The sequence below is a fragment of the Nicotiana tomentosiformis genome, chromosome 3, assembly GCF_000390325.3.
Source record: "Nicotiana tomentosiformis chromosome 3, ASM39032v3, whole genome shotgun sequence".
Lineage (NCBI taxonomy): Eukaryota > Viridiplantae > Streptophyta > Magnoliopsida > Solanales > Solanaceae > Nicotiana > Nicotiana tomentosiformis.
The window spans coordinates 137,763,988-137,836,076 of NC_090814.1; the positions used below are offsets into that span (position 1 = coordinate 137,763,988).

The following is a 72,089-nucleotide window of genomic DNA, read 5'->3' on the forward strand; positions in this document are numbered from 1 at the left end:
TTTTAACTAAAAAAAAGTCAAATCGAAACCAAACCAACACGATAATACATTTATATAATTTTAAAAAATATTTTATACATATAAATATTTATTATAATGTAATTTATAAATATTTCTTAAACTTTTTCACAGTTTTATCTTTTAACATATTATTTCAAGTTTAGATTTAACACTCTTGAATGGTAAATAAATTTTATAGCCCATAAATGTAATAATTCAAACAAAGTTCAAATCAATACTAATGCTAACAAAAGAAATTCAATTTAATACTAGGAATGACGATAGTGTTGGATAATTATTTTAGTTTTACATTGGTTTACAATGAAAATGCATAACTTAGTTTATCTTTTTCTTTAGTGCTTAGTTATATAATTAATATTAGTACTTATTAGCTATACTTATTTTAGCATGACATATATAATATTTTTAAATTATGTTAACTTTCATTATGACTTATTAATTAGCAATATTTATTTTATGTAATTTTATTATCTTATCTTTATTATTGAATATTTTAGTATAATGCTATGACTCGCTTCCGGTGTTTTATGTGACAAGAAGGTGCCACCGAAACTTAACGGTAAGTTCTATAGAGTGGTGGTCAGACCAACGACGTTGTATGGGGCTGAGTGTTGGCCAGTCAAGATCGCTCATGTCCAGAAGATGAAGGTAGCAGAGGTGAGGATGTTGAGATGGATGTGCGGGCACACCAAGTTAGATAGGATCAGAAATGAGATTATTCACGACAAGGTGGGTGTGGCCCCTATTGAGGACAAGATGCGGGAAACGCGGCTTAGGTGGTTTGGTCATGTGAGGAGGAGGTGCACAGACGTCCCGGTGAGGAGGTGTGAGGTTGACATTGGAGGGCCTACGAAGAAGTAGAGGTAGACCAAAGAAGAAGTGGGGAGAGGTGATTAGGCTAGACATGGCGCAGCTTCAGCTGACCGAGGACATGATCCTTGATAGGAAGGTATGAAGGTCAAGGATTAGGGTAGTAGAGTAGGTAATCTAGAGTATTCATAACAGTAGTATTGGCACGCAGTCTCGCTTTTTGTGGGCAGTATGTTTTTATGACTAACCATTATTTTCTTTCATTGTTGATTACCTTAATATCTTGTTGTTTTTATTCTGCTTTTATATGGCTTTTTGGTACTGTCCCTTCTTGTCTATATTTTCATTAATGTGGTGCTTATGCTTTCCTGAGCCGAGGGTCTATTGAAAACAACATCTCTATCCTCACAAGGTAGGGATAAGGTCTGTGTACATACTACTCTCACCAGACCCCACGATATGGGATAAGACTGGGTATGTTGTTGTTATTGTTGTTGCTATGACTTATCTCATATTATTGTGTTAGTTTTTAAAAAACACATTATATAGTTGTATTTTACTAGGACTTAAGAAATATTTGAAGTATAAGTTATATATTTTATGCTATGAAGATTTTACCGAAAAAAATTCGAAAACCCGAAAGAAACTGAGATTGAAAAATCCGACTTAGTTGGTTTGGTTTGGTTTATAAATTTAAAAATCTGACACCATTAATTTGGTTTGATAATTAAAAAATTCGGACCAACCCAACTTATGCACACCCTGTTATTGAATTTGAACTAGTTGAAACGAACCTAATCAGTAAATAAATTTGACAGCATAGAGTTAAGAAGAGACAGTTGTCGCTGTTAGAGGCTATCCTCTACAGCTGTAAGCCTGTACCTACGTGGTTCCCTAATGAAAGGGAATTGTTATGTCAATTTTAACTAAACATTCCGAAAACTCGCGTACCACGAACTAATTCGTTCGGTGTGTGCTAGTAGTACTAGTACTTTACAACATGATAGTAGATATAGTTGTTTCAATCAAGCTACAATATCTATTTCCTTAACTTTGGTGCAAGAGCTTCTAGGATACAACGAAACTAAATCTATAATTGCGTTTTGTATAATAAACTATTCAGTAGTATATCTCATTCCGAAAAGCATTGTCAAATGTATTGCACGCGGTGCTTCAGTGGTGATCAAGAATATTATTTTAGGAATAAACGTAACAAGGCTGCCACCAACCTTTACTAAATAAGAAGACAAAAGCTCCGGTAAACATCATACAAGGTCACGAGTCACGTTTATCATGTTGGAACATGCACGGGAGTTTCCCCACTGAATATTCAAGGCTTATTATTTCCCTCTTGTACAAGTTTGAGGTACCAAAAAAAAACATTTTTTGTGAAGAATAATGAGTCGCAGATCTGAATGTCTAGGATGACTACGACTTTGGAATAACTACATAATTTATATAAATTAATGGCAAAATACATGAGTAATCATACCAAATCCATGTTACACATTTTTTTTGGAACAAAAGTCACCTTAGCCAAGACGCACCATTTTTTTCTTAACTAGTTTTTCAGAATATGTGTGATATCACGCGCCAATAAAATCATGACATGTGTTAATAATTTTAAGACCCGCGAGGGACGGCGGGGAGGGTTTCAAAGTTAAGGAACCAAATAATGTTAAAAAGAAAGAATTTTTTTGCCACGTGTCATCTAAATAAGGATTGGGATAAAAAAATTAATAGCTGAACGCGCTTATATTTTTTGTTAAGCACGCGCGTGCCACATAGCAAAAGTGGTGCGTCTTAGTCACACTTTGAAAAAGTTAAGTGTGTAAGGTGACTTTTGTTCCCAAAAAGTGTGTAACATAAATTTGATATATAGTTCAGGTGACTACTTATGTATTTTGCCTAAATTAATTGACCGATGACAAAATCTCTAATTCAAGGAGAAAATAAACGATGTGTTTTTAGACTTATATTTCTATCCTGATATCTTCCTTGTAGCACTTGTCAGAGAATGAAACATTCAAGCAAAGATGTGCCTTACTGTAGAAGCTTTTTAAAACAGACCAATTCTGCGAAGTTTCCAATAGACAATGGTGAAGTGAAAGTAATAGGATCATCAGGAAGACTATTATGCACCGCGGTTGACCGCACCCGATACCTATGTGTTGGTGGAAGCTAATGAATATTTCGTGAAATTAGTCGATATGCATATTACATGGTTATAAAAAAAAATCTACTAACAAGAGTGACCAACTCCTCAAGTCTATCCTTATTTACAAGAAGGTCAAGTGCCAGGATACAACAACAATATACTCAGTGTGATCTCATAACTAGGGTGTAGGGAGAGTGTGATGTACACAGACCTTAACCCTACCTAAGGTCTGCGCATCCCCCCTCTCCAGACGCTGTTTATAGGATCACACTAGGTATATTGTTGTTAATGTTCCGAGGTGCACATTCCACAGTTATAAAAAATAAAAAATCTACTAACAAGAGTTCCGAAGGAAAGATAGATCTGAACTAACACAATCACTATAATCCTGGCTCTGATACCACAGTATAAAGAACAGAGCAAGAGACTCCAAGAAAGCAAATTGTATCACAAATACGAAAGTTTCCCTACAATAAATTCTTCTTGTATGTATATAAGTTTTTCGATTTCTACTTAAGTTCCTAGCTAGGCTGATGCCTTTGCCGAGTCTTAAACTCCGACTCCTAAACTCGACTTGTCATCCTTGATTTGAAGACATCTATGGCCGAGGAAAAGGGTATTATCCTCGGGATCCTTCTAAAACAGCTTTAGCTTATTTTTTGGGCAAAAGTTGTTGAGATGAGGCAGTGATTCTGTGCCCTTCCGTGTTTCGCTCTATTTTATTATTTCTCCAGGCACTTACTTTAGCACATGCAATAACCAACAAAACTTTACTGCTTGAAGATGGTTTACTTATCCATATTTGTTCAGTTAACGGGGAAACGGTTCTTGCACTCCACGATAGTAGTGGTCAGACACAGACAACTTAAACTATGAGCTAAATATATTGCACCTCCATGTAATATTGTTTACAAATATATTATAAAGTGAGTTCGGTCCAGTAATCTTTTGGTTCTTCATATGACAAGAAAAACTCAACCTATTGTTCAACCCTCCCTCCCTACCACAAATCACAAGAGGATAGCTACGCATCGGCTATAAACTGTCACGCCCCGACCTCGGGGAGTGCGACCAGCGCCCAATCGAGATACCCTGGTTAAGCAAGCTTGCTAGATGCCTTCTACCCAATCTTGCCCATTAACAATATAAGAATCAATACAAGTGATAGACATGAGAAGAGTCTAATTGTTTCACATTTGTTTTCCATTGCTCAAAGGATATTCATTTATGATTCTCCAAAATATTACAAGTTTATAGATATGATGAAAAAACATGTTTGCCAAATACTAACACTTCTAGTTTAATTCCCAACATCAAACACCACCCGCAACCTGTCTACGGAACCTCTAAGTACAACAAAAGTGAAGAATGGATGTGTCAGCGACAAGGCCCTAACTATACCTCAAAGCACAAAATACAACGTCAAATGACATAAAGCCCGGAACAGAGTAGGGCTCACCAAAACCTGCTGAGTAGAGAGTAACTGCTAATGAGGATCACGACCGCCCGCTGATGAACCACCTGCATCCTTTGAAGATGCAGCGCTCCCGGCAAAAGGGACGTTAGTACATATGGATAATACTAGTATGCAAAGCTAAATGTCCTCTTTCGAAATAGAATGTCAATATAAGAAGCGGAAAAACTATGGAAACAACAAGTAACAATCAACAATATCCGAATGCCAAGTTTAAAACATAACATTTTTCAAAATACAGATATAATATATATATTTTTGGTTAGGAGATCATTAATACCGATATACCATCGTATTTTAGCACGGAATCCGATCACGGCCCGATCGGCTAGGCCGTTTCACCCAAAGACATTCGATGTACACAAAGCGGTCTGCCGCCTCACCCCAATGTGTGCAGGTGGAGGTGTAATCACAATCACAATCTCTACACAAAGCGACACGGTCGCCTCACCCCAATGGGTGCAGGTGGAGGTATATCACAATCACGATCTCTATACAAAGCGACCCCGCCTCCTCACCCCAATGCGTGCGGGTGGAGGTGTATCACAATCACGATCTCTACACAAAGTGGCCTCGCTGCCTCACCCCAATGTGTGCGGGTGGAGGTGTAATCACAATCTCTACACAGGAGATGTATCACAACCACGATCTCTACACAAAGCGGACCCGCCGCCTCACTCTAATGTGTGCGGGTGGAGGTGTATCACAATCACTGTAATGACCCAACCGGTCATTCTAACTTTTAGAACCCCGTTCTCTAAAATAAAACTTCCCGTATGTGCTTTTAATGATTATTGACTTGTGGGGATGGTTGATTCGGGATTTGAAAGCGTTTGGGTTGAAATCGGAACACATGGTTCCTTAAGTTAGCCTTAAAAGGCCAAGTTTGACTTCGGTCAATATTTTGAGAAAACGACCCCGGAATCGGGATTTGATGGTTCAAATAGGTTCGTATGAGGATTTTGGACTTGGGAGTATGTCCGAATCGGATTTTTGACAAACCAGGAGCGTTTTGACGCTTAATAGTAAAAATCAACTATTTGAAGGTTTAAAATTCTTTAAATTTGGTTTGGAGTAGGATTTTGAGTAATTGAATTCCGTTTGGAATTTCGATTTAAAGAATTTGATGTTGTTTTACATGTTCCATGAGTTCGAGCGAGTCCGTTTTATGATTTAAAACCTGTTGGTATGTTCGGGCGGGGTCCTGGGGACCCCGAGTGTCAATCGAACGAGGCTCGGACCAAGTTGGAAGTTGGGAGCCAAAACTGAAGCTCCCTGCTACTGTCAGAATCGCACCTGCGCTTGGTCAGTCGCAGGTGCGACATTCGCAGATGCGACAGAAGCTCGCATGCGCGGCACTCGCATATGCGAGATTTTGAGCGCAGAAGCGGAAAAAGGGAAGGGGCAATCCACCGCAGATGCAGACGATTTGCGTACCTGCGAACGCGCAGGTGCGAAGCTTTGGGCGCAAATGCGAGAATTGGCCAGGCAAGTGAAACTCTCGCAGGTGCGTTCCAACTTTCGCAGGTGCGAAAGACGTGTTTGGCAGAAAGCTTAAAAGAACGAAAATTCACTAAATTTGCCCATTTTCTTACATACTTGGGCGATTTTGGAGCTCTTTGTGAGGAGTTTTCAACTAACAACTTGGAGGTAAGTTAATTCTACACCCTTTGAGTTAAATACATAGATTATGGGTAGATTATAACTAGTAAATATTAGAAATCAAGGGTTTAGGTGAAAAACCTAGATTTTTATAAAAATGAGATTTTAACAACGAAAATAGTTATAAAATTGGATAGAAATTATATATTTGAGTTCTTGAGATTATAGGTAACGTTTTCATCCGAAAATTTTTAGAATCCGGGCACGTGGGCCCGGGGTGAATTTTAGAAATTTTACCATTTTGGATAGGGTAATTTATTTAATAGATGAATTTCGAATTATTGAACATATATTAATTATTTTATATAACTTTTGGATAGTTTCGAATTTTTCGGCATCGAATCGAGAATTTTACGCGACGCGATAATCGGAAAGTGAACTTTGAGATGAGGTAAGTCTCTTGTCTAATCTTATGAGGAAAAAATTACCCCATAGGGATTAAATTGAATAATTGTTGCTAATTGCAGGGCTATGTACGCACGGGGTGATGAGAGTCCGTGCGTAGCTACTATTAATGCTAAAGTCCGGGTAGTTTAGGACTCAAAGCATGAATTACTTATGTACATTATATTCTTTATTTAATTAATATTTATTGATATATATGAATATATTTTGAATTGTTAGATAAAGATATTAAAGGATGTGAATCTCATATGCTTGATTTTCTGTTTAAATCAATTAATTGCTAAAACAAAATTGCTCTCCTCCCGAATTTATCTTATAATAAAAATACTCTCCTTCCGGAGGTACATAATTGTGGAGCGGGCCGAACGCCTCGGCAGGATAGATGCATCTATGGATCGCGCCGCACGTCCCTCGGCAGTGTACACGCCACTCTGGATCGGGTCGTACGTCCTCGGCAGAAATCGTGCTTAATAATAATAATAATTACACGATATTTTAATAGCTTATTTCAGCTTGCGAAACTAATTGATAAATTGGAAAATCCTTGGAATATAATGAATTATTATTCTTGCTTATTAAAGAAGTTATTCCTGTAAATGATATTTAATTGATAAATTAGAAATTATTTGAATTGAAGAAATTTAATTAATATATTGAGAATTGTTGCATTTGAAGAAATTTGATTATTTTCGCTGATTAAATAAATTATTTTAAATTCTGTAAATCATGCTGATTTAAATATCCTAGTTGTATTTCAATTATTATTATTGACCCATAGTGAGTGCCAAAGTCGGCCATCTCGTCTCTACCACTTCGAGATTAGGCTTGATACTTACTGGGTACACGTTGTTTTCGTACTCATACTGCACTTGCCGCACAAATTTTTTTTGTGCAAGACCTGAGGCAAGTACTAGTGGAGTACCTATCGTCTTACTCCCACGTTATCCAGGGGCATAGTGGTGAGCTGCACTTTCTGAGCGGTTCTGCAGCTACTAGTGTCTCTCCTTGTATTTTCATTCTGTCTATTTTTATTTCAGACAGTATTTGAAGTTTTGTATAATCTACTAGATGCTCACACACTTGTGACACCAGGTCTTGGCACACACATTGGTAGAATTTGGGTTTTATTATTTTTTTGATTTTAAATTTTGTCAGTATATGCTTAATTTATTAAGTTGGCTTGCCTAGCTGTAGTGTTGGACGCCATCACGACCTATAGGTGAAATTGGGTCGTGACAATATGGTATCAGAGCACTAGGTTCACGTAGGTCTCACAAGTTATGAGCAGGCCTAATAGAGTCTTGCGGGTCGGTCAGAGGCATCTGTACTTATCTTTGAGAGGCTATAGGGTGTTAGGAATTACCTTTCTTCATATTCTATCATGCAGTTAATGTAGTACTAAATATCCTTCTCTTATTCTCTCAGAGATGGTGAGAACAGGCTCGAATGAAGTTCTAGACCAGAGAAGAGCTACTCCCCTAGTTGCTAGAGGTCGAGGCAGAGGGAGGGAGGGCTCCGGCCCATGGTAGAGGGCGAGGACGTCCCAGGACTATTTCAGTTATGCCGCCAGTGGGTCCAGCAGAGAATCCCATTATTGAGGAGCAGGGTGAGGTGCCTGTGGCAGAGCCAGCTCCGGTGGATTTCACATCTGCACCGGGATTTCAGGATGTCATGGGTCGTATGCTGCGGTTCATGGACAATATGACTCATGCCGGTTTATTTCCGGCAGACCCAGCTACATCTCAGGCGGGCGGGGGAGCACAGACCCCTACCGCGCAGGCTCATGGACAGGCAGCTGTTGTATATCAAACCTAGGGTGCACTACCCGTGGGTGGAGCCCAGCCAGTGGCAGCAGCTACACCTACCCAAGCCAGCTGTAGCCACCGATCCTCAGAAACTATTGGACAGATGGACTAGACTACATCCTCCTGTATTTGGGGGTGAGCGACATGAGGATCCCCAGGATTTTATTGATCGGTGCAAGGATAGACTGTACAACATGAGGACATTGGAGTCTCATGGGGTAGACTTTGCTACTTTTCAACTAGAGGGCAGAGCCCGTAGATAGTGGCAGTCTTATGTTCTTGGCAGACCAACAGATTCTCCTCCCATGACTTGGGACAGGTTCACCCGTATCTTCCTGGACAAGTATATTCAACCCTCCCAGAGGGAAGAGCTGCGGTTTCAGTTTGAGCAGCTCCAACAGGGTCAGATGTCAGTGACTGATTATGAGGCGAGATTTTCTGAATTATCTCGCCATGCACTTATGATACTCCCTACTGAGGTGGAGAGAGTGCGGAGGTTTGTAGCCGGTTTACATACTGGTATTCAGGCCACTATGGCTCGAGAGGTTGAGATGGGTACTTCTTATGAGCGAGATGTGGAGATAGCCCGGAGGATTGAGGGTGTGCGTCAGCGGAGTTGAGAGCAGATTATGAGAGATAAGCGGTTCAGGTACTCTGGAGAGTTCAGAGGTGCTCCGTCTGGGGGCAAAGGTCAGTTTGTGAGGGGGCAGTCCAGCAGACCCTCATTTCCAGCACCACCACCTCCCCGAGGTGCTCCAGCGCGACCTTATCTCAGTGCTATACCGGAGAGTTCCTACCGCCCACCAGCTATTCAAGGTCCTCCCAGTGGGTATTCAGTTCCCCAGGGCCAGACACTTAGTTAGTAGCCCATCGCACCGAAGAGTTGTTACGAGTGCGGGGATCCCAGTCACATGCGGAGGTTTTGCCCCTGGCTTCGGGGTAGACCAGTACAGCAGGGTCAGCAGCCTATGCTTACCGGACCAGTTGCTCCACCAGTAGTCCGACCACCAAGAGGTGGAGGACAGGTGGGTAGGGGCCATCCTAGAGGTGGAGGTCAGCCAGGCGGAGGCCAGTCAGTTGGCGTTCCAACTCGGTTCTATGCTTTTCTGGCTAGACCGAATGCAGAGGACTCAGATACTGTGATTACAGGTATTATTTCTGTTTGCGGCAAAGATGCCTCAGTATTATTTGATCCAGGATCCACGTATTCATATGTGCCATCTCTATTTGCTCCATTCCTGGGTGTTTCTCGTGAGTCCTTGAGTACTCCTGTTTATGTGATCACTCCTGTAGGCGATTCTGTTATTGTGAACCGGATCTACCGGTCTTGTATTATTACATTCTGTGGTTATGAAACTAGAGCAGATCTCTTATTGCTCGAGATGATCGATTTTGAAATTATTTTGGGTATGGAATGGTTTTCTCCATATCATGCTATTCTAGATTGTCATGCCAAAACTGTTACCTTGGCTATTCCATCTTTGCCTAGGATGGAGTGAAAGGGTTCGTCGGTTAGTTCATTTAATCGGGTTATTTCTTTTATAAAGGCTCAACACATGGTTGAGAAGGGTGGTTTGGCTTATCTAGCCTATGTTCGGGATACTACTGCAGAGACTTCGGCTATTGATTCAGTACCAGTAGTTCGAGAGTTCTCCGATGTATTTCCTTTAGATCTTCCAGGTATGCCACCTGATCGTGATATTGATTTGTGTATTGACTTGGCTCCAGTTACTCAGCCTATATCTATCCCACCGTATTGCATGGCTCCGAAAGAATTGAAAGAACAGCTTGAAGAGTTATTAGCCAAAGGGTACGTTAGACCGAGTGTATCGCCTTGGAATGCACCAGTATTATTTGTGAAGAAGAAAGATGGCCCAATGCGAATGTGTATTGACTACCGCCAATTGAACAAAGTTACTATTAAGAACAAGTACCCGTTGCCGCGTATTGATGACCTATTTGACCAGTTGCAGGGTGCTAGGGTGTTCTCTAAGATCGACTTGAGGTCGGGGTATCATCAGTTGAAGATTCGAGATTCGGATGTTCCGAAAACTGCTTTCCGTATTAGATATGGTCATTATGAGTTTCTGGTAATGTCTTTCGGTTTAACTAATGCCCCGGCAGCGTTTATGGATCTAATGAATAGTGTATTCAAGCCATATATTGATTCGTTTGTCATTGTCTTCATTGATGACATTTTTATCTACTCACGTAGTAAGGAGGAGCACGAGCAACATATGAGAGTAGTGCTTCATACATTGCGGGAACAAAAGTTATATGCTAAGTTCTCCAAATGTGAGTTTTGGCTAGAGTCTGTAGCATTTTTTGGACATATTGTATCAGGTGATGGTATTAAGGTTAATCCCAAAAAGATTGAGGCAGTTCAAAATTGGCATCGTCCCACTTCGGCGACTGAGATCAGGAGTTTTCTGGGTTTAGCAGGTTATTATCGTCGATTCGTGGAAGGTTTTTCATCTATTGCAGCACATATGACCAAATTAACCCAGAAGGGTGTTCAGTTCCGATGGTCCGATGATTGTGAGTCAAGCTTTCAGAAGCTCAAGACAGCATTGACTACAGCACCAGTGTTAGTGTTACCTTCCGGTTCGGGAATGTATACAGTGTATTGCGACGCTACACACGTTGGTTTGGGTTGTGTATTAATGCAGGAAGGGCGAGTTATTGCATATGCTTCACGTCAGTTGAAGCCCCACGAGCAGAATTATCCGGTACATGATTTGGAGTTAGCTGCGATTGTTCACGCCCTTAAGATTTGGAGGCATTATCTTTATGGGGTGTCCTGTGAAGTTTATACTGATCATCACAGTTTGCAGCATTTGTTCAAGCAGAGGAACCTAAATTTGAGGCAGCGCAGATGGTTGAAATTACTAAAAGATTATGATATTACTATCCTATATCATCCAGGTAAAGCAAATGTAGTTGCAGATGCCTTGAGTAGAAAGGCGGAGAGTATGAGTAGTTTGACTTTCATTTCAGCAGAAGAGAGGCCATTAGCTTTGGATATCCAGTCCTTGGCCAACAGACTTGTGCGACTAGATATTTTAGAGCCCAGTCGAGTTCTTGCATGTGTCGTAGCCCGGTCTTCACTATTTGAGCAGATCAAGGCCCGCCAGTATGACGACTCACACTTGATGGTTCTTCGAGAAACGGTACTACGAGGTGGTGCCAAGGAAGTTATTATTGGAGCGGATGGTGTTCTGCGACTCCAGGATCGTCTATGTGTTCCTAATGTGGATGGACTGAGGAAGAAGATCCTGGAGGAGGCACACAGTTCTCAATATTCTATTCATCCAGGTGCTACTAAGATGTATCGTGACTTGAGGCAGCATTATTGGTGGCGACGAATGAAAAAGGACATAGTTGAGTATGTAGCTAGGTGTCTAAATTGCCAGCAAGTTAAATATGAGCACCAGAGTCAAGATGACTATACCAGAATGGAAATCGGAACGGTTTACTGTGGACTCTGTAGTTGGGTTGCCACGGACCTTGAGGAAGTTTGATGTAGTTTGGGTGATTATGGACAGGTTGACCAAGTCGGCACATTTTATTCCTGTTATGACTACGTATACTTCATAGAGGTTGGCCCAGATTTATATTCAGGAGATAGTTCGGTTGCACGGTGTGCCAATTTCTATTATATCAGATAGAGGCCCTCAGTTTACTTCACATTTCTGGAGAGCAGTACAGAGTGAGTTAGGGACCCGTGTAGTGCTCAACACAACCTTTCATCCGCAGACCGACGGGCAGTCAGAGCGGACAATTCAAATTTTGGAGGATATGCTCAGGGCATGTGTGATTGACTTTGGAGGTCAGTGGGATCGTTTCCTGCTTTTGGCCAAGTTTGCTTATAATAACAGTTACCAATTCAGCATCGAGATGGCTTCATTTGAGGCTTTATATGGACGTCGATGTCGTTCACCTATCGGATGGTTTGAGCCCGGTGAGGCTAAGTTATATGGTACTGATTTGGTAAATGATGTCTTGGAAAAGCTAAAGTTGATTCAGGAGCGACTTCGTACAGCACAGTCAAGACAGAAGAGTTACGCGGATCAGAAAGCGCGTGATTTATCATTTATGGTAGGTGAAAAAGTTCTCTTGAAGGTTTTGTCGATGAAGGGAATCATGAGATTCGGGAAGAAGGGCAAGTTGAGCCCAAGGTTTATAGGCCCATTTGAGGTATTGAGACGAGTTGGGGAGGTTGCTTATGATCTTGCATTGCCTCCCAGTCTATCGATATCTATACTCCAGAAGTATCATGCTGACCTATCACATGTGTTGGACTTCAGCACAGTTCAGCTAGATCAGAGTTTGGGTTATGAAGAAGAGCCATTTGCCATTGTTGATAAACAAGTTCGCCAGTTGAGGTCCAAGAGTATTTCTGCAGTAAAGGTCCAGTGGAGGGGCCAACCAGTCGAGGAAGCGACTTGGGAGGCCGAGGAGGACATGCGGAGCAAATATCCACACTTATTTAGCACTCCAGGTATTATTCTAAACACATTCGAGGACGAATGTTTGTTTAAGAAGTGGAGAATGTAATGACCCAATCGGTTATTTAACTTTTAGAACCCCGTTCCCTAAAATAAAACTTCTCGTATGCGCTTTTAATGATTATTGACTTGCGGGGATGGTTGGTTCGGGATTTGGAAGCGTTTGGGTTGAAATCGGAACACATGGTTCCTTAAGTTAGCCTTAAAAGACCAAGTTTGACTTCGGTCAACATTTTGAGAAAACGACCCCGGAATCGGGATTTGATGGTTCCAATAGGTTCGTATGATGATTTTGGACTGGGGCGTATGTCCGAATCGGGTTTTTGATAACCCGGGAGCGTTTTGACGCTTAATAGTAAAAATTAACTATTTGAAGGTTTAAAATTCTTTAAATTTGGTTTGGAATAGGATTTTGAGTAATTGAAGTCCATTTGGAATTCCGAGTTTGGGAATAGTTGTGTATAATGATTTAAGACTTGCACGCAAAATTTCGTGTCATTCCGAGTAGTTTAAGTATATTTCGGCATATTGGAAGTAAATTGAAGAACTTGAAATTCTTAAATTTGAATCAATTTGGTTTGGGGTATGATTCTTAGATTTGATGTTGTTTTACACGTTCCGTGAGTTCGAGCGAGTCCGTTTTATGATTTCAAACTTGTTGGTATGTTCGGGCGGGGTCCCGGGGACCCCGAGTGTCAATCGGACTCGGACGAGGCTCGGACCAAGTTGAAAGGTGGGAGCCAAAACTGAAGCTCCCAGCTACTGTCAGAATCGCACCTGCGCTTGGCCAGTCGCAGGTGCGACATTTGCAGATGCGACAGAAGCTCGCAGGCGCGGCATTCGCATATGCGAGATTTTGAGTGCAGAAGCGGAAAAAGGGAAAGGGCAATCCACCGCAGATGCAGACGATTTGCGCACCTGCAAGGTGCGAAGCTTTGTGCGCAAATGCGAGAATTGGCCAGGCAAGTGAAACTCACACCTGCGAGGATTTTTCCGCAGGTGCAGAGCCGCAGGTGCGTTCCAACTTCCGCAAGTGCGAAAAACCTGTTTGACAGAAAGCTTAAAAGAACGGGAAATCACCATTTTTGCCCATTTTCTTCCATATTTGGGCAATTTTGGAACTCTTTGTGAGGAGTTTTCAACTAACAACTTGGAGGTAAGTTATTTCTACACCCTTTGAGTTAAATACATAGATTAAACTAGTAAATCTTAGAAATCAAGGGTTTAGGTGAAAAACCTAGATTTTTATAAAAATGAGATTTTAACCACGAAAATAGTTATAGAATTGGGTAGAAATTATATATTTGAGTTCTTGAGATTATGGGTAATGTTTTCATCCGAAAATTTTCAGAATCCGGACACGTGGACCTGGGGTAAATTTTAGGAATTTTACCATTTTGGATAGGGTAATTTATTTAATAGATGAATTTCGAATTATTGAACATATATTAATTATTTTATATAACTTTTGGATAGTTTCGAATTTTTCGGCATCGAATCGAGATTTGACGCGACGCGATAATCGGAAAGTGGACTTTGAGACGAGATAAGTCTCTTGTCTAATCTTGTGAGGGGGAAATTACCACATAGGGATTAAATTGAATAATTGTTGTTAATTGCGGGAGCTACGTACGCACGAGGTGACGAGAGTCCGTGCGTAGCTACTATTAATGCTAAAGTCCGGATAGTTTAGGACTCAAAGCATGAATTACTTGTGTACATTGTATTTCTTTGTTTAATTAATATTAAATTGATATATATGAATATATTATGAATTGTTAGATAAAGATATTAAAGGATGTGAATCTCATATGCTTGATTTTCTGTTTAAATAAATTAATTGCTAAAAAGAATTTGCTTTCCTCCCGAATTTATCTTATAATAAAAATACTCTCCTTTCGCAGGTACATAAAAATGTCATCATTTCTTGTGGAGCGGGACGAACGCCTTGGCAGGATAGATGCATCTATGAATCGCATCGCACGTCCCTTGGCAGTGTACACGACACTCTGGATCGGGCCGTACGTCCTCGGCAGAAATCGTGCTTAATAATAATAATAATTACACGATATTTTAATAGCTTATTTCAGCTTGCGAAGCTAATTGATAAATTAGAAAATTCTTAGAATTTAATGAATTATTATTTTTGCTTATTAAAGAATTAATTATTATTCCTGTAGATGATATTTAATTGATAAATTGGAAATTATTTGAATTGAAGGAATTTAATTAATATATTGAGAATTGTTGCATTTGAAAAATTTTAATTATTTTCGCTGATTAAATAAATTATTTTAAATTCTGTAAATCATGCTGATTTAAATATCCTAGTTGTATTTCAATTATTATTATTGACCCAGAGTGAGTATCAAAGTCGGTCATCTCGTCTCTACCACTTCGAGATTAGGCTTGATACTTACTGGGTACACGTTGTTTTCGTACTCATACTGCACTTTCTGCACATTGTTTTTGTGCAGGACCTGAGGCAAATACTAGTGGGGGATCTATTGTCTTACACCCACGTTATCCAGGGGCATAGTGGTGAGCTGCACTTTTTGAGCTGTTCTGCAGCTACTAGTGTCTCTCCTTGTATTTTCATTTTGTCTATTTTTATTTCAGATAATATTTGAAGTTTTGTATAATCTACTAGATGCTCATACACTTGTGACACCAGGCCTTGGCACACACATTGGTAGAATTTGTGTTTTATTATTTTTTTGGTTTTAAATTTTGTCAGTATATGCTTAATTTATTAAGTTGGCTTGCCTAGCTGTAGTGTTGGGCGCCATCACGACCTATAGGTGAAATTGGGTCGTGACAATCACGATCTCTACACAAAGCAGCCCCGCCGCCTCACTCCAATGTGTGTGGGTGGAGGTATAATCACAATCTCTACACAAAGCGGCCCCGCCGCCTCACCCCATGTGTGCGGGTAGAGGTGTATCACAATCTTGATCTCTATACAAAGAGGCCCCGCCGCCTCACCCAATGTGTGCGGGTGGAGGTGTATCACAATCACAATCTCAATTACAATTTCCAGCACAATCACCACCATGTGTGCAACATGGCGTCCGATCACGACCCGACCGGCTAGGCCGTCTCACCACAATACCGTGCGGATCGACATCACCATTTTCTAGTAATCATCTCATCCCAATAAAGAGGAATATTCTCATCACAACAATCTCATCCCAAATAAGGGGAATAATCACAATGCACCCTACACCGGCACGTATAGTTTCGGGGTTAGGTTATTCCAACCTACCCTTCCTCGGTGACTAACAATACTCCCAAAAATATTTTTGTTTTGCACATAAGAGAAACAAAAGTACAAATATATTTTATATTCACCGCATTATCTTTCACACTATATATATCTTCATTAGAACTTTCAACCATTCACAACATCGTTATTTCCTTGGCTCTCTTGCCCCCACTTATGATTCTTCATTCATGGCATGGTGGGAGTATCTCATATTCCACACTTTCATTTCTTTACTTTCAAGGATCATCATCACAAACATCAATATATCGAATATTCCGGAAATCATAACTTCAAGTTCATTAGTAATGAAGACTTTCAACACAATAGTTTTCTTTCCAAAGAACTGAGCAAATATGACTCGCAATTGAAGCACAAGTTAAAATAAAAAAATGAGTGATACACCGCTTATTCTTGAAATACTTTTCCCAAAAAAGACAATACACAATTTCAACTCATGAGTATGTAAGAACTCAAATCATATTGGAAATATTTATAAAGGAAAGCATGGTGATTTACGATTTAAACTCGACTTCAAATCAAATGCACTAGTTACCACAACCATGGCCACGTTTTATATCTCACTCACTTCTTTCACTTCCCAACCATCATCATAGGTTATCGACAATTAAGGGCATTTGGAATCAAGACCTCAAATATGTATATGAGCGATATGAGTCTTAAGCACGTTGAGTTTTCTTTCCAAACGAGTATAGTGAACTTTCATTTGAAACACGAATTGAAATTATAACATTCTAACACTTAAACCATACTCGAACACATTCCCGAAGGAGATCATAATGAGATAGAAATAATTGGGACACGTTTTGAGTATGTACATCTTTCAACATAACGCTTACTTGGGATAATCGAAATTACTAGGAACAACTCGGAACATGGGAATTAGGAACCTAGGCCAACCATACTAGAAACTTACGGGAACATCATGAAATTTGATTGTAAGAGAGAAGTTTAGCCAACATACCTTGTTTGAGCTTTTCTTAAGTTACTACAACGCCCCAACACTACTAGCAATAACAATCTATAGGAAGATAGTGAAAAACGGTTAATAATTAGAAAGATTCTCACAGTGTAACTCTCTTAGGAATTTTGTCAAACACCCAGTATGCAAAATAGACTACAAAACTCTACAAAACTCTACAATGGTAATCCCTTCCTCCCTCAACCAATTTCAACAAGAAACTAACCAAAATGGTTCGTTAACCCCACATACTACAACCTATTGTCACATGCATGGCCTATTTCCAACCCCACAATATACTTGAACTCATAACCTCTTGCATGAAAGCTTAGGAGTAAGACTTACCCGGATAAATGATAATCTAGTGATTGGCTTCCTTGATTCTTGAAGTTTGGTGCAAGAACGGGTGATTATAATGCTAGATTTCCTCTTTCTCTCACTAAAATACTCTTACCTCTCTCTAAAATCATCAGACATTCACTTCAAAATGGGCCCCTAAGGCTATTTATCAAATTGGGATCGAGTTATAAAAATAGGAAAATGGATCCTCCGAACTCGAGTATGCTGTCGCAGAATGGACCGCAGAATAGATATGCGACCCGCAAAATGGACCGCGAAAGTGATACCAAAAACTGGACCCGTCTGTGATAAGTCTGCGGTCCGCAGACCACTTATGCGGCCGCAAAGTGGACCGCAGAATCACTCTCCAAAATTCTTCATACCAAATCCGCGACGGATGTGCGAACTGCAAAACAACTATGCAATCGCATAATAGACCGCATAACAACCTTCAAAATTCAACAAATTCTCTGCTCAACTCCGCGATGATTATGCGGCCCGCGGAGTGGTTCTGCGGTCGCGAACTTGACCGCAGCCTTCTTCTGCCAAAAAATTTCCATCATCTCCTTAGTGCATTATTCAATCCAAAAAGCCAGTACCACGGCGAGCTTGCGAGCCGCGAAGAATTTCTACAATCCTCAAACACATAAGTCTACCTCGGCACCACAAAACCTCAAATTCCTTGGCGAAGTATTTTACGGGGCCTTGCATAAACAAAGGCCCAAATCGGCATTTTTTGTGCATATATAGGACCAGCATGTAAAATATATCAATTTTCTACCAAAATCAGATAAATCCATACTGCATACACATAAAAAACAACAAAACCATCAAGTGATGGTAGTATAAAACTATAACGGATAGTTTTATATCAATTTTCTACCAAAATCAGATTAATTCATATTGCATACACACTAAAAACAACAAAACCATCATGTGATGGTAGTATAAAACTATAACGGATAGCAGAATCAATAGCAAACTAGGCAGACGCTTAACTGGTGAACATTTGCGTGTGTCTCAGCATACGAATCAACTTAGCTCCCGGGTAATGCTGCAAAGTACCAAAATTGTTTGTCTGCTGCTGCCCTGAGTGTGCAATGAACATCTAAGCTCACTGACCATTCCTCTGAAAACATTGTTAAATAATAATAAAACATGTCATGCAAAGTAATCAAGGCTCAAAGAAAAATATCTCTGAAGCAAGTACTATTGAAAAGTAGATACGTTAATAAAACTTATAAAAGAGATAATGTTTGATCGCTTAAATCCATAGTTCAGTAAATAAAAACTGCATCAATAACTAAAGTTGCAACATGCCTTTTTTGGAAAGTGACAGCTAAACTCACTTCAAAAAGCAGACAATACATATTAGCACCAAAACGAAAACAGGACCTCCACCTCTTCAGTTTTCAAGTTGTTTAAGCATTATCAGCAACAGTAGGGAGGGCGGTAACTTTCCCCACAGCAACAGTTTTCCCTGCAGATAGTGGCAGTCATTGTGATCCCATGCTGCAGTGTAGTGCATTTAAACTAAAGCATGACAAGCTTTCAAGGCGAAATGGTTCTTTACCTTCAGTGCGAAGAGTGAATCGTCCGAGTTGTGGAAAATCAGAGAACTTTTCAATACAAATCAGATTATTCACCTGGCATGATTATTAGAATCAAGACCTAGAACTCAAAATAACAAAAGGAAAAGGTCACAACAAACTAGGATAAGGGGTTTGAAGTAAATAGTATATCCTATAAAACATCTGGATTTTGGTAAAAATAACTATTCAAAAGCTAATGAAATTAAGCATATATTAAAATGGTTGAGATACTAAAAATGAGAGTGAGTTTAAAAGAGTAGCTTGCCCATTCAATTAAGTGACCTTGTCAAATGGGTAGGAAGAATAAACGAGAGGTTTACTTGTCCAAAACAAAACCAAAAAAAAAGAGTGAGCACTTTCCCCTCCCTTAATTATGATAGTAGATAAAAGTTTGAAGAAGAACTGAAATCAAGCCTCACGTAGATAAATATCCAGAAGGTTGCTACTAATAAATAAGACAGCTAACCTGAACACGACATAAGATGATGGCACCGTTTTTCACAAACAATGGTTTCTTCTTCATGGGTTTCTTTGTCTTGAGATCAATCTGCTGAATCAGTTCAACAATCTCACATTCTTCAACAACAGCATGAATATGCAACACAGCCTTGTAGCCAGCAGTAAAAATAGCCTGAGAGAACATACAATGGTTATTCACACTGCAATTATGAAACTCTGAAACTAATAAGAGGGAATGGACAGCTAGGTTAAATTTGACCAGTACATTGTCCAACAGCTCCAGGATCTGCAACTGTGCAACAAACTCAGTAACTGTAGGTGTGGGCTGTGCTGCAAGTCCAAAACTTATTAGAAATCACCCAAGGCTTGAAACCCAGCCATTAAAAAGATTAACTTAAAAGATGGAGATTCATGCATGCATATGCGTACGGTTCACTAAGCCAGTATTATATCTCCAATCCAATTATAATTCATTCTGAAACAGGATAGGGATTTACTAAATAAGCGTGATGTCACAACCCGCACTTTGGGGTTGTGACTTCGGTCAAAACCGGTGAGAAAAGGCTCTTCTGATTCTGTGACGTAGCTCTGTCTACTCAGGAAACTTGGGCCTTTTAATTTTAAGCATATATAAGGGGGTATAAGTGCTGAAAGCTCAACCTGCCTCCCCCATACGTGCTGCCACCAAGCCGTATCTAATGAGCGACCTGGAGGGGAACCTCAGGGGCCTGCCTGGATGACTCAGAGGAGTGTCCTAGTTATCCATAAGAGTTAGGGAACTCAATGGATGGTGCGACGCCTTCAAGCTAGCGTTGGGCACCAAAAGGGCGCTAGAGGCTCAACGTGTAGGACGGTCTGCCCCGCGGGCTGCCGAAATGTTGGACAGAGACCTCCGTGTCGATTGGATACTTGATGCACCTATCTTAAGGGCATCATGTGTCGACTTGTGAGCATGGCTTGGGTTCAGCCATGCGAGCAAGGGTCCGTTGGCCTAAACGTGCAGTTGTGGGGCGACACTGCACTAGACGGGATTAAAGTGTGTCGCGAGGGCTATGTATGGGCATGGCACGAAAGACGCACATGACAATGGCCAAGGACTAAAGGTTGCCTTACTCGGGCGAGGCGCAAGCCTGGTGCGGATGCACGAGGCGAGTGTTAATCTTGAGGATTAGGCTGTACATGCGAGAGCGATGCTCGGTCTTAGGCGAAGGACAAGACATGTCCTTAGCCAACCCCCAGGGCGCGCATGGATTATGATCCTAAGACGAGAAGCGCCACGTACGGGCGGCACAAGTTGGAGCAAGCCTTCTAGGCAGGCTTCACCAAGGCACAGGATCGTGCTTGGAAAACCTGGGAAAGGATATAGGCTGGCCTGTAGCGAGGGGAACTGCAGGCGACGCGCGGGCAATTCGGTGCCGCTGGAGAGCGTAAGAAAATGAGCCCGTGACACGTGGTATCAGAGCTGATTAAGGCCATACTATGCCATGACACAATGTTAAGGCAAGAGTGGAGATGACGAGTGCATTTTGGATGTCAGCGCGAAGATCATGTCAAAGCAGAGATTGATGTTCATATGCCACCAGAGATCGAGAACCCGATACTGAAGGTCGAAGAAAGTCTAGGGTGCTACTGAATGTGGTGATATGCCGATGAGTCGGATGGTCAAAAGAAGCCATGTTTGCCAGGTCGAGCAACCATATTGCAAAGAGTGGGAGCCATAGAACATTGGGCATGATCATAGCGGATATCTAGCCAAGGATGCGTGCAACACATCAGTTGAGTGTCTTTCCTACGGGATAGACTTGTGAGCTGCCTGAGGGCATTGCCAAGGTGAGCAGACGGATTCGAAGGAAATAGCGAAGCTTCAGAATTGGGCGAATTTCCAAGTTAGAAGGTGTCCTTCTAGAAGAGGTACGCCGAATGATCGGGAACCGTTGAGAGTCCAAGTGCGAGGCACAACCGGACCGGGAAACCGTGCTAGCAGGACCAAAAGAGTACTTGTCTATAGGGCGAGTATTGAAGTACTACCGGGAACATTGGGTACTTGCTGAGAAAGTGACAGTTGGAAAACAAAGAGCTTTGTTCGGTAATGCGGCAATGCTATGATTTTGAGAATGTAGTACGCACCAAGAGACGTCCCAAGAGCTGGCCGAATGCCAAGTGGGACGTGTGCGCTAAGAAGTATCCTCCACATTGAGTGTGGGAGGATCCCGCCTATGCAAGAGGCATTAGGGCGAAGTTGTGAGTCCGGAAGCAAACACATCTTCAAAGGTACTAAGGGCAAGGAAAATCTACGGGAGCGAAAGGCTACAGGAGCTATGCCAGAGAGCGCGAAAAGGCTACGGGAGCGATATAGCTACGGGAGTTGCGCAAGAAAGCACAATGAAGTGCTTACCATTGAAGGAAAAGCTTCAGACAGACATGAAGGCCGTGAGGGTCATGGTGTGATTGACTAGTACAGGTCAATCACAAAGTTAGACGCCAGAGAATGCAAGTGTGGAGGCACTTTTCAAGTGAACACCGAAAGGAGGTGAAGTGCAGAGGCACGCTTCGAAGATACTTGGGGGAGAAGTGCATGGGGCACGACTCCTTTTGAGCAGGACTTCGAGAAAGTCCAACCCATAGGACAAAGGGAGCCGCGAAGTACATACCTAAGGGGGGCAGACTCCGGGATGTCGTAAGCCATGATGTGTCATCGAGTGTGGGAGGATGTCACAACCCGCACTTTAAGGTTGTGACTTCGGTCAGAACCACTGAGAAAAGGCTCTTCTGATTTTGTGACGTAGCCCTGTCTACTCAGGAAACTTGGGCTTTTTAATTTTAAGCATATATAAGGAGGTATAGGTGTTGAAAGCTCAACCTGCCTCCCCCATACGTGCTGCCACCAAGCCGTATCTAATGAGCGACCTTGAGGGGAACCTCAAGGGCCTGCCTGGATGACTCAAAGGAGTATCCTAGGTATCCATATGAGTTAGGGAACTCTATGGACGACGCGACGCCTTCGGGCTAGCGTTGGGCACCAAACGGGCGCTGGAGGCTCAACGTGTGGGACGGTCTGCCCCGCGGGCTGCCGAAATGTTGGACAGAGACCTCTGTGCCGATTGGATACTTGATGCACCTATCTTAGGGGCATCATGTGTCAACTTGTGAACATGGCTTGGGTTCAGCCATGCGAGCAAGGGTTCGTTGGCCTAAACGTGCAGTTGTGGGGCGACACTGCACTAGACGGGATGGAAGTGTGCCGCGAGGGCTATGTATGGGCATGGCACGAAAGACGCATATGACAATGGCCAAGGACTAAAGGTTGCCTTACTCGGGCGAGGCGCAAGCCGGGTGCGGATGCACGAGGCGAGTGTCAAGCTTGAGGATTGGGCTGTGCACGCGAGAGCGATGCTCGGTCTTAGGCGAAGGACAAGACATGTCCTTAGCCAACCTCCAGGGCGCGCATGGATTATGATCTTAAGACGAGAAGCGCCACGACATGTCGAGGCCAGGAGCCTAGACCCTTCTAGGCAGGCTTCACCACAGGCACAGGATCGTGCTTGGAAAACCTGGGAAAGGATATAGGCTGGCCTGCAGCGAGGGGAACTGCAGGCGTCGCGCGGGCAATTCGGTGCCGCTGGCGAGCGTAAGAAAATGAGTCCGTGACAGTGATCCCTTAAAAACACCTATTGCCCGAGTTTCCTATTCGGTCATTCGACCAAATATAACTCTTAACCCATTTATTAGTGAGGTTTTGTTCAAAACATCAGCAGACTGATCACCCTGTTACAGCTCATTAACCAGCCAAACACCTATTCAACTAATCCTGCCAAAAGGGCGTGTTGTGGGCTTTCAATAACAAGTGAACTGGCATTTGGAAGGTTAAAGATCCTATCATAAGATTGTCTCAAGAGTCGAGACTAAACTTCCAACTTTTTAAACTGAACTTCTCGAATTCCATTAATATGTGCTTAAAACTCCATAGGATATATACTTTAAGGGTACATGTAGGCATGTGGATTGGCAAAAAACATGCTATATCAGATTTAGAAGCACCGTCAACAATTTCCTCAGATCAACTGAAAATATATGACTTTTATAAGCTCAATAAAAAGTTAAAAAGGCAAATGAAAAGCACGTATGCGGCATGGAAGGAGCTAAGAAGGCAATATTTCATTAGCTCATTTTATCCATGACTTATGAACTTCAGTCCTCACATCTTGGACCAAAATAAATCAAAAACAGATATGAGAGCTGTATGTGCTTAATCAAAAACATACAAACAGAAAGTGCATGTTCCCATTAGCTCACTATATTAGTTTTTTGTTCAACATTCGCCTCATTAATTACGGTATTACTTTGTCCTGATCTTACTGGATCAATCAGCTCTTACATATTTCAATTATAATGTCTATTGTCAGACGACCTAGGACTCGCCCTGCAGAGCATTTTCTACCTGATCAACTTAACAGGAAAACAGGAGGTTTTATACCAATTTAAAGGCTAATGGAAACTAAAGAACAGCATGAAGTTTTCCATCATTTAAAAACAAATGTCACCGACACTAAGAAAATCTCTTTCTTCGGTCTTATTTGTACCCTTCACATCGACTAAGCAGATAAACTGCAGCATACTAGGTTCCAGTAAAGAAAATATTCATTTAAATGAGTAACTTGTTAGCAATTCAAAACTGAATCTCAAATAGTTATTGAAGGGAACAAAGAGAATAAATACCATTCCATCAGCAATTACAGATAATCAAGAGAAAACATACCAACACTGCACAAGACAAAACCCGACATAATGCCCTCTTCCTCAATTCCAGACAACCTAACTCGTACATTTTCCCCGGGACCTGCACCCCTAACTCTATCTTCATCACAGAATATGGCAAGGACTTTCACAGCGGCCTGTAAATCATCAAATTATGAGGTGGATTTAACCAAAAATGTTTCGTTAAATCAACAGCTGAATAAAGTAATGGGAAAAAAGGTTCAAAAAAGTCTACCTTATTTGGCATCACCAACAAATTATCACCTTCATGTATGCTCCCAGATTCTATTTTACCCATAACAACAGTTCCCATATCTTTAAATTTGTTGATAATAGGTATTCTGCAAGAAAGAGCTTGTAACATGAATGAATACTCAACTGCTGCTACCGATAGGAATAAGGAGAAAAAAATCAGAAGGTTCACAAAAGGTAGATGAGCCCTCATACAAGAATGACTATATCCATATAATGCAATCATAATACAAAGTCTTTCTCTTTTTTTGTGTTGGGGGTTTATATATTGCTATGTCTCAAAAAAAATTCATCAGTAACACTTTGTGAGTCTCCTCAACAAATAAGTACTCTTTAATCCGTTTTTTGCAAGTGCTTCTCAAGAATTAGCCATTAAATTTTCCATCACTCATTTTTAATTCCTTTTCAGGGCATATCCCAAATGACATCAAGCTTTGCAAATAGAAAAGGTACGCACCAAAACTCAACCTTTGGCACTCCATCTCAAACAAAAAAAAAAATCTTTCCAGAAACAAAAAAATGCAAAGAAAATAAAGAGTACCACAAGCAATAAGAACAAAGCATCACTCACCAATCTCTTTATATCATCAATCAATCAGAATGTCAAAGCAAATTTAACTAGAGCGAAACTAGGAAATACAAAAGGAGAAACTAGAGACAGGAGGACGCCCACAAAATTAGCAAAATGAAGTACCTTAGTGGACCTTTAGGATCTCGGGGAGGGACTTCAACCGCATCAAGAGCTTCAAAAAGGCATGGACCATTCCACCAGGAGCATACGCTTTTATCCACCCGACTTTTCATATTTGACCCAAGGAGACCAGAGATTGGGAGGAACTGAACATCTGCCATTGAAGTACAAAGAGTTTCAGAACCAAGTGCGGAAACAAACATCTGCATAGTTTCAGAACCAAGTGCGGAAACAAACATCTGCATCTTAGCTAATACATGGAACTTTTAAACAAAGAGAAACCAATTGACATACATTGTAATGATAAGAAATAAGATTCCACAGTCAGTGGATAAACCCGAATTCAAGAGAAAAAGGATCAGCCCCAAATTTATAGAGCCATTGATTGGACGAACAGGTGAAACTGTTATTGTAACACACATGGCGGAATGAAAAACTCTTTTCCTAGATATGTAAGATCACTTTGCACGCTTCATTTCAACTACACCGGCCAGATTGACCACGCATTATTTGTAGTTGAAGATGAAAATAAAAGTTTACCATATTATACAGGAGAAGTGGAACGGGAAACAATTAGAACGTTGTGACTTGATATAAATCAGCTTTTCCCTCTTAAACTTTAACAGAAGGTAAGAAATCAGCTTCAGATTTTACAGGTTACTTAGACCATCAAAATGTAAGAACTTCCGCCAACAAAGAGGTAATCCATGTGTAAATAATCATTCTTTACCTTTCTTCACATCGTATCCAGATGATTTCAAGAATGGTATCATTTTTGACTCGATCTCGTCATACCTTCAAGAGACAATTTTACTAGAGATTAATAACTAGAATAATTAACGTTTCAAAATGCATGTTCAGAATACATAGATGGAAAAAGACCTTTCTTTAGCCCAGTTGACAGTAGGATCATCCATCTTATTTACAACAACAAGGAGCTTAGAAACTCCTAGTGTCTTTGCAAGCTGAACATGTTCACGTGTATGTCCACCTCTTTCATATCCAGTTTCAAATTCACCCTTTCTAGCCGATATAACCTTCACAATAGGCCAAACCAAGGATCAGCAGACCACTTTCATAAACTAGACAGAGAATTCATAGAACTTCAGTGGAGGAGTCCAATGACAGAAGGTTGCATCTCTTACCAATACACCTATATCGGCTTGAGATGCCCCACTGATCATGTTCGGGACATAACTCTTGTGACCCTGGTAGTTAAAGAAAACATAATCAGAACCCTAATTAAGATGACGTATAAACAAATCAAATGCCTCAGGGAATTCAAAAATTGACAAGAAAAATACACACTGTTACAGAAACTTCGAATTAATTCGCATTCGTCGTGATTCATTATCTTTGGGTCTTTGCTAGTCAAATGGTTAACATCTGTAGAAGGTGCTCTCTTTGTGAAAAACACCCCAAAGATGTTTGTCATCTTTTCTTACATTGCAAGGTCACACACATGCTATGCCGCATGGGTTTTGCTATTCTGGGAGTAGATTGGTGTATGCCAAACTCAACAATCAGGCAAAAAAATATGGAACACCATTCCAATTGTCATCTAGTGGATGGTTTGGACCGAAAGAAACTACAGAATCTTTGAAGGCTCGTCAAGAAATTTACTTAGCCTTAAGTTTAGAAATCTTTCTTTGCTAGCTTTTTGGTGCAACCTGGTCTTTGTACATGATGTAGATGCCATGTTAGATATGATGAGGGATTTGCACAATTTGTAATTATGTTTTGAAGCACCTGCTTAGTGCTGTTCTTTCATCTATAGTATCTTTTTATTACTTATAAAAAAATGGTTCACACTCATGAACCACAAACCTTTTCTTTTGGATAAGTACTCTGAACCACAGTGTCTCATACATTATTGAAGTGGATACAGAACTTCAAAAAACAAGCTACATAAATTGATCATACTGTTATCAATCAGTTATAAACTGAAATAATGCCTCTAAAATTGTTTGTCAGGCATTAAACGCTGTTCATAAACATAAGTTCTAGCTCCTTACTGCAGTTACTCTTGCTTTCAGCAAGGCCACAAAAGAAAACGAGCATCATTGCAGCTGAGAATGAAATATTCAGAGGAAGAGACTGGTGGGGGGATCCTTATGCTAAAAAACATGGGGCATACAGCACCCCATCGTGCGAAATAAACTCATTCACATAGATTCATTACTTGTTTTTGCATAAGAAATTACTTCAAAATCTTCTCCAATATACAAGGTAAATCAAAGAAGCAATTTGCAAGGGAAGTTACCAGGCGTACAAGTTTGAAAATCTTCATCCTTTTTCTATAAACTATTCTTCTTTGAAAATTGACTTAATTAATTCATTTGTTAAAAAGGGTCCTAAGAGAATTCTCTGGGACAAAATTCTAAATGACATATATGATTGATCTGTTTCAAGGAGAATGAGATTTTCACAAGGACTTTGTAGAGATCCTTAAGTTAAAAAACAACGGGCTCTTGCAAAATAAACTCAGTTGCTAGATTCATAACTTGTTCTTCTATATACAAGGAAAAGCAGGGAAACAATTTGCAGGGAAACTTACCGGGGCATCCAAAATTGTAAATCTTGTTGTCTCTGTTTCAAAATGTGCCCTCCCAACTTCAATTGTTTTACCCTGCATAGGAAATTACAAACAAGAAATAAACAAAAGCAGTCTAACCTTACAGTAAATTAAACAAATAAAAAGAATACCTTCACTCTCTCCTCTTCATTTGTATCCATGATATACGCCATATACCTAGCAGTCAAAACCAAAAAGATAAGAGAAGCTCTCTTTTTCTTTTTCCCTCTTTGTTTGGATAATTTGAAAGGCAAGAGAAGACTTGAAGCTGTAAAGCAGCCAATTTACAAGACAAAATAAAGTCCACAAAACCAACAATTCAAGTATCTACAGAACAAACAATTCTTGAAATGATAATTTGAGCAAGCATACACCTCTTGCAACATCAGACCCTTTATATAGATAGGCATGACAAGAAAAAATCATATTCTAGAAAGTTTTTTACCAAGAATAATTAAGTGTCACAAACACCAGTCTAACACATGTTCCAGCGTTAAAAAGGTACCAAAAGCGCAAGTTGAGCACTTCAACAAGGAAAAGCTCACCAACTCTCTCTACTCTTTATCTTTTGCTTCCTTCTCATACTTCTGGATAGTCAGATCATCAACTTGACCACTAAGGAATAGTATTTGTCCTCCACATGTGGACTTTCCAGCATCTACAGTTGAAATGAAATATGATAAGCCTTAGAATTATATGAAAATCATCAAAAAGGATCATGTGAGACATATGAGCTATTGTAAGTTTTCACCAACTTTTACATTAGAATCTATGGAAGTGATGTTGCATATCATAAAACATCAAGAGACATCACAGTTCCTCGTTTCTATTTCACACATTGGACATCTCGAGAGACATCACCAATGCAGAAAGAAACCAACTTGTCAAACCCTATTCCGCAACAACTATATAAAAAACACTCAACATAAAAGCTCAACACATCTTGAGGGTGAGTCAAACATTTCTGTCCCAGTTGTTTCCTTCAGTTTCTAAACAGACAATACATAATTACTCTTAGAAAATAGATACACCGAAACATCAGAACGGAAAAATCAGTCACAATATGTGCCTACTTTCTTCTTTTACTAATGCTGCTGGGCTTAAGTTCCAGTGTACAAGTGGTATAGCAGTCTAGAATCAACAATTCTTTAACGTTTTCTCTCTTTCTTGATCTTTTAAAGAGCTTTTTATGCTTCTAGATATAATTGAATTAAAGTTGTTGTTGTTGGGGGGGGGGGGGGGGGGTGGCAACCAGATCAGGAAAATGAAAACTTACCAACATGACCAATGAATACAACATTCAGATGTCTCTTTTGTCTCGATTTCAATCTCATCATCATCATGTGTTGGCTTTAAGTTTGCATTTGCTTCCTCTTTCAGGCCTGAGATCATTCATGAAATAAACATTTGCTACATACTTATTAACTTTTGCTTAAAGATTAATCTAATACTGTTTCAGAACCAGCATAACATCTTTCTCCTTAACAGGCTAAACAGACCAATATTTTCTGGTTATAAATTGCGAAAACTGAAAACCAAAAATGTAAGTTTTATAACATCTTGAGAGTCAAGACGAAACATTCAAAATAATTGTCAGGGAAGGGTGACCTAGAAAAATGTCAATAATTCTTAGAATTCTTTTATTGGTTTTACTTCCCCAAAATAAGAGACAAGTTCCCAATTGAAAACAGCTCCTTCAACATTCTATATTTCACCAGAGTTCTAAAAAGCAAAGAGTTCTCCAAAAACAAATCTTCACAATTAAGCTGAATCAGAAAGGAATTGTGTTATCAGCAAAAGAAGATATATTGCGCATGAGAATAGTAAATGACAATAAACATATTAAGCCAAGCCATGAAAATAGTATAGCTTCATCCGAAGAGAAATAGAGTGAAGGAAGCAAAACCACCTTCTTTTCGAAAAACAAACAATCACCAAAGTTCAAAGACAAACAAAAGATGCTGTTTTTGAGATACTTCTCTCAACGCTATATTGACATCTTTTCCTAACATAAAGCAACCATTTTAGCACAGATCACCTGACTTCATGTTAACTCTAGGATGTACCGTGACTTATCCCATACCATTACCTTAAAATGCCCTCCACATCAACCCCGGAGAGAAAGAGGGATATCAGGATCTCTCACTTTTTTTGAGAAGGTAAAGTAATTTAATAGATAAACTAGCACAAAGGATGTTCTATACAACTGTACAATATCTTCAGAAGCAAAAAAGCAAAATTATGCCCCTTCTAACCTTGTAGGGCTTCTAACATCTTCAGGATCCCTCACTTTTCTCAAAGGCAGTGTTCGAAGCGATATTTATGCACAAGAAATAGGCAGTCCAAAATGGACGTGAAAACTCACAGCTCAAGACAAAGCAACACGAGGCTAGATAATTTGATGCCAAGAGGCTCAATAATTTGACACCATGATTCATTTCTTATCTGTGAGGTAACTGTTGCCTAGTAAGTGCCAGCCTCTATTCAAGCACAAAAGGCTAATTCAAATTTAGAAGTAAAGGCCGATGCTTTCTCTGTTCAACTCTCTAAATCATAGCAAGAAAGTTAGATGAATAGATCAAACAGTGCAGCCATCCTCCAAAATAATAGTGATAGCATTCACAAACATCATATCCACTGCTGAAAATAGAACTAGTGAAATTGTAGGCTAGTAACAGAAGTAAAATCCTCTTGGGACAGGATCCACTACTGTCTCAGGATCTCAGCAGTATCTGCCTATCTGAACCACTAAACACCCGCTTTACTTAGAACAAAATTCTTCACCTCACAACATCAACCCCATTTAAGTGAGCTTCGAACAGGAAGCTCAATGCCACTTATTGCAACACTAAACCTCAAAGGTAAGTTCTATAAAGCGGTGGTTAGATCGGCCATGATGTATGGGGTTGAGTGTTGGCCCGTTAAGAACTCACATATCCAGAAGATGAAAGTAGCAGAAATGAGTATGTTGGGGTGGATGTGCAGGCACAATAGGATAGATAAGATTAGGAATGATGATATTCAGGAGAAGGTGCACGTGGCTCCCATTGATGACAAGATGCGGGAAGCGAGGCTTAGATGGTTCGGACATGTTCAGAGGAGAAGCCCAGATGCTCCGGTACGGAGGTGTGAGCGGCTGGTTGTGGAGGGCACGAGAAGAGGTAAAAGTATTGGGGAGAGGTGATCAGGCAGGATATGGCGAGGCTCCAAATTTCCGAGGATATGACACTTGATAGGAAGATGTGGAGGTCGAGTATTAGGGTTGTACGTTAGGAGGTAGTTGAGTCTTGCCTTACTTCGTACCATTGTGGGACTAGCCAGGTAGGGTTTTTGTCTAAGATAGCTAGTGGCAATGTTGTGTCTTACTATTTCGCTTTTCAGTGTAGGTCCTATTTACTAGCTATCGCTTTTGCTTTGCATCTTTCTTCTGCATTTCATGGTGTTTGTTGCGACCAAACACACTCACGCAAGTATACGTGGTCGTCAAGTAATATAGTAGTGAGTAGAGTATCGTTCCCACAGAGACTAATGATTAACTTTTGACTAACTCAAACTCAAATAACTTATCGATTCAAGCGATTTCTCACAAAATAGATAATTGTCTAATTTACTACCTAAAAACTATCAAGTAATGAAATACTAGAGATCAACACAACACTTAAATAGTTTTAAATAACAATCAATGGGAGATAATATTCCAGGGTCACGGGTTAACTAACAATCATGTTGCATTCTTAGCTTAAAATAACTAATTGATTTATCTGGATTGTTTATTGACAGAGTTGATATTACTCATAAGAATCTGTCGAGTTCTTACTCGCCTATTCAAGCTAACTTAATGCCTATATGTCTATGGAATTAAGATTAACAAGAATGCATTTACACTTCCTGTATTTCAACCGAGCAAGACAATTAGGCATATTTCTATCCTAATTGCAAATCCGTTCCCCGATGTCCGGGTTCAAGAACTTGCTCTATTTAATTCTATATGCAATCTAGAATTCCCACTTTCGAGTTCAACTCTAGATTCGTAGATAGTAATTCACTGTTAGCTAGTAGTAGCTTAATTAAAAACAGAATTAAATAAACAACCCAATATGATAAAATCAACTTTGTCAAATTAAACTTCAAACATCAACATTCATGTATCGCCCATGACCCTAGAATAATAGGGTTCTTAGCCACTCATGTTCATGCAATCATCAAATAATTCACAAGAGTGCATAAGAATCAATAAAAGAAGGAAAAATAAGAACTCAAGATGAATTCCGTGGTTCACCAGCTTTGTCGTGGCTTTTTTTCCTCTTCCCAATCTGTTAGATGCCCTAAAAGAGGCGTTTTTGGCTTATATATTGCGTACAAAAATCGTAGGCCAAAGTTCTCCTATTCCTAATCCGACTTGGCTACAGGGATTGATGCTGGGGTGGATACGTCGCATCCACCTCGTCCTCCACTTCTCAGCTTCGCATGCTAAGGTGGATGCGTCGCATCCACCCTTTGTTCCTTCTTCTCAGCTTTGCCCAGGTGCGGATGCTATGGGCCGACTTCACTGCTAAGGGTGCACGAAATCTGATTTTTTTCTAGATTGGATGCGACGCATCCAACCCCTCTTCCTCTAGCTAGAGCACCTTTTCTTCATATTTTTGCACTCCAAACACCCTAAATCATCACACACAACTCAATTAGTCATAAAACCAATAATTAAACCATGTTGGGCATTTTAAAGATCAAATAGCATCAAAAAGCGGTTAAAACATGGGTAAAGTAACATCAACACATATCGAAATATGCCCAACATCACCACCCCACACTTAAACCTTTGTTCGTCCTCGAACAAACCATCACTATAGTAGACGAAACAAAATTAAGCTCTTATCATTCAAAGCATACTACACCTATGACCATGGTCATTTGCCACAATTAGGCTCTAGAATATGCATCACATACACTTCCCTTTACTTATGTCATTCTTTAAAAAAAATATTCAAACAAAGACAACATGCTCACAACAATCCTAACCTCAAAAACCGACTCAATGTCACAATGCACTCATGGCTTGAACACCCAACATCATAGAGAAGTCTAATAACGTTACCTATCCCTCGTGAAACCATGTGCCCTTACAACAAGAACAAGAGAGCGAGTTCAATCCACACATTCGAATCTCATGATCAAATATATTTTAATGACTCACATATATCAAAGAAAATCGCTCACTCTCACAAAGAAATCACATGCATGCAATTGGTACCATAGGCTTACCCTTAATGTAAATCTCTACTAATGTAAGCTCGCTCGATCTAAAATCAATTAGGACTTTTTCATGGTTGTAATGTGGGCTAAGGGACGGGTAGGATATATTTAAGGAGTAGTGACTCACCCTCCTAAGCACTTTAATACATCACAAAATTACTTTAAGCGTATTTTCTTCAACCTCACTTCAATTCCACAAACAATATCACCCCCAAAAACAGTCCCTTCTTCTTTAAGCACCACTTTAGTTCATACCCACTAGCAAGAACAAGACAACAATTTATTCATTTCTATTTTTCCTTTTTTTTCAATTTCCGCTAGTGGTGTAGTATTTTACAAAACAAGTGCACCTTTCTTCTTTTCATTGGTTCCACTCAAAAGTCACCCCACACTTAGCCCCTTCTTACTTATTTTAGCGCTCATCTCACAATTAAAGTGCTTTAAGAGGTAAAAGGATCAAAACAATGTCAATTAAGAATAAAAAGGGTATAGGCTTGTAATGTGGGTACCAAATAAAAGTCAATAGGCTCAAAATGGTTAACTAGGGATAAATTTTATTTGTGATAAGCAATAAGCTCAAAAAGATCAAAGAAAGCCTAAAATCATTTTTCAAACCGAGCATCACCTCAAATTTCGCTTCAACTCACATACCGGGCAAGTTCTAGACACAAGTACAATACATGAACTACACAAAAATCTCACCACACATGGCACATGACTCACTAAGGACGATCACATTCCGACTCTCAAACAATGCAAGTATTCATGGAGCCACGAGATATTCAACATTAAGCGCAAAGTGAACACAAGTCAAGAAAACGAGAAATAGTCGTCACAAAACATGTTATCCAATATATAAAGGCATCAAGATTAATATCAAAATATAGGGGAGATACTACACATGCCAAAACATAAGTATGCTACTATGAAACAAGTCAAGGGCGCTTAGGTTCATCATTCTTCCTTCTTTTATTTCCTAAATTCCTAATCTATTCTAAAAATAAGCAATTACTACCTGGTTCAAAATACATCCCATGGAAAAGAACCGAGGCGCAAAGAAAAACCACAGGGGATTATTACTACCTAAAGAAAGTTTACTAACTACTCAAGGTTACTACTCTATTTTTTTTATTATTATTATTTTTATTATTATTATTATTTTATTTTATTTTTTTAGGTTTCTGTCAATCTCCTAATACTAGCACTAATTTCAAAAATCAAATGAAAATCTTTTTGTGTTTTTCTAAGGACCTTAATCCCTCGAGAGAACTGTCCAGGTAGTCCGTCGTCGGAAAAAGTCCATGTATTGTACTTGTGTCTAAAACTTGCCCGGTATGTGAGTTGAAGCGAAATTTGAGGTGATGCTCGGTTTGAAAAATGATTTTAGGCTTTCTTTGATCTTTTTGAGTTTATTGCTTATCACAAATAAAATTTATCCCTAGTTAACCATTTTGAGCCTATTGACTTTTATTTGGTACCCACATTACAAACCTATACCCTTTTTATTCTTAATTGACATTGTTTTGATCCTTTTACCTCTTAAAGCACTTTAATTGTGAGATGAGCGCTAAAATAAGTAAGAAGGGGCTAAGTGTGGGGTGACTTTTTGAGTGGAACCAATGAAAAGAAGAAAGGTGCACTTGTTTTGTAAAATACTACACCACTAGCGGAAATTGAAAAAAAAAAAAAGGGTCCAGATATGGGAAAACAGGGTGGATGCGTCGCATCCCCCTCAGCATAAAAAATTTGACGGACCAATTGCTCAAGGCAGTGAAGTCTGCCTATCGCGTCCACAGCCGGTCCAAACAATTTCTGAGAAAGCAGTGGGGACGCGTCGCATCCAAGCTCGCACGCACAGGTAAGTGTTATATTTTAACACATCATATGCCCAACATCACAGTGAAACACGAAATTTCCCTCTGCCCAGACCCTCCCCTCTTATCTCACTTGCAACCACCACATCTCCTCTCTTCTCTCGCGACATGTATGTATCTTCGCCCTCATTCTTTCTTTTTCTTTTCTCTCCTCTCTCTCCTTTCTTCTCTCTCTCGCTGGTAGCAACAGACCCCCTGCCCCAAATTCCCCTAGGTTAAGTTTTACAAATTTAAATGTCACACATGTGATTCAAAAAGTTTGAGGTTTGGGGATGTCATTCCTGTTAGTTGTAATGGATGCGAGATGATAAACTATAATTCCCTTCATCTAGTTAATTTTGGGAGGGTAGTCGAATTACCCCACTGATAGAAGAAACTAAGCACAACTGTTGCATATCACTTGTTCGACGAATTGCCCGTGTGGTAAATTTAGGCGTCGGTGAAGTCTGAGTAACCGAGCAACACTGGTATATGCTAGTGAATAAGTGTAGGGTCGTTCGCCTTGATTGTCGGAATGTTTTGAGCCTATGAAAGATTGTCTAAGGGAATTGAACATCCGGCACATGCTAGACGTCTTGAATTGTCAAGTGTTACTCGATTTGAATTGTGTGAGCTCTATGCATTGATATGTCGTGAGAATAAGTGTGGGGTCGAGTGAGCTGCTATGTGTAATTGAACATGGTTAGTGAGCGTCGCTCGGATAAACCTCATGTTGTGCATAATGATATCTATATAGCGAAGTGCTTATTTGTAAACTTGAAAAGAGTTATCACATCCCTGCTGAAAGCCATGGGCTATAGTTTCATGAAGTAATGAATGACATGACTATGCAAATGATTGGAAGTGCAAGATGTTGCAACTGCTTTATAGCTGAACTTCACTGTTCTATACGCTCATTGTTGATTTCTTCGCATTGCAGGTACTGAGGCTAGGAAATGGCAGCAACGAGCAAACAGTCCAAGCAACAAGACAAAGATAATAACAAGCAACCGCCCAAAAAGCCCACCGGAAAGGCAACAGGTGCTCTAAATCCACAGAAAAAAAGGAAGCGGACTGACAAAGAGAAGGAACTGCAGACTAGGCATTTAATTGATGAATCAGAGCAAAAGGAGGAGGAACAATTAGTAAGGAGGACAGTGAAGAAGGGTATTACAACAACATCATTAAATCCGCCAAGCAAAGGGATAGAGATAAGAGAACCTGTGCCGAACCAGAGAAAAGCCTCCAAACAGAGTGATCCGAATGATAAAGGAAAGCAGAAGATTACTGCAGAATCTGAGTCCGAGTCCGATTCGGATAATGAGCTTCTACATGTCGACATGAGTGATGAAGATGAGGGTGAACCAATAGACCGAGCTGCTTGGGAGAGGAACTTTGTTAATGAAAAGGCATTCCGAGCTTATAGTAAGATACTGGGTTCAAAGAAGTACATTCCAGAAAAGCCGATCAACATCGGAACACTTAAGAAAAAGTACCCAGAGTTTCTAAAATCAATTCGAGAGGTGCAACAATGGGGACCTATCTTGTAGGGTCACGGCAAAGCCAACCTCACTATCGACAGAGAGCTTTACGCCAATTGGCGTCATTCCAGGGGCAGCATTGTGAGAGTACGAGGGGTGGATATTAATGTCTCAGCTGAAGCTCTGAATAATTTCTTAGGGGTGCCACACACACTAACAGATAGGTTTGACTCCACATGCACAGCACCGGATTATGCACATATTCGGTCGATCCTATGCCCTACCAGGAAGGATGCAAATTGGAAGCATGGGAGTATGGAGTACCATTCTCTGGCCAAGGAATTCATGAGTGCGTTAGCACGTGTGGCTCTAAATTTCATATGCAACCGCCTGATGCCATGCCAACACAAAACTGATGTCCCTCGTCACCGAGCACTAGTATTGTATGCTTTATTGGAGGGGATACCGCTCAACTTGGGAGCCATCATGCATGACCAAATGCAGCGCATCAGGATGAATTACAAGTGGAGGTTGTTCTTTGCAAATACCCTATCGGCTTTCTTGACAGAGATGGGAGTACTATGGGACAAGGAGAATGACAACATTGAGGCTAAAGCTCCAGGACCATATGATGTTACTCATGTACTAGAGCCGAACAAGGGAAGGTCTTCTAAGCTCACCATTCAACAGTTGTTTGAGTAGATGCAAACTGATATGCAAGAGAACAGGGCTGAGTTGATAGCGACTCGTGTAGAGTTGAGTGCCACCAGGGACGAGTTGAGTCAGACTCGTGCGAATCTAAGCCGAGTTCAGACTGAGCAGGCCACGATGATGAGGGAGGTATCATTACTCCTCCGTGCTCTGGTTCAACGTGCAGATATAGACATCTCATAGCTGCTTGCATCGTCCACTGCTGAACCATCAACTTCTGCTTCTCCTATAGTCCCCGAGGCCCCACACACCATGCCTGTTGAGGCCGATGTCCCACCTACTACAGACTCGGCTCCAGTTGGTGATGATGGGACTGTGACAGCTCCCCATATTCGTGAGGATGCTATCGCCAGGCCGGAGGGGGTCTTAATGAATGCCATGGATGCTGATGCTCTTCCACAGACTGCGGATGAGCCTTCCACCTTGACTTGAGGGAGTTTCTTCTCATCCTACTTTACGTTATTTGTGTGCATTGGGGGCAAAGCACGGTTTTAAATGTGGGGTGGGGGTTATCCTTATGCTTGTGGATGAATGTACTTAACTGTTACAATTTTTGTTGATTTTGATACTGTTGAGGGCTGTAATATTCACTGGATTAATGGCCTGTAATAGTTAGTACATGTCATCTATATGGAGTAACTCTCAGTTCATTGTTGTGTGTAGTCGTAGAAAATAAAGGACTTTTCCCGACGACGGACTACCTGGACAGTTCTCTCGAGGGATTAAGGTCCTTAGAAAAACACAAAAAGATTTTCATTTGATTTTTGAAATTAGTGCTAGTATTAGGAGATTGACAGAAAACTAAAAATAATAATAATAATAATAATAAAATAAAAAAAAATAGAGTAGTTAGTAAACTTTCTTTAGGTAGTAATAATCCCTTGTGGTTTTTCTTTGCGCCTCGATTCTTTTCCATGGAATGTATTTTGAACCAGGTAGTAATTGTTTATTTTTAGAATAGATTAGGAATTTAGGAAATAAAAGGAGGAAGAATGATAAACCTAAGCGCCCTTGACTTGTTTCATAGTACCATACTTATGCTTTGGCATGTGTAGTATCTCCCCTATATTTTGATATTAATCTTGATGCCATTATATATTGGATAGCATGTTTTGTGACGACTATTTCTCGTTTTCTTGACTTGTGTTCACTTTGCGCTTAATGCTTAATATCTCGTGGCTCCATGAATACTTGCATTGTTTGAGAGTCGGAATGTGATCGTCCTTAGTGAGTCATGTGCCATGTGTGGTGAGATTTTTGTGTAGTCCATGTATTGTACTTGTGTCTAGAACTTGCCCGGTATGTGAGTTGAAGCGAAATTTGAGGTGATGCTCGGTTTGAAAAATGATTTTAGGCTTTCTTTGATCTTTTTGAGCTTATTGCTTATCACAAATAAAATTTATCCCTAGTTAACCATTTTGAGCCTATTGACTTTTATTTGGTACCCACATTACAAGCCTATACCCTTTTTATTCTTAATTGACATTGTTTTAATCCTTTTACCTCTTAAAGCACTTTAATTGTGAGATTAGTGCTAAAATAAGTAAGAAGGGGCTAAGTGTGGGGTGACTTTTTGAGTGGAACCAATGAAAAGAAGAAAGGTGCACTTGTTTTGTAAAATACTACACCACTAGCGGAAATTGAAAGAAAAAAAAAAATTATCGATTCAAGCGATTTCTCACAAAATAGATAATTGTCTAATTTACTACATAAAAACTATCAAGTAATGAAATACTAGAGATCAACACAACACTTAAATAGTTTTAAATAACAATCAATGGGAGATAATATTCCAGGGTCATGGGTTAACTAACAATCATGTTGCATTCTTAGCTTAAAATAACTAATTGATTTATCTGGATTGTTGATTGACAGGGTTGATATTACTCATAAAAATCTGTCGAGTTCTTACTGGCCTATTCAAGCTAACTTAATGCCTATATGTCTATGGAATTAAGATTAAAAAGAATGCATTTACACTTCCTGTATTTCAACCGAGCAAGACAATTAGGTATATTTCTATCCTAATTGCGAATCCGTTCCCTGATGTCCGGATTCAAGAACTTGCTCTATTTAATTCTATATGCAATCTAGAATTCCCACTTTCGAGTTCAACTCTAGATTCGTAGATAGTAATTCACTGTTAGCTACTCAGCAAATTAATTAAAAACAGAATTAAATAGACAACCCAATATGATAAAATCAACTTTGTCAAATTAAACTTCAAACATCAACATTCATGTATCGCCCATGACCCTAGAATAATAGGGTTCTTAGCCACTCATGTTCATGCAATCATCAAATAATTCACAAGAGTGCATAAGAATCAATAAAAGAAGGAAAAATAAGAACTCAAGATGAATTCCGTGATTCCCCAGCTTTGTCGTGGCTTTTTTTCCTCTTCCCAATCTGTTAGATGCCCTAAAAGAGGCGTTTTTGGCTTATATATTGCGTACAAAAGTCGTGGGCCAAAGTTCTCCTATTCCTAATCCGACTTGGCTACAGGGATTGATGCTGGGGTAGATGCGACTCGTCCTCCACTTCTCAGCTTCGCATGCTAGGGTGGATGCGTCCTCCTTCTCAGCTTTGCCCAGGTGCGGATGCTTTACCCCTCTTGATCTTGTTATGAGGGCACATGGTTTCACGAGGGATAGGTAACGTTATTAGACTTCTCTATGATGTTGGGTGTTCAAGCCATGAGTGCATTGTCACATTGAGTCGGTTTTTGAGGTTAGGATTGTTGTGAGCATGTTGTCTTTGTTTGAATATTTTTTTTAAAGAATGACATAAGTAAAGGGAAGTGTATGTGATGCATATTCTAGAGCCTAATTGTGGCAAATGACCATGGTAATAGGTGTAGTATGCTTTGAATGATAAAAGCTTAATTTTGTTTCGTCTACTATAGTGATGGTTTGTTCGAGGACGAACAAAGGTTTAAGTGTAGGGTGGTGATGTTGGGCATATTTCGATATGTGTTGATGTTATTTTACCCATGTTTAAACATCATATGGTCCTGGAGCTTTAGCCTCAATGTCGTCATTCTCCTTGTCCCATAGTACTCCCATCTCTGTCAAGAAAGCTGATAGGGTATTTGCAAAGAACAACCTCCACTTGTAATTCATCCTGGTGCGCTGTATTTGGTCATGCATGATGGCTCCCAAGTTGAGCGGTATCCCCTCCAATAAAGCATACAATACTAGTGCTCGGTGACGAGGGACATTAGTTTTGTGTTGGCATGGCATCAGGCGGTTACATATGAAATTTAGAGCCACACGTGCTAACGCACTCATGAATTCCTTGGCCAGAGAATGGTACTCCATACTCCCATGCTTCCAATTTGCATCCTTCCTGGTAGGGCATAGGACCGACCGAATGTGTGCATAATCTGGTATTGTGCATGTGGAGTCAAACCTATCTGTTAGTGTGTGTGGCACCCCTAAGAAATTATTCAGAGCTTCAGCTGAGACATTAATATCCACCCCCCGTACTCTCACAATGTTGCCCCTGGAATGACGCCAATTGGCGTAAAGCTCTCTGACGATAGTGAGGTTGGCTTTGCCGTGACCCTTCAAGATAGGTCCCCATTGTTGCACCTCTCGAATTGATTTTAGAAACTCTGGGTACTTTTTCTTAAGTGTTCCGATGTTGATCGGCTTTTCTGGAATGTACTTCTTTGAACCCAGTATCTTATTATAAGCTCGGAATGCCTTTTCATTAACAAAGTTCTTCTCCCAAGCAGCTCGGTCTATTGGTTCACCCTCATCTTCATCACTCATGTCGACATGTAGAAGCTCATTATCCGAATCGGGCTCGGACTCAGATTCTGAAGTAATCTTCTGCTTTCCTTTATCATTCGGATCACTCTATTTGGAGGCTTTTCTCTGGTTCGGCACAGGTTCTCTTATCTCTATCCCTTTGCTTGGCGGATTTAATGATGTTGTTGTAATACCTTTTTTCACTGTCCTCCTTACTAATTGTTCCTCCTCTTCTTGCTCTGATTCATCAATTAAATGCCTAGTCTGCAGTTCCTTCTCTTTGTCAGTCCGCTTCCTTTTTTTCTGTGGATTTAGAGCACCTGTTGCCTTTCCGGTGGGCTTTTTGGGAGGTTGCTTGTTATTATCTTTGTCTTGTTGCTTGGACTGTTTGCTCGTTGCTGCCATTTCCCAGCCTCAGTACCTGCAATGCGAAGAAATCAACAATGAGCGTATAGAACAGTGAAGTTCAGCTATAAAGCAGTTACAACATCTTGCACTTCCAATCATTTGCATAGTCATGTCATTCATTACTTCATGAAACTATAGCCCATGGCTTTCAGCAGGGATGTGATAACTCTTTTCAAGTTTACAAATAAGCACTTCGCTATATAGATATCATTATGCACAACATGAGGTTTATCCGAGCGACGCTCACTAACCATGTTCAATTACACATAGCAGCTCACTCGACCCCACACTTATTCTCACGACATATCAATGCATAGAGCTCACACAATTCAAATCGAGTAACACTTTACAATTCAAGACGTCTAGCATGTGCCGGATGTTCAATTCCCTTAGACAATCTTTCATAGGCTCAAAATATTCCGACAATCAAGGCGAACGACCCTACACTTATTCACTAGCATATACCAGTGTTGCTCGGTTACTCAGACTTCACCGGCGCCTAAATTTACCACACGGGCAATTCGTCGAACAGGTGATATGCAACAGTTGTGCCTAGTTTCTTCTATCAGTGGGGTAATTCGACTACCCTCCCAAAATTAACTAGATGAAGGGAATTATAGTTTATCATCTCGCAACCATTACAACTAACAGGAATGACATCCCCAAACCTCAAACTTTTTGAATCACATGTGTGACATTTAAATTTGTAAAACTTAACCTAGGGGAATTTGGGGCAGGGGGTCTGTTGCTACCAGCGAGAGAGAAGAAAGGAGAGAGAGGAGAGAAAAGAAAAAGAAAGAATAAGGGCGAAGATACATACATGTCGCGAGAGAAGAGAGGAGATGTGGTGGTTGCAAGTGAGATGAGAGGGGAGGGTCTGGGCAGAGGGAAATTTCGTGTTTCACTGTAAAATATAACACTTACCTGTGCGTGCGAGCTTGGACGCGACGCGTCCCCACTGCTTTCTCATAAATTGTTTGGACGCGGCTGTGGACGCGATAGGCAGACTTCACTGCCTTGAGCAATTGGTCCGTCAAATTTTTTATGCTGAGGGGGATGCGACGCATCCACCCTGTTTTCCCATATCCGGACCCTTTTTTTTATTTTTATTTTTTATTTTTTATTTTTTTAAATATATACATACAAGATCTAATTCCTAAATACAGGACTTGGGTGGCCTCCCAAGAAGCGCCTGATTTAACGTCGCGGCACGACGCAACATGTTCTTCACACCTCCACCAAATCCATCGAGGTCTTGTGACGTGCAATGTCACCACCCCAATAGTGTATTACTCTCTGGCCATTTACTAAGAATGTCGCATTGGAACTCGTATCACGTAATTCCACCGCCCCATGAGGTTTCACACTAACCACTTCAAACAGACCCGACCATCGAGATTTAAGCTTTCCGGGAAAAAGCTTTAGCCTCGAATTAAACAAGAAAACCTCTTGACCTGGCTCAAACTCACGATGTTGGATATGCTTATCATGCCACCTCTTTGTCTTTTCTTTATACAATTTGGCATTTTCATACGCATGCAATCGAAATTCATCAAGCTCGTTGAGTTGTAGCAATCTCTTCTCACCGGCCAAGTCCATCTCCATATTCAGCTTTTTAATCGCCCAATAGGCTTTGTGTTCAAGCTCAACAGGCAAGTGGCACGCCTTCCCATAAACCAACCTGTACGGAGAAGTACCTATGGGGGTCTTGTATGCAGTGCGATATGCCCATAATGCATCATCCAGCTTTCTGGCCCAGTCCTTTCCATTCCCACTTACTGTTTTCTCCAAAATCTGCTTTACCTCTCTGTTGAAAACTTCTACTTTACCACTCGTTTGGGGATGATAGGCAGTGGAAACCTTATGCTTAACTCCATACTTTGCAAGAACATTATTCAGCAATTTGTTACAAAAGTGAGTTCCCCCGTCGCTTATCAACACTATTGGAGTCGCAAAACGTGTGAAGATGTGCTTCTTTACAAAGCATACCATTACCTTTGCGTCATTAGTAGGAAGAGCAATGGCTTCCACCCACTTAGAAACATAGTCGACCGCCACCAAGAGGTACCTGTGCCCATTAGAATATGGGAACGGTCCCATGAAATCAATTCCCCAAACATCAAAAAGCTCTACTGCCAGAATATTTTGCAAGGGCATCTCATGCTTCCTTGTGATAGTTCCGGTTCTTTGGCATCTGTCACAATTTTTAACAAAGGCATGTGCATCCTTAAACAATTTTGGCCAATAGAAACCTGATTGTAGCACTTTTTGAGCGGTTCTATCCCGCCATGATGACCTCCATATGGCGAAGCATGGCAATCATGCAGTATAGCATTCATCTCTTCCTCAGGAACACACCTTCGCACCAACTGATCCGCGCACTGCCTATATAAGAATGGCTCATCCCACATGTAGAGTCTCACATCATGTAAGAATCTTCTTCTATTGTCAGGTGTCAATTCTAGTGGCGTCACCCCACTTGCAATAAAATTCACATAATCTGCATACCATGGGGCTTCATCTGAGGTGACTGCTAATAGCTGCTCATCGGGAAATGTTTCTTTAATTGACCCTCCTTCAGCTACATGGTTCCGACTTTCTAATCTGGACAAGTGATCAGCCACTTGATTTTCTGTTCCTTTTCGATCTCGGATCTCTAAGTCAAATTCTTGCAAGAGGAGGACCCAACGAATCAGCCTCGGCTTGGCGTCTTTCTTTTCAAACAAGTATCTGATAGCTGAATGATCTGTGTAAACGATGACTTTGGTTCCCACTAGATAGGATCTGAACTTGTCAAACGCCCACACCACTGCAAGCAACTCCTTTTCAGTAACTGTATAATTCGGATTCATAGTTTTGCTCGCATAATAAATGGAGTGAAAGATTTTATCCCTCGTTTGCCCCAAAACAGCTCTGATTGCTATGTCACTTGCATCGCACATCAACTCAAATAATTGCGCCCAATCTGGGCCAATGATAATTGGTGCAGTCACCAACCTTCCCTTCAGCTCCTCAAATGCTCTCAGACAGGCATCATCAAACTTGAAGGGCACATCTTTCTCAAGAAGCCTGCACAAAGGAGAAGAAATTTTCGAAAAATCTTTAATGAAACGACGATAAAAACCTGCATGGCCCAAGAAACTGCGAATGCCTTTGACGGATGTCGGTGGGGGCAATTTTTCAATCGCCTCCACCTTCGCTTTGTCCACCAGCAAACCACTTTTGGACACTTTGTGCCCCAAAACTATATACCTTCACGTACCATGAAATGGCACTTTTCCCAGTTTAGCACCAAGTTCGTCTCTTCACACCTAGCAAGCACTTTATCAAGGTTCATTAAACAATTATCAAAAGAACATCCAAACACAGAAAAATCATCCATGAACACTTCTACAAATCTTTCAACCATGTCAGTAAAAATAGCCATCATACACCTTTGAAAAGTCGCAGGTGCATTACAAAGACCAAAGGGCATTCTCTTGAACGCATATGTGCCATAAGGACACGTAAATGTAGTTTTCTCTTGGTCCTCTAGGGCTATAGCAATCTGATTATACCCCGAATAACCGTCCAGAAAACAGTAGTATTCCTGGCCAGCTAACCTATCAAGCATTTGGTCAATAAAGGGGAGAGGAAAGTGGTATTTCCGGGTGGCATTGTTCAATTTTCTATAATCTATGCAAATTCTCCATCCAGTGACAGTTCTTGTAGGAATTAAGTCATTATTTTCATTAACTACTACAGTCATCCCCCCTTTCTTCGGCACACATTGAACGGGGCTTACCCATTTGCTATCAGAGATTGGAAATACAATACCTGCATCAAGCCACTTAATCACTTCTTTTCTTACCACCTCTTTCATGATTGGATTTAGTCGGCGTTGTTGCTCTACACTTGGCTTGTGTCCGTCCTTCCATGAGGATTTTATGCATGCAGAAAGCTGGACTAATGCCTTTAATGTCAGACATTGTCCACCCAATTGCTCGCTTGTGCTCACGTAGCACCCTTAATAGCTTTTCTTCCTGCAATTTAGACAAGTGAGAAGAAACAATAACAGGTAAAGTGTCAGAACTACCCAAATAAGCATATTGAAGGTGAGGGGGTAGGGGTTTAAGCTCCAATTTTGGAGCTTCTTCAATTGACGACTTTGGAGGGGGACCACTTGGCCTATTCAGGGGCTCAAACGAGTGTATTCCTTGCATGTAAGCACATGATGCATCTAGGATATGCATCATCTCCTCAACCTCATCATCAATCATCAAGCTATCAAACAACATGATTGCTTTTTCTAGAGAGTAGTCTAGATATACACTCGTATCAAGAAATTGCTCGTCCACCTCCACAACAGATATCATAGAGAGCTCATCATAGTGGCGGGGAAGTTGGATTGCTTTGTAGACATTGAAGACTGCTTCCTCGTTGTCCACCCTCATAATCATTTTTCCCTTCTCGCACTTTAATTATTGCATCACCAGTAGCCAAGAGAGGTCGTCCCAATATGATTGGAACTTGTTCATCAGCCTCAAAATCTAGAATAATGAAGTCAGCTGGGAAGATAAATTTTCCAATTTGTAGCAACACATCTTCAATCACTCCTTCAGGGTAGGCTATGGACCTATCAGCTAATTGCAACATCACAGTGGTTGGTCTTGGAGCTCCCAGACCCAATTGCTTAAACAAGGACAATGGCATCAGATTTATGCTCGTACCCAAATCACAAAGAGCACGACCCACATCAATATTACCGATTCGCACTGGAATGGTGAAGCTGCCAGGATCCTTAAGCTTTTGAGGAAGCTTGTTTTGGACCCTTGAAGTGCACTCCTCAGTAAGTGCAACTGTCTCGAACTCAGTCAATTTCCTCTTGTGAGCCACTATATCTTTTATGTACTTAGCATACTTTGGAATTTCACGAAGTACATCCACTAATGGAATATTTAATTGAACCTGACTCAACATAGAGAGAAATTTGTTGAACATGTGATCGTCATTCTTTTTCTGCAATCTTTGGGGGAAAGGTGGTGGTGGCCTTGCAGCCTCCATTCGCTCTGAACTTGCATCATTTTTCTTTGACTCGTGTATTGCCTTAGGGGTCAGCTCCCCCTCGGGTATAGGTTTGTCCTTTCTTTTCTTTCGCACTTCCTCTAGTTCCCTCCCGTTTCTGAGTGTAACTGCATTAATTTAGAGGGTTCTTCTCTGTATCACTGGGAAGAGAGCATGTAGGTCTAGTATTTTGATTTGCTGCCAACTGCCCCATTTGCCTCTCAAGATTTCTGAAATCGGTCCTGAGCTGTTGATTGTCAAGTAACAACTTTTTTAGCAAGTCATTCGTACTCTCTTCTGTTTGTTGGGGTGGCTTCTGAGGCTGATTGAAATTTCCTTGAGGCCTATACTGATTCTGATTCTGTTGATTTCCGCCCCATGAGAAGTTAGGATGATTCCTCCAATTTGGATTGTAAGTGTTCCCATATTGTGCATGCTGATTCATCGGACCTCTGTTTTGTTGCCCCACATAGTATATAGATTCAGGATTCGTGGGGCACATGTCACTCATATGACTGTCACCACATAGTTCGCAGCAAATAGACACTTGCTGTACATGTTGCATCTGTTGTGTTTGTTGCATTGTCATTCTGTTCATCTGATTTGCCAGCTTTGCAATATCTGTTCTCATGGCTGAGAAGTCATCAAGCTCAATCACCCCAGCTGCCTTCTGTTTAATTACTCTTCTTGCGTCCCCATCTCCTTGCCAATTATGGTCATTAGCAGTGAAGTTATTTAGCAAGAGTTGTATTTCACTATACGGCCTCGCCATGCAACTACCCCCACAAGCTGAATCAAGATTCATCTTTGATGCCTCGTCTAGCCCATCAACAAAAGTGTGACCCAAAACCTCATCAGTCTGACAATGATGTGGGCAGTCTCTGAGTAGCTTCTTGTATCTTTCCCAAGCTTGACGAAGTGTCTCGCCATCCCGTTGTTGGAACCCAAGAATTTGGCTCCTCAGCGATTTTGTCTTCTTAGTGGGGAAAAACTTGATTAGGAATTTCCTTGCTAAATCATCCCAAGTGTGGATTGAGTTCGCGGGCTCCTTTTGCAACCATTCCTTAGCTTCCCCCAACAATGAAAAGGGAAATAGTGTCAGCCTGACATAGTCCTTGGAAACATTCGAATAATTGTAAGTGTCCGTAATTTCCAAAAAGTTCTGAATGTGCCTTTGCGGGTCTTCATGAGATAGCCCCACATATTGGCCTGTGGACTGAATCAGCTGTACCATGTACTGTTTGAGTTCAAAATGCCCCGTGATGTCAGGCTTCACGATAGCCTGAGTCATATTAGCAAGATTGGGCCTTGCGGCTTCTATCACCGGACGCTCCTCATTACCTGCCATCTCTATTGGCTGTGGTTAAACTACGATGTCCAACTCTCTTTCTATTCTCGTTCTAGCTTCGACTTCTCTCCTCACTCTATGAAGTGTTCGTTCAATTTCTGGATCAAAAGGAAGGAAGTTGTTTGCACTTCTACTCCTCCGCATTCAAGAGAAGATCCTGCGTTAACACAAACAAGGCAAACTGAAAATTAAAACTTGAACAAATAAGTAATAAAAGCTTAACTCAGTCAAGTAGCTAATTTCTAAGTCCCCGGCAACGGCGCCAAAAACTTGTTGCGACCAAACACACTCACGCAAGTATACGTGGTCGTCAAGTAATATAGTAGTGAGTAGAGTATCGTTCCCACGGAGACTTATGATTAACTTTTGACTAACTCAAACTCAAATAATTTATCGATTCAAGCGATTTCTCACAAAATAGATAATTGTCTAATTTACTACCTAAAAACTATCAAGTAATGAAATACTAGAGATCAACACAACACTTAAATAGTTTTAAATAACAATCAATGGGAGATAATATTCCAGGGTCACGGGTTAACTAACAATCATGTTGCATTCTTAGCTTAAAATAACTAATTGATTTATCTGGATTGTTTATTGACAGAGTTGATATTACTCATAAGAATCTGTCGAGTTCTTACTCGCCTATTCAAGCTAACTTAATGCATATATGTCTATGGAATTAAGATTAACAAGAATGCATTTACACTTCCTGTATTTCAACCGAGCAAGACAATTAGGCATATTTCTATCCTAATTGCGAATCTGTTCCCCGATGTCCGGGTTCAAGAACTTGCTCTATTTAATTCTATATGCAATCTAGAATTCCCACTTTCGAGTTCAACTCTAGATTCGTAGATAGTAATTCACTGTTAGCTACTCAGCAAATTAATTAAAAACAGAATTAAATAAACAACCCAATATGATAAAATCAACTTTGTCAAATTAAACTTCAAACATCAACATTCATGTATCGCCCATGACCCTAGAATAATAGGGTTCTTAGCCACTCATGTTCATGCAATCATCAAATAATTCACAAGAGTGCATAAGAATCAATAAAAGAAGGAAAAATAAGAACTCAAGATGAATTCCGTGGTTCCCCAGCTTTGTCGTGGCTTTTTTCCTCTTCCCAATCTGTTAGATGCCCTAAAAGAGGCGTTTTTGGCTTATATATTGCGTACAAAAGTCGTGGGCCAAAGTTCTCATATTCCTAATCCGACTTGGCTACAGGGATTGATGCTGGGGTGGATGCGTCGCATCCACCTCGTCCTCCACTTCTCAGCTTCGCATGCTAGGGTGGATGCGTCGCATCCACCCTTTGTTCCTCCTTCTCAGTTTTGCCCAGGTGCGGATGCTATGGCGGATGCTATGGGCCGACTTCACTGCTAAGGGTGCACGAAATCTGATTTTTTTCTAGATTGGATGCGACGCATCCAACCCCTCTTCCTCTACCTAGAGCACCTTTTCTTCATATTTTTGCACTTCAAACACCCTAAATCATCACACACAACTCAATTAGTCATAAAACCAATAATTAAACCATGTTGGGCATTTTAAAGATCAAATAGCATCAAAAAGCGGTTAAAACATGGGTAAAGTAACATCAACACATATCGAAATATGCCCAACATCAGTGTTCCTATTTTTCCTATGATTATTGTGGTGATATTAATATTGTCTCCTTTTGTCCTTTTATCTTTTTGTTTTCTTGAGTCGAGGGTCTTTCGGAAACAGCCTCTCTACTCCTTCGGGATAGGGGTAAGGTCTACGTACACACTACCCTCCCCAAACCTCATTAGTGAGATTTTACTGGGTTGTTGTTGTTGTTGTTGTAACAAAAGTAAAGAAGGTTTAGGAGAGAGAGAGCCTCTTACCAGATGGTTGTTCGCTGACTCGCTATTCACTCGGATTTTGGGGCCTAAAGGGATTTGACAACAAAAATCCTCTTGGGACGGGATCCACTACTGTCTCAGGCTCTCAGCAGTATCTGCCTATTTGAACCACTAAGCACCCGCTTTACTTAGAACAAAATTCTTCACCTCACAACATCAACCCAATTTAAGTGAGCTTCGAACAGGAAGCTCAATGCCACTTATTGCAACACTAAACCTCCAAGTGAAATCCAACGTTTATCATCTTTTTTCAAATCAGACTCTTCACAGTAAAGTTGAGAGTTCAAACTCATCCAATTTGGCACAAAACAGACATGATAATGCTTTACAGAAAAAATAACTGCCCGGAGCCCTATCATATATATTAAGGTCATTGCTAACTATCGTAACTTTTCTGTAGCAAGAGCTTCTGGCTAGTGTAAGGGATTCAGAAATAAGAGGCACTAGCACTTCTTAGCATCCTTGAATGGACTGCGCACTAAGGTATGGACGAAAATAAGTGAGAAGGAATTCAAAAGACAAAATAAGTACCAGATGCACAGTGTAAATTTCACAGGCTTATGATACCAGCAAAAGTAGCTTTAAAGGGAGAACTTATAGGAAATATGTGGAGTAGACACCCCAGCTTCCACAATGAGGTTGGAGTTGCAGCCTAATAGTTTAAATTCCGCCATGCACCACTCTTAGATGCATGTTCAAATCTCATCAAAGTTCTTCCCTCTTCTTCCTTCCCCTTTCCCCTATTCATGAGCACATGCCCTTCCCAAAAAAAAATTAAATGAAAATAAAACAATTCAAAGAGATTTCAAATGCAATCAATCCTACGAATAAACAAAAAGTTTCAATGGTACAGAATCAGCAGTTAAGCAGATGAGTCGAGAATTAGAAATTAAAAGAAAGAGAAAACTCGGAAAAGAAATAGATTATACATAACCTGTTCATCAATCTACCTACCATCTTCCATATAATTAGGTTTTTCAACATCATCAGGCTTGCATTCTTCTGACATCACACTATCGTCTGCTACCATTTCAGAACATTCAAGACAAAAACATCCAAAATGGTTGCTATTTTTTAATCCAGAGAGGAAAAAAGAAAAGGAATAAAGCACATCTACAGCTACAGATTAAAGAATATAAAAGATACTGAAAAATAATTACAGTAGTAATCGTGACAATCCTGAAAGTCTCATGGACTTTGTTGACGCAGTTTTAATTTAGTAAAATACTAAAGCAAGAACTTTTCAGAAACCAATATGAAAGACTTAATGGACTATTTTTCAATTCTAAAAAGTAAACTTATACGGGAAACAATTGACAAAGGTATTTAGCAGGCACCAAAAACCATAGTGCAAGGATATGATTAAACAAAGCCCAAAAAGTTTCAAATGTAATTTTATACAAACCTAAGACTTCAAACATCTAGAGAAGCGAGAAAATGTCTAAAAATGCAGAAACATAGACTTATTATCATGCAATGATTGCTATACTAGAATTCGGACTTCCTGACAACTAAATGCCCTAGCAAACACATCAAATAAACACAAAAAATACTTAGGGTCAAAAACAAAAGATCAATAAAGATATTGCTACAAACAGTCACTTGAAAACAGAACAAGCATTCACTGAGCATATCATTGAAGTTGTTGCCTACCTCCATCAATTTTTTCAGGTTTTAGGGCTTCATCAGGTTTCCCTCTTCAGCATTAGTCATCACACAATCTTCTGCTGACATTCAAGCAGAGACACACGCACAAACACATTCAAGACCATTTCTCCTTACAGTACATACTTAAACTTTAGTAACTCATTCGCTATATTAACTTTACTTAAACTTTAGTAACTCATTCGCTATATTAACTTCAATATACGCACTATATAATAAAGTATATAGATATATTAAACTTATACCAGATGATTCAAGCTGCAACGCCTTGATGTCTTCTTCAATATCTATCATGTAAACAACCAAAAAAAATCCACCGTCCATTAATCCACCAGAATCCGTAGCAACAATCTCATAAGTAATCATCCATACGGAGATCCAAATGCTCTTAATATAATCTTTACTAATATTAATATACGAAATTACACATATGTAGCTATAACTTTGCCTATGTGGATATAGCGCACTATCGAGCTCGTAAAAGTAAGGGCAACTGATTATCTTTACTTATCGAATTGGAACATCCAATTTTCACACAAAATAAGCAACTTCGAATCGCAATTGAACATAAAATCCAATGAAAAAAAAAAGAAGTAAAAGTATATACCCGAGATTGATAAACGACTAAAGATATGAGCGATAGTGAAAAAGAATAAGCATTGACAGAGAACGTACCCATGGCGATGAATGAGATAAAAAATGATTCGGTTAATCAGAGAGGAGCCCAGCGCAGAGACCTGGAAATTGCTATTAGCAGGAAGAGGTTTATGGCTTTGCTTTTGGAACTCTAAATTATAATGATGCTGTCTCTTCCTTCTTTTACCACCTGTTGAAACTTGAAAGTTGAAACCAACAATTGGGTTTTAGGTCCAATGCTAAACCGGCCTATCATATCAAAACATTGTTAAGTAAATGAACGTCGGTTTGCGACTAAAAAAATAAATAGATTTTGCACACTACAAAAATTTACACAATTAGATCAATTAAAATTTAATTAGTACCACATCAGGTGGAATGGAAGGAAGCTGACACGTGGACAGTGTAGAATGATCTTTTATATATTGTCGGCATAATAAGTATTTGAATTCAAAATAAATTAATTGATTACCAATTTAAAATCTAAAAAAAAAAAAGACCAAATATACTAGAAATTCAACGCAAATCTAAATTAATCGGATCCTAAAATCAGAGGGGACTCAAAAGAGTAGGTGGCCTAAAGCCAAATCTTTATTTAATAGAATTCTCATATTTTTCTTTTTGAAGATTATTTTTTAGATTTTTCCGGTGCAAAATTGCTATTATTTTTTTATGATCAATTTTTATAGAGCAATTTTTTTTCCAATTAATAATGTAACCAATTCACTTAATCTTTATTGAAACTTTGTTGATCTTAAATACTAAGATTTTTTAATTATAATTTTGATCATGGCCTTCCAAAGCAACGATCATGTGCTAAATACTTATATTCTAATTTGGAGCTTTTTCATGAGTTAATTTACTGGAAACGTATCTACAATAGCCTGAAAAGAAAAGAAAATTATACAAAACTAAAGTTGTAAACAAAAGTGATTCAAATTAGAGTAAAATAAGTATAAAGAAGCTGCATATTTAATTTGTCGACTACTTATATTCATAATTACATCAAGCACATCTATTAAAAAATAACATAAAATATGTAACTATGTGACTAATGATTGTGTAAGTTGGCAGAAAAACACTAAAAGATCGAAGAAAAAATCTTATAATTGATCATATCTATTAGTAGTAATTATTTTATATTTATAGATAAAACATATGTTATAATTTATAAACATATAAAAAGGGAGTAAATTTTGGGGGCTTTATTTTTGGGGGCCTAAAGCTTTCGCTTTAGTCACCGGGGGTTGAGCCGGCACTGCCTAAAATGTGTACAGAAAGTCGGATGAAAAATCCAAAAAAATGTTAGTAATATTATAAATATATTATATTATGGATGTTCATTTAGTACTCCGTTGTAAATAAGCTTCCTGAAGAAGCTTATCAATATGAGACTCCGCCGTAAATAAGTCTATCTATTTAGTACTCTATTGGAAATAAACCTCTTGAAGAAGCTTATCCTTTCGGTACCCCATTATGGATAAACATCACCCCCGATAGAAGATTATCTATATGTGGTACAGTGAGCTTATCCTTTTGGTACTCCGTTATAGATAAACATCACCCCCGGTAGAAGATTATATATATCTGGTACAATGAGATTATCCTTTCGTTACTCCGTTATGGATAAACATTACCCCCGATAGAAGATTATCTATATCTGGTACAATAGCAGCTTACACAGTAACTTGCAGAAGCAGCTTACACAGCAGCTTCATTTCTTCTATAAATAGAGGAGATTTCACTTCATTATGTACATAAGTTTGAAGTTTGAATAATATAGTAGTTTCTCTCTATACTTGTCTTTACTTTACAGTCTTTATTTCATAATACGTTATCAGCACGAGACTCTGCCATCTCGAGCAAATATTTTGAAAGTATTAGAGGTCCGAACTTTTTTTTTCTAAATAATGTCAAATCTTTCTAAACTTGAATTTGTAGCCCTCGATATATCGGACAAAAGCTACATGTCTTGGGTGCTTGATGCTGAAATTTATCTTGATGCGATGGGTCTGGCAGACACCATTAAGGACAATAATCAAGCATCAAACCAAGACCGTGCCAAAGCAATGATATTCCTACACCATCACCTTGATAAAGGCTTAAAATGGAATATCTCACTATTAAAGATCCAGTCATACTGTGGAATAATTTGAAAGATACATATGACCACCTGAAGATGGTCGTTCTTCCACAGGCACGTTATGATTGGACTCATCTAAGACAAGAAGATTTTAAATCTATCAGTGAGTATAATTCTGCTACGTTCAGAATTATTTCTCAATTGAAATTATGTGGTGATAATATTACTAACCATGATACGTTGGAAAAAATTTTCACCACTTTTTATGCCTCGAATATGCTCCTGCAGCAGCAATATCGAGAGATGAGATTCAAAAAGTATTCTGAACTTATGTCACATCTCCTTGTAGCCGAGGAACATAATGGGCTATTAATGAAAAATCGTGAAAGCCGACCAACTGGTTGTGGCCCCAGTCGTGGTCATGGCCGTGGTCGGGGAAAAAACTCTAATCATGGTAATAATAATGCAACAAAGAACCCTCCTCACTGCCAAATGCATGTTATAGATGTGGAGGGAAAAGGGCACTGGTCACGTACCTGTCGTATGCCAAAGCACCTGGTTGAGCTTTATCAAGCCTCCCTGAAGAAGACAGAGAAAAATGATGAAGCAAATTTTATTTCTGAAGATAATTTAGACTTCATGCATTTGGATGTAGCTGATTACTTTGCACTCCTGGAAGGAGAAACAAGTCATGTGATCGGTGATGAATCTGTAGAAATGTAAATATTTTAATTTTTGTTGTTTGTAGTAGATAGTATGGTTATATAATTGCTGTACATAAATAAAAGTTATGCTTTGATTATGATTTTCTCTCATGATACCAGAAGTGTCTGAGCAATATTTGATAGTACAAAATGTATCAACAACTCCTGAAGAGCTAATTGTTTGTCTAGAAGACACATGACACCAATAGTGTCCGATAAATATTAGATTGTGGATAATAAACGAAGTCTCTCGAAGAGATATGACATTCATATTATATGATTATGGTCAAAACATATGCTGTAGTAAACCTGAAGTTTAATAATACAAATGACTATCATATTGAGACTACAAATGACTGAAAGATTGAAAATCTTCATGTTTCCACAATCATAGGGGGTAAAATAATATGTATATGAGAAGTGACCCGCCTTATTCTTCAATTTATACTATATAATGTATCACAGTAAACCATAAGTTTACTAATGCAAAAGCAGTCACAGTAAACCAGAAGTTTTACTAAGGCAAAAGTAGCTATTGTAAACCAGAAATTTACTGATACAAAAGCAGCCACAGTAAATCAAAAATTTACTGATGCAAAAGTTTATGCCATAGTAAACCAGAAGTTTACTTAGAGATAGCACATGCCATGATAAACTTGAAGTTTTCATTTGCTATTTTTAAATAAGCCATTTAAGAATTCAGATAAGCATATACTGAAGAACTTGAAAATTCTTCAAGAATCTCTTGTGTTGCTTGTTCTCATAATAAATTGATTATACCAGCTAAAGTTGGGACTAAAACCCCTGAATTATGGAATATATAAAAAATGAATATGAGCCCATTCACCTATCATGTGAACCACTTATAGATGCATATATGAGATGGTTACATGTGTGTTTATTATCAACCTGTAGTTTGGCATTTGAAGTTGCCTTTCTCAATTAAGAGCATAATTTTCTGATTATGAAATCAAGATAGTTCATCTTGATGATGTTTGTTTATATCCAAGCTAGTTTAGCATTGAATACCTCCTATTAATGGTTAAACTATTGCTTATGAGAACAAAGCCTCTTGTGTTGGTCTAAGATTTTCTAAATTACATTCAATAGCACTTGTATGCATCAGACTAATAAAATATGATAAGTTCTCCCCTCACAATTGGTTTTGGATCAAAAATCAAATATTTTTACTATCTAATAACTTTTGATGTGTGGTATATGATTAATTTTTCTACCATAATGCACAAAGATAGATTTCCCAAAGAAGATTGGGGATATGAGTTAGTTTTTCTAACATTTGGGGGATAGAATAAACAGCTGGAAAATATGCTATATGAATCGAATTATCATTAATATGATCCTCACTTAGAACATAATTCAAGTCTAATGCCAGAAGCATTTGATGATCCAAAATTAAATATCATATTTCAGCTGCAAATGCTCCTATTAAAATTAAAGTCCCTGAAGGATAAAGTTTACTTCACGCATGAAGCTTAGTAAACCGATAGGTTCCAAAGGTAACAATCCTTGAAAAATGATAGGAGCAAATGATCAAAATAATCATAATGAGGAGGAAATGAGCTCTAGAAGAGCCCACGCCGTAACATTTCATGAAACTCCAGAAGAAGTTCAGGTACCTGAAAATAAAGAGAAAGTGATGAGATCTTAACAAGTCATGTCGCTTAAGAACCGATACAAGATGATCGTAGATGATATATTTAATACAATATAGTTCACAATTTTATATAAGATTGTGAGGATCGGACCTGTAGTCCAGACACCTGAAGATGTCATGCCATTTAAATGCAAGTCATAACCTATATGACTCATTTGATTAAGTCTATATGAAGATCCCTGGAGGATTTAAAGTATATAGTTCAAAGTATATAGTTCAAAGTATCGTGAAATGTACTCAATCGGATTACAAAAATCTTTGTACGATTTAAATCAATCTGGGCGCATGTGACATAATTGCCTCAGTACATATTGCTGAAAGAAGGTTACATAAGTGATGTTATTTGTCCATGTATTTTTATAAAGAAAATGACATCAGAATTTGTTATACTTGTTGTTTATGTTGATGACATAAATCTTGTTGGAACTCCAGAAGAGCTCTAAAAGGCGATTGAATATCTTAAGAAAGAATTTGAGATGAAAGATCTTAAAAAGACTAAACTTTGTCTTGATCTGCAAATTGAACATTTAGCAGACGAGATCTTTATCCATCAATCTGCCTAAAGAGAAAGGGTCTTAAAATACTTTTGCATGGACAAAGTACACCCATTAAGTACACCAATGGGTGTTCGATCACTTGAAGTGAATAAGGATCTGTTCCGAAATACTTTATCTCACTGCAATTGGTGCACTTATGTATCTTGCTAATGCTAACAAAGGTGGTGCAGATCATATTGGTTATGCAGATGCAGGTTATTTATCTGATCCCCATAAAGCGCGATCTCAAATCGGGTATGTGTTAACATGTGGATGTACTGTCACATCATGACGCTTCACAAAGCAATCTATTAATGCTACTTCTTCAAATCATGCTGAGATAATAGTTATTCATTAAGCAAGTAGGGAATGCGTATGGTTGAGATCAGTGATTCATTTTATTCGAGAAAAATGTGGGTTGGAATGTGATTAAAAAAACCCACAATATTATACGAAGACAATGCTGCATGCATAGCCCAATTAAAAGGAGGATTTATAAAAGGATATAGAACGAAGCACATTTCACCAAAAATATTCTACACACATGATCTTCAGAAAAATAGTGACATTGATGTGCAATAAATCCGTTTAAGTGACAATCCAGCAGATTTGTCCACTAAATCTTTGCCAACTTCAACTTTTGAGAAGATGGTATACAAGATTGAAATGCAGAGACTCGAATATTTGAAACAAGGTTTTTATCAAGGGGAGTAAAATACGCGCTATACTCTTTTTCCCTTAATAAGAATTTTCCCACAAGGTTTTTCTTATAAGGTTTTTAATGTTTTTAATGAGACAACTAGTTATGCCTATTACTAAATATGTGTACTCTTTTTCCTTTACTAGGATTTTTTCCCATGCGTTTTTTCCTAGTAAGGTTTTAATTAGGCACATTATCTTTTAATGAACATCCAAGGGGGGTGTTATAAATATATTATATTATGGATGTTTATTTAGTACTTATTTAGTACTCCGTTGTAAATAAGCTTCCTGAAGAAGCTTATCTATATGAGACTCCGCCGTAAATAAGTTTATCTATTTAGTACTCTATTGGAAATAAGCCTCTTGAAGAAGCTTATCCTTTCGGTACTCCATTATAGATAAATATCACCCCCGGTAGAAGATTATCTATATGTGGTACAATGAGCTTATTCTTTCGGTACTTCGTTGTGGATAAACATCACCCCCGGTAGAAGATTATCTATATCTCGTACAATGAGCTTATCCTTTCGCTACTCCATTATGGATAAACATCACCCCCGGTAGAAGATTATCTATATCTTGTACAGTAGCAGCTTACAAGCAGCTTACACAACAGCTTGCAGAAGCAGCTTACACAACAGCTTCATTTCTTCTATAAATAGAGGAGATTTCAGTTCATTATGTACATAAGTTTGAAGTTTGAATAATATATCAGTTTCTCTCTATACTTGTCTTTACTTTACGGTCTTTATTTCATAACAAGTAATAATTAACTACAACTGTTGTCTTAATATCGGATTCAGTGCAGAGAATCCTAACATATTAAAAAATATGTATTCGATCGCGTAATGACAAAAAAAAAAGACTATTTAAACTTTTATTTGTGAATTAATTATATATTGCTTAATAATAATATTTCTTACGTAATTATGCATATGCACGTAGAATCCATACACGTTTGAGAGTTTTATTTAGGAATTTGTCACTTTTTTTTTAAGAAATTATATTAATACTAAAGTTATTCAATAAATAACCTGGCAATTCCACATTGATGAAGTTTTATTTTGGTGGAATTACTCTTTCTATAACGATATTTGGTTGCACTCTTGCAGCTTCATCAGAATTTGCAATGATGTTTATGATGTTGATTTAGAATGAAAATAAAACATTTGAAAATAAGATTTTCATGTCACCAAGATTTATGCAATATCTATTTATTTATTTGCTTGTTTTTTTGTTAATTCTATATTTTTGTGTGACTCACTTTAAGTCTTCTATGGAAAAATATTTTTTAAATCAATATTTTATGCAATACGGTAAAACATGATAGTGATTAACATTGAGTATATATGAATATTAAATGCACACATATATAGACGTGCAAACATATAGTAATATGTTCTGATTGTCGAAAAATAATATGCATGATGGCGCTAAGAGCAAATAAAACTGAATTGGGGTACAAATAGGTATACCACCTGCTACGCATTTTTTAGGATATCTCCTGAAACTATTTGAGCTAAAACAACCTCTTATAATTTTTGAAGAACTGATCAGCAACATCAATTAAAATTAAAAATAAGATATAAATATATGAAAAAATAATTAAAAGATGAGTTGATAGTTGATAGAAATTATAGGTTATATGAAAACGTATAATATCAGAAATCAATGCGAATAATGCTTTGAATACGCTGTAAATATATAGTAAGTTTTGATAGGTTAAAAGAACACATATTAAACATAACATGGACACATTACGTTAGAGGAATATATTTAATTTATAACATCCGATAGGTAGGTAATTATGAAGCTTAAAATATCTAAATTTCGTCAGTATACTAACATTATCAGTAATAACGTTATAGCTTTCCTCATGCAATTTGCTATGCATAAAAGTTTAAATTTTGGTGTTATTATTAATTGGATACGGTTATTGTCACTAAAGTTTGTCATGCAAATGTCACAAACGAAATTTTTGCCCATTATAAAGAAAGTAAGCTAAAATTTTAAATTTCATGCACTTTTAATCATATCTAAAAAAGTAAAAAGTATATCTAAACAAAGAAGCATGTAGTTGTACCAACATAAAGGCAATTAAAATATAACCGGGCTTATCTTTTGTATCACTCTTTCTCGCAATTTACACAATATCACCCCCAATTGATTTCCTTCTATTACTTTCATCTATAAACATAGCATGAATTTTCGTTTCTATCGAGGGACACGTGACTACCACTACTACTACTACTACTACTTTTTGACAGCTAGCAACAATTGTAATAAATATTAGTTACTAACTTACTAGATATTGAGTAGTTAGGAGATTGATTGTAATTAGTATAAATAGCAGTAGATTGGTCTGTAATTGACAGATTGAATACAATAGAATATCACTTTTCTCTTTCCCCGTCTTCTTTTCTCTCACTGGATTGTACTCCTTTATTACTGTTTGTTCTCTTCATTAGTTCTAGTGAAAATTATCATGGTATCAGAGCCATAATCGACTAAATTGAGGGAATTTTCACAGCCTATTGTGAAAATCAAGGAATTTGAGTCCGATTATGGCAGAAAACCATAGTTTATTTTTATAAAACCTTAAAATTTTGTTCTAAATGGCAATCAGGGAAGTTATCTCCGGCGATACCGATGAATCGAATGGCGTGTTACTGGCAACGAAGGTACGATGGTTGATCATCATCATCCACTCTAGTTGCATCTCTGTGATGGTCCTGTTCACTTTCAATTGGAATTTTGTTGACTGGAATGGATAACTATGCAATTTGGAGTCGAGCGATGAAGGTGTTCTTACTTGGGAAGAACAAACTATATTCCATCGATGGAACTTAGTCTAAAGAGGATTTTAGTCCAGCTTTGAGAAAATTTTGGGATCGATGCAATGCTATTGTAGTTTCATGGATTATGGGCAATGTCAACAAGGAATTGATGATCGGAGTTTTGTTTTCGTCAAATGCTTGTGCTATTTGGTCAGAACTGAATGAACGTTTTGATAAAATGAATGGCTCCCGCATGTATCAGTTGCACTGGGAAATTTTTACCCTAACCCAGGGTATATCCTCTGTTTCAGTCTACTACTCTCGGTTGAAGGATCTCTGGACCGAATATGATTCTCTTCTGCCACCTCCTTACGATTGTCCCAAATTCAAGGAGTTTAACAAACACATACAATATCAACAATTGTATCAATTTCTTATAGGCTTGAATGAAGGATATAATCAAACTCGAAGTCAAATGCTGTTGAAAACTTGATTGCCTAATATAAATCAGGTTTATGCCATGATTGTACAGGATGAGAATCAGAAATTATTGTTGGAGAACATTCTGTTAGTGAGCTGAATACTGAACCAACAACCTTCTTTACATCAATGGGGGGCCTCCATCAAGGTATAAGAAGAACTATAATTAGGAATGTGATTTCTGTCACATGAAGGGACATTCAAGCGAATGATGCTTTAAATTGATGAAGTGTGACTACTATAATGCAAAGGGCCATCTAAAAGAGAATTGCTACAAACTTATCGGGTATCCACCTAGTTTCATCAAAGAAGAAGTCTGGACCGACAGACACAACCAATAATGCATCACAGCATGAAGGTTATCCTATAGCACCCGTACTTACTTAGGAGCAATAGTGTCAAATTCTCACTCAACTGAACAAGAATTCAATAGGGGACGCTAGTGCTAATATGGCAGGTATATCTTCTTCCGGTAATGTTGATAATGAAAAATGGATAGTAAACACAGGGGCTACATTGACTGGTAATAAAAATCTATTGCACTCTGATTTGAAAGTAGGAGGTTCTGGAAAAGACCAATTGCCTAATAGGGAGCTAACCAAGGTGTGTCAAATTGGAAATTGCACCTTGAAAGGAGGTAATGTCACTACAAATGTTTTATATATGCCTGCTTTTTAGTTCAACCTTTTGTCTGTCTCAAAAGTGACTAAGAAATTAAAATGTTATGTATCCTTTTATCCTGAGTTCTGCCTCTTTTAGGAGTTCTTCACTGGGAGAGTAAAGGGGATTGGTAAAGAGGAGTCAGGGCTCTATCTACTATGAGAAAAACTAAGAGGAAGAAGTCAGACTATAAATAAAACATTAGCAGTACAGGCAGATGTGAGTGCAGAAACTTGGCATCATCGGATAGGTCATGTGCCTATGGCAGTAATGAGGAAAATTTATATTTTTAATAATCATTGTTTTCGACTAGATAAATGTGATGTATGCCATTTGTCAAGCAAACAAGATTACCATTTCCTCTTAGTAATAATAGAACTTCAGCTGCTTTTGATCCAATACATATGGATGTATGGGGTCCTTATAATACTCTCACTTATGATGGAATACGATTTTTTCTCACCTTGGTAGATGATTATACTAGATGGACTTGGATATTTCTAACGAGAGTAAAGTCTGATGTCATTGAATTGTTAAGGAACTTCATTATGATGGTCAATACACAGTTTAGTAAGAAAATAAAGATGGTCAAATCTGATAATAGATCTGAATTTTTTAATAATCAGTGTTCATATTTATTTTTTAAGTATGGTATTGTCCATCAGAGCTCTTGTCCTTATACAGCTCATCAAAATTGGGTTGTAGAAAGGAGACATAGACATTTGCTTGAGACTGCTAGAGCTATAAAGTTTCAAATTTTTTTACCTTCTCAATTTTGGGGTCTATATGTAGAGTCAACAATATACATACTCAACAGAGTTCCTTCCAATGTTTTGGACAATAAATCCCCTTTTGAAGTTTTGTGCGGTATGCCTCTTATGTTGGATTATCTAAGGGTTATTGGATGTTTGTGCTTCGCATCTACTCTACCTAGACATGACAAGTTTGGTCCAAGATCACTTAAGTTTGTCTTGTTGGGGTGTGGTACCTCTCAGAAAGGGTATAAACTCTATGACTTGGATAACAAGAAGATTTTCATTAGCATAGATGTCGTATTTCATGAGGCAATATTTCCATTCAAGGAGTGCAAAGCTATCTCTTCTGATCCTTTCATCCAGGTCCAACATTCAGTTCCAATGATTGCTCATGTACAACATTTCTCTTTTGATCATTCTATTGTTCAGGTTCCTACTATTGTTGATCCCTTGCATAGTCCAATGGTTGAGGAGCCAGACTTAACTGCATTACCTTTCTCCATTGCTCCTCTCATAATTCTCCAATAATTTCTCCAGCTGGGGATTCAGTACATACTGATACATTGACAAGAGAGTCCAATAGGACTAGCAAGCCTCCTATTTAGCTTGCAAACTATGTGAGGCCTGACAAATCCAAGAAGACAAGTTGCTGCACTTATCCCCTTTCATATGTTTTGGGATATAATAGCTTGTCTCCTAAATACCATTGTTATATTACCAAGTTTTCGAGGGAAGTGGAGCCTAGAACTTACTTTGAGACTATGAAGGATAGCATATGGGTAACCACTACGAAGGGGGAAATGCAAGATCTAGAAAAAAATCAGACATGGCAGGTGGTTTCATTGCCTGCTGGGAAGAAAGCTATTGGGTGTACATGAGTGTATAAAATCAAATACAAGGCGAACGGTGAAGTAGAAAAGATTCAATGCACGGTTGGTGGCCAAGGTTTACAACAACCAGAGGGAGGGTCTTAATTATCAAGAGACCTTTTCTCCTGTGGTGAAAATGGTGACAATCAGGGTGGTCATTTCCCTAGCCATTGCAAAAAATTGGGACATTTACCAGATGGATGTCAATAATGCGTTCCTTCAAGAAGACCTCAATGAGGAAGTATATATGGAGTTGCCTCAAGGTTTTAATGCTAACAAGGGAAATAATCAAGTCTGCATATTAAACAAATCTCTCTATGGACTGAAGAAAGCATCTAGGCAGTGGAATATTAAGCTTACTTCAGCCCTATTGGCAGCATGTTTTGTACAAAGCCATTTATATTACTCTTTGTTCACTATGCAATCAGTTGGGAAGATTGTGGTGGTCCTCATCTATGCATATGACCTCTTGATTAATGGAAATGATGCACAGCTCATTCAAGCTACCAAATATAGTTTGCAAAGGAACTTTCAGATTAAAGACCTTGGTGAACTTAAATATTTCCTTGCAATTGAGTTTGCTAGGAACAAGGATGGCATTATGATGGATCAAAGAAAATATACCTTGGAGATCATCTCTAATCTAGGCTTAGTTGGCTCTAGACCTCAAGGAACACCACTGGAACCTAATGTCAAGCTCACTTCATTGGATTATGATCAACACATAGGGAGAACAGGTGACCAATTGCGAGATCCTAGTGCATATCATCAACTTATTGGTAGATTGCTATAGCTGACTGTTACTCGGCCTGATGTTGCCTTTGCTGTATAGAGTTTAAGCCAATTTATGCATTCACCTAAAGAACCTCATTTAGAGGCTGACATCAGAATCGTGAAATACCTTAAGCAAGCTCCAGTGTTGGGGATTTTCATGTTTGCCAAGAGTTCAAATATACTTATTACCTACTATGATGTTAATTGGGATGCTTGCCCTAATACGCGGAGGTCAGTTACTGGGTATGTGGTCAAGTTTGGGGATTCTCTAGTCTCTTGGAAGTCTAAGAAACAACCAACTATCTCCCGAAGCTCCGCTGAAGCTGAGTACATGAGTCTTGCTACAACTGTGGCTGGAATTGTCTAGTTAATTGGTCTTCACAGAGAACTTGGTATTCAGGTGGCTATACCGGTCCCTATACACTGCGATAGCAAATCTGCTATTCAGATAGCTGCTAACCATGTGTTTCACGAGCGTACCAAACATATTAATATTGATTGTCACTTTATACGTGAGAAGGTTCAGCAAGGGTTGGTTTCCACCATTTATTTGCCTACCTCCGAACAACAAGCTGACCTCCTCACCAAAGGCCTTCCTAAGCAACAACATTTGTACTTGCTTTCCAAGTTCGGGATAAAGAATATCTTCATTCCCCCTAGCTTGAGGAGGGATATTGAGATACACGTGACTACTACCACCAATACTACCACTACCACTACCATGACTACGACTACCACGACTACGACTACAACGACTATGACTACCGCTACTACGACTACCGCTACTACGACTACCACTACTACTACCACCACTACCACTACCACTACTAGCACTACCACTACCAGCACTACCATTACCACCACTACTACCACCACCACTACCACCACTATCACCACCACCACCACCACCACCACGACTACTACTATTACTACCACTATTACTACCACCACTACTACTACCACCACTACTACTACCACTACCACTACCACTACTACTACTACTACTACTACTACTATTACTACTACTACTACGACTACCACTACTACGACTACTACTACTACTACGACTACGATTACTACGACTACTACTACTACTATCATAACTACCACGACTAACACTACCACTACCACCACTACCACTACTACCACCACTACCACTACCACCATCACTACCACTACTACCACCACTACTATCACTACTACCACTACCACCACTACCACCACTACTACCACTATGACCACTACTACGACTACTACCACTACTACGATTACTATCACTACTACCACTACTACCACTACTATCACTACTACCACTACTACCACTACTACTACTACTATTACTTCTACTACTACTGCTACTACTACTACTACTACTACTACTACTACTGCTATTACTGTTGCTACTGCTACTACTGCTATTACTGTTGCTACTGCTACTACTGCTACTGCTACTACTGCTACTACTACTACTACTACTGCTACTAGTAGTCCACATGGACTTTTTATATTTTTTGCCACATAAAATAACTATCATCCAAACATAAATTAATCCAACCTCACTTTTACACCTAAAAACATCTTTCTTCCTGTAATGACCCAACCGGTCATTTTGACTTTTAGAAACCTGTTTCCAAAAATAAAACTCCCCGAACATGCTTTTATTAATTTATGACTTGCAGGGATGGTTGGTTCGGGATTTGAAAGCGTTTGGGTTGAAATCAGAACACTTGGTTCCTTACGTTAGCCTTAAAAGGGCCAAGTTTGACTTTGGTCAACATTTTGAGAAAATGACCCCGGAATCGGGATTCGACAGTTCCAATAGGTTTGTATGATGATTTTGGACTTGGGCGTATGTCCGAATCGGGTTTTGGATAATCCGGGAGTGTTTTGACGCTTAATAGTAAAAATCAACTATTTGAAGGTTTAAAATTCTTTAAATTTGGTTTGGAGTAGGATTTTGAGTAATTGAAGTCCGTTTGGAATCCCGAGTTTGGGAATAGTTCCATATAGTGATTTAAGACTTGCACGCAAAATTTCATGTTATTCCGAGTAGTTTAAGTATATTTCGGCGCATTGGAAGTAAATTGAAGAACTTGAAATTCTTAAGTTTGAATCAATTTGGTTTAGGGTATGACTCTTAGATTTGATGTTGTTTTAGGCGTTCCGAGAGTTCGAGCGAGTCAGTTTTATGATTTCAAACCTGTTGGTATGTTCGGGCGGGGTCCCGGGGACCCCGAGTATCAATCGGACGAGGCTCGGACCAAGTTGGAAGTTGGGAGCCAAAACTGAAACTCCCAGCTACTGTCAGAATCGCATCTGCGCTTGGCCAGTTGCATGTGCGACATTCGCAGATGCGACAGAAGCTCGCAGGCGCAGCACTCGCATATGCGAGATTTCTTCACAGAAGCGGAAAAGGGAAGGGGAGGCCATCGCCGCAGATGCGGAGAATTCGCGCACCTACGAACGCGCAGGTGCGAAGCTTTGTACGCAAATGCGAGAATTGGCCAGGCAAATGAAACTCGCACCTGCGAGGATTTTTTTCGTAGGTGCGGAGTCGCAGGTGTGTTCCAACTTCCGCAGGTACGAATGATCTGTTTGGCAGAAAGCTTAAAAGAACGGGAATTCACCATTTTTGCCTATTTTCTTCCATACATAGGCGATTTTGGAGCTTTTTGAGAGGAGATTTCAACTAACAACTTTGAGGTAAATTAATTCTACACCCTTTGAGTTAAATACCTAGATTATGGGTAGATTATAACTAGTAAATCTTAGAAATCAAGGGTTTAGGTGAAAAACCTAGATTTTTATAAAAATGAGATTTTAACCACGAAAATAGTTATGGAATTGGGTAGAAATTATATATTTGAGTTCTTGAGACTATGGGTAACATTTTCATCCGAAAATTTCCGGAATCCGGGCACATAAACTCGGGGTGAATTTTAAGAATTTTAGTATTTTGGATAGAGTAATTTAATTAATAGATGAATTTTGAATTATTGAACATATATTAATTATTTTATATAACTTTTGGATAGTTTCGGATTTTTCGGCGTTGAATCGAGAATTTTACGCGACAATCGGAAAGTGGACTTTGAGACGAGGTAAGTCTCTTGTCTAATCTTGTGAGGGGGAAATTATCCCATAGGGATTAAATTGAATAATTATTGCTAATTGCGGTGGCTACGTAAACACGAGATGACGAGAGTCCGTACGTAACTACGATAAATGCTAAAGTCCGGGTAGTTTAGGATTCAAAGCATGAATTACTTGTGTAAATTGTATTCCTTGATTAATTAATATTAATTGATATATATATATATATATATATATATATATATATATATATATATATATATATGAATATATTGTGAATTGTTAGATAAAGATATTAAAGGATGGAAATCTCATATGCTTGATTTTCTGTTTAAATTAATTAATTATTAAAAGAAATTGTTCTCCTCCTGAATTTATCTTATAATAAATATACTCTCCTTTCGGAGGTACATAAAAATGTCCTTCTTTCTTGTGGAGCGGGCCGAACGCCTCGGCAGGATAAATGCATCTATGGATCGCGCCGCACGTCCCTCGACAGTGTACACGGCACTCTGGATCGGGTCGTACGCCCTCGGCAGAAATCATGCTTAATAATAATAATTACACGATACCTTAATAGTTTATTTCAGCTTGCGAAGCTAATTGATAAATTGGAAAATCCTTGAAATTTAATGAATTATTATTCTTGCTTGTTAAAGAATTAATTGTTATTCCTGTAAATGATATTTAATTGATAAATTAGAATTTAATTGAATTGAAGGAATTTAATTAATATATTGAGAATTGTTGTATTTGAAGGAATTTGATTATTTTTGCTGATTAAATAAATTATTTTAAATTTTGTAAATCATGCTGATTTAAATATCCTAGTTGTATTTCAAATATTATTATTGACCCATAGTGAGTATCAAAGTCGGTCATCTCATCTCTACCACTTCGAGATTAGGCTTGATAGTTACTGGGTACACGTTGTTTACGTACTCATACTACACTTGCTGCACTTTTTGTATAGAAACTGAGGCAAGTACTAGTGGGGGACCTATCGTCTTACACCCACGTTATCGAGGGGCATAGTGGTGAGCTGCCTTTCTGATCCGTTCTGCAGCTACTAGTGTCTCTCCTTATATTTTTTTTCATTCTGTCTATTTTTATTTCAGATACTATTTGAGGTTTTGTATAATCTACTAGATGCTCATACATTTGTGACACCAGGTCTTGGCACACACATTGGTAGAATTTGGGTTTATTATTTCTATTGGTTTTAAATTTTGTCAATGAATACTTAATTTATTAAGTTGGCTTGCCTAGCCGTAGTGTTGGGTGCCATCACGACCGATGGTTCGATGATTGTGAGCAAAGCTTTCAGAAACTCAAGACATCATTGACTACAGCACCAGTGTTAGTGTTACCTTCCGGTTCGGGGATGTATACAGTGTATTGCGACGCTTCACGCGTTGGTTTAGGTTGTGTATTAATGCAAGAAGGGCGAGTTATTGCATATGCTTCACGTCAGTTGAAACCCCACGAGACAATTATCCGATACATGATTTGGAGTTAGCTGCGATTGTTCACGCCCTTAATATTTGGAGGCATTATCTTTATGGGGTGTCCTGTGAAGTTTATACTGATCATCACGGTTTGCAGCATTTGTTCAAGCAGAGGGACTTAAATTTAAGGCAGCGCAGATAGCTGGAATTACTAAAAGATTATGATATTACTATCCTATATCATCTAGGTAAAGCAAATGTAGTTGCAGATGCCTTGAGTAGAAAGACAGAGAGTATAGGTAGTTTGGCTTTCATTTCAGCAGAAGAGAGGCCATTAGCTTTGGATATCCAGTCCTTGGCCAACAAACTTGTGCGGCTAGATATTTCAGAGCCCAGCCGAGTTCTTGCATGTGTAGTAGCTTAGTCTTAACTATTTGAGTAGATCAAGGCTCACCAGTATGATGACCCATACTTAATGGTTCTTTGAGAAACGGTACTACGAGGTGGTGCCAAGGAAGTCACTATTGGTGCAGATGGTGTTCTACGACTCCAGGATCATCTGTGTGTTTCTAATGTGGATGAACTGAGGAAAAAGATCCCGGAGGAGGCACACAGTTCTCGGTATTCTATTCATCCAGGTACTACGAAGATGTATCGTGACTTGAGGCAGCATTATTGGTGGCGACGAATGAAAAAGGACATAGTTGAGTATGTAGCTAGGTGTCTAAATTGCCAGCAAGTTAAATATGAGCACCAGAGGCCAGGTGGCCTACTTCAGCAGATAACTATATCGGAATGGAAATGGGAATGCATCACTATGGACTTTGTAGTTGGGTTGCCGCGGACCTTGAGGAAGTTTGATACAGTTTGGGTGATTGCTGACATGTTGACCAAGTCGACACATTTTAATCCTGTTGTGACTACGTATACTTCAGAAAGGTTGGCCCAGATTTATATTCAGGAGATAGTTCGGTTGCACGGTGTGCCAATTTCCATCATATCAGATAGAGGCCCTCAGTTTACTTCACATTTCTGGAGAGCAGTACAGAGTGAATTAGGGACCCGTGTAGAGCTCAGCACAACCTTTCATCCGCAGACCATGGACAGTCAGAACGGACAGTTCAGATTTTAGAGGATATGCTCAGGGCATGTGTGATTGACTTTGGAGGTTAGTGGGATCGTTTCCTGCCTTTGGCCGAGTTTGCTTATAATAACAGTTACCAATCCAGCATCGAAATGGCTCCATTTGAGGCTTTATATGGTCGTCGATATCATTCACCTATCGGATGGTTTGAGCCCGGTGAGGCTAAGTTATATGGTACTGATTTGGTAAAGGATGCCTAGAAAAAGGTGAAGTTGATTCAGGAGAAACTTCGTACAACACAGTCCAGACAGAAGAGTTACGGGGATCAGAAAGTGCGTGATTTATCCTTTATGGTAGGTGAAAAAGTTCTCTTGAAGGTTTTGCCGATGAAAGGGATTATGAGATTCGGGAAGAAGGGCAAGTTGAGCCCAAGGTTTATAGGCCCATTTGAGGTGTTGAGACGAGTTGGGGAGGTTGCTTATGAGCTTGCATTGCCTCCCAGTCTATCGGGAATTCATCCGGTTTTCCATGTATCTATGCTTCGAAAGTATCATGCTGACCTATCACATGTGTTGGACTTCAGCGCAGTTCAGCTAGATCAGAGTTTGGGTTATGAAGAAGAGCCATTTGCCATTGTTGATAAACAAGTTCGCCAGTTGAGATCCAAGAGGATTTCGGCAGTAAAGGTCCAGTGGAGGGGCCAACCAGTCGAGGAAGTAACTTGGGAGGCCGAGGAGGACATGCAGAGCAAATATCCACACTTATTTACCACTCCAGGTATTATTCTAAACCCGTTCGAGGACGAACGTTTGTTTAAGAGGTGGAGAATGTAATGACCCAACCGATCATTTTGACTTTTAGAAACCCGTTCCCTAAAATAAAACTCTCCGAACATGCTTTTATTAATTTATGACTTGCAGGGATGGTTGGTTCGGGATTTGGAAGCGTTTGGGTTGAAATCGGAACACTTGGTTCCTTAAATTAGCCTTAAAAGGGTCAAGTTTGACATCAGTCAACATTTTGAGAAAACGACCCCGGAATCGGAATTTGACAGTTCCAATAGGTTCGTATGATAATTTTGGACTTGGGCGTATGTCCGAATCGGGTTTTGGATAACTTGGGAGCGTTTTGACGCTTAATAGTAAAAATCAACTATTTGAAGGTTTAAAATTCTTTAAATTTGGTTTGGAGTAGGACTTTGAGTAATTGAAGTCCGTTATGGAATTTCGAGTTTGGGAATAGTTCCGTATAGTGATTTAAGACTTGCACACAAAATTTTGTATCATTTCGAGTAGTTTAAGTATATTTCGGCGCATTGGAAGTAAATTGAAGAACTTGAAATTCTTAAGTTTGAATCAATTAGGGTATGATTCTTAGATTTGATATTGTTTTAGGCATTCCGAGAGTTCAAGCGAGTCCGTTTTATAATTTCAAACCTGTTGGTATGTTCGGGTGGGGTCCCGGGGACCCCGAGTGTCAATCGGACGAGGCTCGGACCAAGTTGGAAGTTGGGAGCCAAAACTGAAGCTCCCAGCTACTGTCAGAATCGCACCTGCGCTTGGCCAGTCGCAGGTGCGACATTCGCAAATGCGACAGAAGCTCGCAGGCAAGGCACTCGCATATGCGAGATTTCTTTGCAGAAGCGGAAAATGGAAGGGAGGCCATCGCCGCAGATGCGGAGAATTCGCGCACCTGCGAACGCGCAAATGCGAGAATTGGCCAGGCAAGTGAAACTCGCACCTGCGAGGATTTTTCCGCAGGTGCGGAGCCGCAGGTGCATTCCAACTTCCGCAGGTGCGAAAGACATGTTTGGCAAAAAGCTTAAAAGAACGGGAATTCACCATTTTTGCCCATTTTCTTCCATACTTGGGCGATTTTGGAGCATTTTGAGAGGAGATTTCAATTAACAACTTTGAGGTAAATTAATGTCACGACCCGAAATTTCCACATTCGGACCGTGATGGCACCTAACATTTCACTTGCTAGGCAAACCAATGTTAAAATAATATTAGCCATTTTAAAACAATTTTTAAATTTATTAATAATAAAGAAACAAATGCGGAAGTAAGGTCTGAAATATAGTGAATAATCCATAAAAATAACGGCGTCTAAATACCATCCCAGAATTGGTGTCACAAGTGCACGAGCTTCTAGAATAATAAAAATAAAGGTCTGAATAAAATAAAGCTGTCTGAAAATAAACACACAGCTAAGGTACAGTAGACGGGGACTTCAAAATTGCGAACGCCATGCAGTTATACCTCAAGTCTCCTCTGAGTAGCTGAAATCCGAGCAAGACTATGGTACGTCACTGGGACCAACTCCGAAATCTGCACAAGAAGTGGAGAGTGTAGTATCAGTACAACCGACCCTATGTACTGGTAAGTGCTGAGCCTAACCTCGACGAAGTAGTGATGAGGCTAAGGCGGTTCACTTACATTAACCTGTACGCAGTATTAGTAACAACATCAATAATAGAAATAAATCAGGTAACTCATATATAATGGTTGAAGCCAACTCAGCAGTTATAACCAATTATCATTTCCATAAATTCTGTTGCAGCGTGCAACCCACTCTCACAATATAATCACATTCAATTCTGTTGCAGCGTGCATACCACTCTTACAATATATTCACATTTAATTCTG

The 72,089-nt window shown here is 39.2% G+C and overlaps 1 protein-coding gene and 1 pseudogene across 1 annotated transcript; one reads left to right on the forward strand and one right to left on the reverse strand.

Moving 5' to 3' along the window:
- Window positions 1–18,184: 18,184 nt before the first annotated feature.
- LOC104096320 (uncharacterized) lies at window positions 18,185–52,036 on the reverse strand (annotated as a pseudogene).
- LOC138908555 (uncharacterized) lies at window positions 35,813–37,480 on the forward strand. Its single transcript, XM_070199233.1, has 3 exons — window positions 35,813–36,379; window positions 37,040–37,177; window positions 37,232–37,480. Exons 1-3 carry the CDS (start codon window positions 35,813–35,815, stop codon window positions 37,478–37,480), a joined length of 954 nt encoding a protein of 317 aa, XP_070055334.1.
- Window positions 52,037–72,089: the final 20,053 nt, after the last annotated feature.

Coding starts and splice junctions, on each gene's coding strand:
- LOC138908555 (XM_070199233.1), top strand. CDS start 35,813: ATGGCAGCAACGAGCAAACAGTCCAAGCAACAAGACAAAGATAATAAC. Junction 36,380..37,039: donor TTCTAAAATCAATTCGAGAG/GTGCAACAATGG, acceptor TTGTTTGAGTAG/ATGCAAACTGATATGCAAGA. Junction 37,178..37,231: donor AGGCCACGATGATGAGGGAG/GTATCATTACTC, acceptor GACATCTCATAG/CTGCTTGCATCGTCCACTGC.